The sequence below is a fragment of the Falco peregrinus genome, chromosome 5, assembly GCF_023634155.1.
Source record: "Falco peregrinus isolate bFalPer1 chromosome 5, bFalPer1.pri, whole genome shotgun sequence".
NCBI classification, from domain to species: Eukaryota; Metazoa; Chordata; class Aves; order Falconiformes; family Falconidae; genus Falco; species Falco peregrinus.
Window position 1 is genome coordinate 3,032,551 of NC_073725.1, and position 60,948 is coordinate 3,093,498.

General features: G+C 40.6%; 1 protein-coding gene and 1 long non-coding RNA gene across 3 annotated transcripts; both read left to right on the forward strand.

Annotated features, from left to right (window-relative positions):
- Positions 1 to 19,085: 19,085 nt before the first annotated feature.
- On the forward strand, positions 19,086 to 27,469 carry LOC129784536 (uncharacterized). Its single transcript, XR_008747385.1, has 3 exons — positions 19,086 to 19,498; positions 24,051 to 24,181; positions 25,988 to 27,469. It is a non-coding gene; the product is annotated as an uncharacterized LOC129784536 (long non-coding RNA).
- A 5,193-nt stretch (positions 27,470 to 32,662) lies between these two features.
- On the forward strand, positions 32,663 to 60,684 carry SP4 (Sp4 transcription factor). 2 transcript variants are annotated; one of them, XM_005237207.3, is made up of 6 exons: positions 32,663 to 33,269; positions 33,943 to 34,043; positions 34,538 to 36,095; positions 54,776 to 55,004; positions 55,225 to 55,424; positions 56,526 to 60,684. In XM_005237207.3, the coding sequence occupies exons 1-6, from the start codon at positions 33,263 to 33,265 to the stop codon at positions 56,771 to 56,773; spliced, it is 2,343 nt and encodes a 780-aa protein (XP_005237264.2). In that variant the 5' UTR covers positions 32,663 to 33,262; the 3' UTR covers positions 56,774 to 60,684. The 2 variants fall into 2 exon arrangements, with proteins under 2 accessions (XP_005237264.2, XP_027642219.1); XM_027786418.2 differs by lacking the exon at positions 32,663 to 33,269 and adding an exon at positions 33,715 to 33,840.
- The last annotated feature ends 264 nt before the right edge of the window (positions 60,685 to 60,948 follow it).

Consider the following 60,948-nt stretch of genomic DNA (forward strand, 5'->3'; position numbering starts at 1 on the left):
CAAAGGTCAGAGACACATCAACCACCATGCAAACAAAGGGTTAATTCGTGTTCTATTTTCTCAGCTTCCCTCTCTAAGACTCGAACAAATACTGAGGAGGAAATCTCAAAGAACTGCTGGTGGGAGAGGAGAGAGGACAATGTTTTTGGGAAAACTGGATCCCAGTTCCAAGTTCCTTGGAATATCATGGGTTTGTATATCCAGAGCTAGAAAGTGCTTTCAGGTATTTCATTTTGCCTTTCTACCATTGTCTCACAAACATTAGCTGGAAAGAAGCCGGAGAACTCACCTTGCATACTCAAAAAAGGTCATAAGATAATTTCAGAATTATATAAATAAAGATTATTCCCAAATCTCAGTCTCACCTTCTACCTTCTATCATGAACCTATAATATTCTTACTTCTTAAATTTTCCTTACCATGAGAACAAAGGTCATCTTAAGCAAAGTTGATGGCATGAGAACAAAGGTCATCTTAAGCAAAGTTGATGGCAGCAGAGATCAGCAAAAGAGGAGACTGGAGACAATATTCCGTACACAGAATTTATATCCAAAAAATGAAAAGAGACTACATTTGGAGAACTCACATGACACACCACCAAGTTGCCTAAGAAAGAGAGTATCTTGTCCACCGTCTTTCTTTCCAGGTATAATTTTGGTAGCTATTTTCCTAAATGGGTCCATCTTTTTTACATGTTTCAGCTCATTTTCAGCACACCAGCCAGCAATTTCTCCACAACTCAATTTTATATCTACAGCCACCAGTTATGTGAGAAAGAGCTCACCCACCTTGGGATATGCCAGGTATGGGTTCTTCTAAGTATCTGTTTTGGTTGGGTAAAGAAGAAATACAATTGCAACGTCCAGTATAAGGTGCAATGTAAGGGAGAAAATTAGTACATTACTGCCCAAATCTCTGCTCACTTCCTCAATCACAGCAAGAGGACGACCTTGCTTTCTCTGCTAGATTGCCCAACTGTAGTTTGAACTCTCATTTCACACACTTGCAGAGCAGATCAACTGCTTCATCTGTTCTTATTTGTTCCAGCCTCTTTGGTGAGTTTTCCTTACATGCTATTTGTATCTCCTAAAGTATTTTTTGCGGGGAGACAGCACGTTTACAGGACAGTCGATGTACAACTAATAAGAAATGAGCCATATGCTATCCTAAATTGCTAATTCTTCTTACTAATTGGAAAAGCAGAAACCGTGCTGGAGACCCTGCCTGGAAGCCCCCGACGCTCCGCTGTCGCTGTCCCGGCCGGAGCCGCGGCTCGCCCTGCAGGACCATGGAGAGCGCCCGGCCCCGCTCCCCGCGCTGCCCCGCTCCGCGCAGCCTGGGCCGGGAGCATCAGTGTTTTCCGAGGGGGAAAGGGCACGGGCACCCATGCCGTTAAACTGCAGACAAGCCAGATATATGCCCTGGTAATTTCTCGGTGAAACTGACTGCAGGGAATGTTTTCTGTTCCTCAGTTTGCTACACATGCTGCACTTCATCCTTGTTACTCTTTGCCTGCAATGGGAAAACACTTTTCTCGAGGAAGATTTTGACAGATGGTTTTTTTTTTTAATGTATTTTTGACGTGGTAACCTGAAATAAGACTTTTAAATCTTCTGGAAGCAGAGAAAGGTCTCTGAGTCCTCCTTTCCTCCCTCAGAGAACTGGATAGAGACACCTCACATGCCACTTACTCTTGCTTGTATTGTTTACATCCCTCAGTAATAGTCCCATAACTTTCTTGTGCCAACTGCACACATGGGCAGTTTTACAGAAAGTGTAATTGTTTTTTACCTGGCAGATACACTGGACAAGCCTCCTCTCTGAGGATTGTTAGCAACACTCTGCAGATACCAGCCTGAAAACTTTAGTTTTAAATATGAATGAGTATAATTGTCTCTGAAGACGGACTCTGGAATCTATTCCATTTTTTAGGATTCTTTCCCCAAACAATTTTCCTGATAGTAGTTTAACTAAAATCCTCAGTATTGGAATGACTTGATAGTCTTAAAAACAGGACATTGAGTGTGTGTTAGCATACGCTTGGCAATGTACAATCAATTTTAAATTGAAAAGTGTAATTCAGATCACTTTTCATCTCAGTTTCATTGTGACGATCAGTTGGAAGAGCTGAAGTGTCTCCTGCTTTTCCATGACTTACAAGAATAAACTATCCAGGGCCAAGAATGCAATTCCTTTCAATACTCAATCAGAAAACAAACACACACTATTCCTTATCGAGGTGTTACTCCTCACCAACACATAGCACTGAAATTGCTTTAGGCATTCTCATAAAAGTGACCGTATTTATAAAGAGAAACACAAGGTAAGGGGGAAATGTTCAAGAGCTTTCAAGAGCTGATGTTTTCTCTTCTTTAACTGACAGATTTCTTCAATACTTAGTTAGCTTTTTATCTCATATCTGCCAGACAAACTTATATTCCATCAGATAAGATTCCTGAAGAGAAAAAACTCTGAGCTGAATATAACCAGTTTATTAATTAGGTGTCAAAAGGCTATTTATATACAAGGAAAATACAAATTTTCCAAAAAGTCTGCTACCAAAAAGTGAGCAGAAAAATGGCAAATCTGAAAAAAATACATGTTCTTGCACATGGATAACATACACAAATATAGTGCACAGGAAAATGTACATATTATATCTATCAATCAGTATGTGGATGGAGGACAGACCAGGTAAGCACTTTACATCGGTCCCAACATTCCTCCTCTGTGATTCTCTATGCGTGAGAGTGCACACATCCACGCATAAAACATCCTTGTCAACTAAGGATAGGACATGACAGGCATTTAGTTACAGGTTATTAGTGATTTGAAAGAGAATGTGTAAAACCAGACTCTAAGTGCGGCTGCAGAAAAGATTTATTTTTGTAGAGAAAAAAAAGAGCACTTCATAGTATGAGAAAACAACAGATTTGAAAATGTTCCAAAAGAATACCTGAAATTCCAGATCCTTTTCTAAGGTCTTGAGCAAAAACCTCTTTGTAGTTTCTGGCATTAAAGAAATGCTATACAGCTTGAGCAAACCTAATGCTTCTATTCAAGGCTGTCTCAAAGGAATGAAACCAACTAAAAGATTAGATGGAATCTGAGTTTTAGACCAGAAATTCACTCGTAACAGGATTCCCTTTAATAGCAAATGCTATTTAATATTATTGATGTGGGCGTTACAGTACCCCAAAGCATGTCAACTCCTCAAAGACTTCTATAATTCCTTCAGTAAGATGACTGTAAGGAAGTCCCCTTCTTCTTTGATAACTGACCCAGGGGGCATTTACTAAGTTCAAAGAGAAGGCACAGATATATTTTTTTTCCATTGTAAAGAAAGTATACATGGAAGAGAGAGCACAAAGTCTCTCAGTTTATTCCCTCATATAGACATTTGATTTAATATGTATATTCATGAATAATGTTTCTTTTTCTAAGCTGTTGACTCATCTTAGGTGCATATTATCATACATAATTCTGGGCAAGTGATGGCATTACCTTGTATGTTGTATAGGGTTATCCCCCAAAACATTCTTTTTGAGTCAGTTGCCCCAGGAAACAAAAATATAAATGTAACTGTACAAGTCAATATGATGATGCATTGGACTCGGTATAGCCATTTAGCTCACAGAGAAACACAGGAGTAAGCCCTTCATAAATCAAAATGAATCGGTGAATTTTTTTTTTCCCCCTTTTCCTAATTCCTGAATATTGCTTAGGTCTGGGACATGTTCAGAGTCTCAGGAAAATACCTGTTCTGGGACCAGTGAAATATGACAGGAAAATATGCACCTAATTTTCTTGGTGGTATTGCAAAATTTTGTATCTGGCGAACAGGTGCACACTTCTATTTATCTTTGTAGTTACTCTGCTCTTGTTACACCTCCTCTGCTTCTGGAACCAGTGGCTTCCTAATAAGTAACGTACTTAACTCCTTTTTCTTTTTTTTTTTCTTCTTTTTTTTTTTTTCCCCCCAATACAAAATCTCTTGTTAATTCATTTTGGCTTTTACTCTGATATATCTTCAAAATGAGTCTGACTCTTCTTTGACATACTAAGACCTGTGTTTAGAATATAGCCATTCTTCTTCTTAGCAGTTAAGTTTTCTCTCTAGGCATTTCTTTGTACTTTCTTTCTGAGCAAACAGTGTTTGCAAGTCGTCAGTGCTGCCTACAGTACCTCCCACTTTTTTTTTTTTTTTTTTTTTTAATATTTTGGTATCATATATCTGAGAAAAACACCACCTGCTGCCAAAGTACAGTACAGGTCAGGTTTACAGCTTTCAGCATTCGCATGTACACACATAAAATTGGGCAGGCACAGTATCTATCTGTGTTTTGCAAACAAAGCCACAGGAAGAACTTCCCATTCTGAGCATCTGGTTATCCTCAAATACTGCCTCTCTAGCCTCTAAGACACAGACAGAGCAACAGACTTTGGAGAATCCTCTCAATTCCTTCAAAATGCCACTTTCTCCTGGGACTGTAAGAGGTGAGAAGTTTCACAGAAAAAAAAATATATCTATCTTTACATTTGAACTAGGTACAACGCAGGCATGAAGACTACATTTGCTAGAAAATTCCTAAAACTGTTCTGCTTTCCTTCTGCATTTTGGTGTCATTATTCTCCAGCACTCTCCCTGCAAATATCTGTTTACTCTGAAACCATGCAGTACAGTAATTTCTTCCTAGATATTCTCTTGCAGAAGGGTGCAATTAGTTAATCCTCTTGTCACTGATTAAAAAGTTCCTCAGTGGGGAACTTGGTGGGTACTAAGCCAGAAGACATTTTGTCAACAGCCCATTACATTTCCACAGAGCTACCAGCATGTTGACATAGCAACTTGAACTTCATCTTCCTTTACGTACAGTTATTATCTGCCATCTACTAGGCTGATGCAGAAGTTTCAACCTTTCATGGGAATAAGACATAGATCACAGCCTCCAGAGGAAATAGCTTTGTTTTACCAAATGTCACAACAAGAAGGAAAGCTTGTTCTGTACTGGTGCACTGTACTGGCTACCAAGGGCAATTAAAGCATTATTCCTGCACTTTCATTCTCTCCATATATACACAGCCCATTAGTCAGTTGCCTTACATGCTGACTTATAGTTGCCACCTGTTACTGTAGGGACTTTCATCCCGGATTTTTAATCCTATGGACTCCTGATGTAGATCAGAGGATAAGCACTACCTGTTTGTCATCAGCATTTCAACATTATTGACAACACCATCATTTGTGGGAATTAGATCATTCCTTCCCCTCTATGTTTAAAATACAACATTTAAATGAGTAGGTGGCATTATATTAGTCTCTAAAGTTCTAAATTTTTAAATTTCTAAACCCTTTCACCCTGAGTACTGTGGAGGTTATGTCAATTTGAAAATGTAGCCTGAAGAAAAGGGCCATGTTTAACTGTTTCTTCATTCCTGGTATGTGCTAATTCACCATTCTCATGCATTTCCATCCTTCTCACTCTACTGTTTTGATACTCTGCCACCACTCCTGTCTCATGATCCTGTTCCCAAGTGATAATCCCAGACTGACCGTAGTCTGCCAATGTCTTTGTCACCTTTTTATCTTCAGATCTACTTGCCCAATTTCCTTCCAGCCTATATATCCATTTACTTCCCAGCTGTTCTTTGAGAAGCTCCTCCTCCAGAAGCAGCAACAAGAAACACCCCTGGCATTTTTTAGGTAAAATCCTTTCTCTGGTCAACTGTCTTTGCCCAGGCAGTGGCCCTGAAACAGCTCGTACAAACAGCTGTGCAGTTACAGTTTGGCTCCTCAGGTGCTGAGACAGATAAGATTGCCCTGGAACTCTCTTCTAGCCCTATTTTATTGTGTTTCTATGTTGAATAATTACTATATTGATGAAAAATATTTATCAAGTAGCAATTCTTCACAATACCATATGCTAATAGTTGCACACATTCTTCTACATCACAGGACAATACTTGCCAGGAAAGAGCAGATACAAATCAGGAAAGTGAGATTACTGGTACCTCCCTCTAATTAACTGGAGAGCTTGTGGTTTTCATCTGTCAGCTTGCCAGGCATGAAGCTTGAATTATATGAAAAAACAATTAAAAATTACTCCTATATTAAAGTTTAGAAAACAAAACTTCAGCAGACTTTCTCAGTATGGACCTATCTATAACATGTAAAATAATGTTTTGTCTACAGAGAAAGACAAATAAAGCCAGCCAAGAACAAGTTTTCAGCCAGCCTGCAAGTTTCAAATGTAATAGTGTTAAAAATGGCAAGATACAAGCCAAATAGAAAAAAAAATTACAAAGTTTTATAAAAGCCTTTATAAAAGGCTTACAAAAATACATCCAGGGGAAATTCAAATTAAGTTGATATGACTTTTAGAGATAAAAGAGCGTTTATTTCCAATTCTGAGCCAATTTTTAAAGACAGCCATATCTGAAAAGTTTGATTAGGTTTTGGGAGTCAGTGAAAGCTGATTTAGGATTTTTAAGGTGGATTTATTTTCTAGTGTGACCAGCCCAAAAACTGCACACTGTGTACAGTCCAAATTCATCCTCTCTCTGGGACTTAATTCATGAGGCTGTAAATTAGCAAAGATGCAGAGGCCACTCTTTCCCCATGTATGTTTTTTTCCTAAAAATACTTTCTCAGGCCTCTTCTACCTACCATTTCATTCTCATTTCACTCTTTGATCCTTCCATTTGAATGAGGTTATGGGCAACTTGCCAAAAAAAGTCTGAAGGCTTCACTTAACTCTTCCTAAGCAGTATCAGTACCTGCCAAGAAAATAAGTTTCAGAGAAATATTGAGTCTAAGGGAGCCATCTGAGGAAATCTGAGGACTGTTATTTAGGGTCATCACAGTGATCACTTCCACGCTTTCATTATTCAGAAAGTGAATAAAAAAAGATAGATAAAAAAAGGACGGAAATTAATTAGATATGCTTTAAAGTAGAGATTTTATTTTTTGCAAGTATTTTTTAAAAAAGTAAAAGATGACAGTGTGATGACTTCTTTTTAAAGGGAAATCCAAACTTTATCCCTTAGCTAGAATCGCCCTGTATCTAAGGTTGTTGCAGAAAAACTAACATTGTATGCTAAGATCTGCAGTATGTGTTAATCCATCTTTTCTTAATACTGTCCTGCAGCACATTCATCATTTATGTATGCAGAATTTGAATGAAATTAATTACATTTAAAGATACAATATTTCTATCTACAACTCAATAGCAGTACACGATTTCAGGTTAGTACTCATATTTCAGGTTTTCGTGTTGAAATTTCTATGTATCTCATTCCAGATTTATGCCAGAGATTAATTGCAAAAAGACAGGAGAAGTAATTTTCATTTACGTGTTAATGTATCTTAGTTCTTAACCTCATCGTAAATACTATACTCAACATATGTGACTCATGAAGGTACACAGCTAGTAAATTCTCTTATAGTAAAGTGCACTAAACCTCTTTCTGTACACCTTTCTTTCACAGGCATATGAATAAGACTTCTTGCTACTAGACCGTCAAATAGTGCCTCTAGGACTACAGCTATGTCAGGAAAGAAGACATCAGTTCAAAAGGCCATATTTGAGTTTGTCATGGTTCAACCCCAGCCGGCAACCCAGCCCCACATAGCTGCTCACTCACTCCCCCTCACCCAGAGGGACAGGGAGGGCAATCGGAAAGGAATGTAAAACTCGAGGGTTGAGATAAGAACAGTTTAATAGGTAAAGCAAAACAAGGAATTCATTCCCCACTTCCCATGGGCAGGCAGGTGTTCGGCCATCCCCAGGAAAGCCGGGCTCCATCACACATAATGGTTACTTGGGAAGACAAACGCCATAATGTTGGATGTCCCACCTTACATCGTATGGTATGGAATATCCCTTAGTTTGGGCCAACTGTCTTGGCTGTGCCCCCTCCCAGTTTCCCATGCCCCTCCAGCCCTCTTGCTGGCCGGGCCCAAGGAACTGAAAAGTCCTTGACTTTGTATAAACACCACCCAGCAACAACCAAAACCATCAGTGTGTTATCAGTATTATTTTCATACTAAATCCAAAACACAGCACTGCACCAGCTACTAAGAAGAAAATAAACCCTGCCCCAGCTGAAACCAGGACACAGTTTTACTAAAGGCCTAAAGGCTACATGAACATTATGTTACAACTTACCATTTCTTTAAGAGGGACAATTCTCAACTGAGTGGTCTCAACTGCCATTGTGGTTGTATTGGGTTTAATGGGAACTGGTGGCACTCATCACCATGCTGGGATGAGACTGAAGGGAACAGACCACTGCATTCCACTTACAAACTCTGTAACCTGGCTGTGGGTTTGGATCAGATCCCGTGTACTTTAAGGTAGAAAATCTGACAATTACCTTTAGAAAAGTAGTTTCTAAACAAACAGGCAAGCAAAAAGCCCTGTTTCACAGTGGTCTTGGTTGCTAAACGGAGTCTGGTGCCCTGTTCCTCCTGATCTGTGCTTAAGCACCTCCTGAAATGGATCAGGATGCTCCTAGTTGTGTAGAATTTCCTGGGATACAATAACCACCCTCTAGAGCTGTCAGATTAGTCTGTGCAAGTCTATAGCTGTGTTTTCTCTAGTGCATACAGAGAAACCCAATAAAAGTGTTGAAGACCAGACAGCTATATAGTTGCTTAAGTACTTATCACCCGTCTATCCACAGGTGGAGATGTAGATCTTTCAGGGACCTGTATGACTTCTGTGCTGCAACTTGGTTTTCAAAAAGCAGTGGTAACATACACTTTCAGTAAACCTCATCTTCTCCCCTGCTGCTCCTTGCCCTGTAGCAATGACAGATCAGGTAAAATGGTAGCATTGACCAGCTCCCTGTTTCTTCACAGAATTTACCCCACAGACAGCTAAGTGTCAGTGCTCAGACATGTCTACCCCTGTCCTGGTCCAAGGCCATCCACCTTGTGAATTTTCTGGAAACAATAATATGACAGATTTTTGTCATATCCATTCCATCATATCCATTTCATTTCTTCTTCTTCTTCTTCTTCATCATTGTAAGGCCTTTCTATGGTTTTCCCAGCCTTAATTAATTCTCCTACCCCTTTTCTGCTGCCCTGCACAGTCGGGGGTTCACAGGTCACCTTGACATCAAGCTGACTATTTTTCAGCAAGTTGATGATATTTACATTGATATTGGAGGCACATGTTTACTAACATTAAAATAGGCAATTACAGTAAAATTAAAGTGTAAGATGCAAGCTAAAGACCCAGAATAATTCAGATGATTAAACTGAAGCTAATAGTTATGGACTGTTAATCAGTAACATGAGCTATAAGACTATGAGGGATGGTTGTTAGAAAGAGCTGTCATTCTCTCCTGCTACAGCCTGAAGGAAGCTGGCTTGTTCATTTGTCTTCAGTTTGATAATGACTGGTAGGTTGCAGAAAAAGGAAGGAGTATGAGATTCAGTGAAGGAACCGACAGCCTTTATTTGCTTCTTATAACCCAGAGCGCTGAATTCAGTATCTGTGTACTAACATCCCAGTATTATCAGTCCTTCTGCATGTGCAGTTGAACTGCTTCATGATCTCACTACGCTAGTTCTGATCCAGAACTGGCTAATTTGCTTAACGCAGTTTCTGAAAAGACCAATCACCAAAATTTGAGAAAATAAATGGTTAAAAAATATTCAGCTCCTCACCACAGATACAGTAATAACTGTACATGTAGCTCCCTCACTAGAATAGTAATTCAAATGTGGAGAACCACGGAGTGAATGAATATACAAGCTTTTAATAGACAATTGAGGGATTTTACCCAAGATGGGTATGACATATCCTTCTTGGTATTTCTGCTGAAATGATGATCTGCTGTGCTTGTCTTCAGTAGGCGGGATAGCTGCTGATGGGGTCCATGTTAGAGCAAGTACAATCTATTTCTAGAGCCAAAGTTAGGAGGAAAGTCCAGAAGCCATAAGTGATGGTTACTACTCATTCTCTTCTACTGAGTCACTGCCACAGGTGTTCTAGAAAATTATTTCTAGAGAATACAATATCATCTTTTTACAGAACTGCCTTCCTTTCTCCCTAAATTTCCCTCTCCAGACTGAGTCACTCTCCACATTTAGTGTCAATACACAGAAGATGTTTTTACCCTAGCTTTAGGGTGGTCTCCGTTTTTGTGATTTTTTTGCCAGGAACTATTTTTTGTCAGGAGTCACGTGTATGTGGGATTCTGCCACAAAACCAACCTATTTAAAACCACTAGTACCAATAATAAACTCTAAAATTAAAATGGAGAGGAGGAATGAATCTAAAAATGTGGTCTATTTTAGGTAATGGATCGATGTTTCTATTTTGAAGTAAATTATCTTCCAAATGTGATTCTGTTTGTCAGCAAAAGAGCATAATAGCAAATTGAGATTATTTTTCAGCAAGGGAAAGGATATGCACACAAATTTTGGTGACTGCCTTTTCCAACTTTACAGTCAAATGCAGAATCTTTGATCCATGCTACTAGAAGATAGTAACTCTTAAGTATCTCACAGATTTGATGTCAAACAACAGATAACACTTACGTAGGAACTTTAAGACAAAAGATCTATCACACCTTTACAAACTTTCTATGGAAATTAATCCCATTGCTACTAAATCTTTTTAAGGTATGTTTGAATACCTATTGTAAGTTCAATCCACCAATCACACCTATACAGTCAACCTTTTTGTGTATTTATCTTTTCACATGCTGGTCAGATTCTTATCCCAAATATTTGTCACATAGTGAATACTAGCAATTAAAGGCCCAAGTATCTAAACCTACCGGCTTTATATACAGTTGTTCTGTGTAAAGATAGGTGCAGACCTGAGGATGATGGAAAACATCATCTTTGTATTTTTTATTAGCCAAGTTTTCTCTACTTGAATGAAAACACTGATGGTAACTGTTCCACCCTTTAAAAGGAAAAAACCCAATCTTTCTCTTAACTGAATAAATGGAAAACTTATTTTGCATAGAGGGCTAAAAATACCAAAGATTGAGATAAAACCTAATGAAGTTTATGCAGAGGTGCCTGTCAAGGACTATCATAAGACAGCATACAAATTGAGATGCTTAATAACAGTAATTCCTCTTGCAATGTTTATGCTTCTGACACACATGAAAAATATAGAAAATGACAAGATGGCTTCTGCCGAGGCAACAAATGCTTGCAGTACTGTTATCTGTCGTCATTCATATATACATCATCTGTTTGTGGCATATAGTTTTCCAGGATGCACCCATGCTAAAATGATATATTTATGTAGACCAAGTGATCCCTTTTTAGCCATCAGCTTACTAGTTCCTTTTTCAGCTGAGACAACATTGCAAAATTTGGTTGGAAAGGAGTTATTTTCATCTGTGGCCACATGGTGCCTGTGACCATGGAAATTCCAATTAGTTTCTGATATTTCTACGCTACCACACAGTTAAGGGAGAATAATATATTGTTTGCCTGTCTTCTATGTCTTTTCCTCATCTGCCTGGAAGTTCCTGCAGAAGATACCTGCTTTCGCTCTGAAACAGATGGAAATGTTAGGGCATACCATCCCAAGGGGCTGTCCATCCTGGTTCTGGGTACTTAAATCAGTATGTTTTGGTTTCGTTCCCTTACAGTGGTAACAAATACAGAGCTGTGGCTAAGGAAAGGCTGGATAGACCACCTTGCTGAGAGAAAGCTGGGGAGTTTAGGGGGGAGTTTAGGGGCAGAATATGGTTACCGAGAGTCCTCTGGTGAGTTTGCATTAATGGTAGTGTTGCAAGGCCATGTCACCACAGTCCTTCTGTGCCTCATTCTCTCCTGATCACCTCCTCATCCTTCAGCTTCTGCCACCTCCATCTCCCCACTCAAGCCTACCATTACTCCAAATGACTTTGACTTCTGTTGCTGTCTTACATTTGTCCTGACCATATAGACAGGTTACAAAAGGAAGCTACAAGAAAGCTGTACACTCCTACCGACTGAACAGATTTTTACTCATGCAGCAAACCAGAGCTTATCCCAATACATGGACTGTGACCAGAACTTGGGACTAGTCTAAGATAGGCTATTTTGGAGAGTATGTCCTAGCTTGAGTAAAGCAGAAAAGCACTAACAAAATTATAACATTAAGAATTACTTTAAATTAAGTCAAAATCTTCATATTTGCATTATGCAAGTAGTGCGATCTGAAACTGAATACAGCTCAAGGAACTGAGGCTTGTGTTTTTTTAATGCGATTAGGTCAATCTGTCTATGATAAGATGTTGGTTTTATAGCCACCGAAGAAATAACCAAAAGTGTTTACAATATTCTCTGGAAGCATCTGCCTCATAAAATGAAAACATAATATTTCCAGAAAACATTGGTAAGTTGGCTTTGCTATCTGTCATTAGAAAATCATCTTTCGTGTTGTTTGCAATCTGATATACTTGTAACTTACCTCTTCTTCTTCATAACCGTTCTATTTTTTTCCACCTCAGTAAGCTAACAGAAGGATCTGTGTTCTGAGCTTGTCATTCTCTCTTCATTCACTCTTCTTTTCAATCAGGCACACAGAAAGATGACTTATTAAATGCCAAAGTACTGGATCCTATCTTTTCAGTGCTGAAAAGAAAAGCCATTGGCTCTTTTAATTTAAACAGCCACACTTGTTATTCTTCCCCTTCAAGCCTAATCACACATACTTAAGGTGTCTGACAGCCACAAGTGACATTGCTTACAGCCTCTTGAAACTTGCACTTCCTGATAGATTTAATATCCTTTTAAATAACTGCTACATGTTACTTTCTTTTAAAAGAGAAAACTGCTCATTTTTTAACAGTACTTCATTAGTGCAAAATTGATCTTTTTGGCTCTGGAAGAGCTGTCTGTTTGTAAACCTAGCCCCTTCTTGTACCTTCCCCGAAGCCGAGGGGGAGCCGGCTGGGCAGGGCCGGGGCTGGCCTGGGCTGCTGCCCCTCACACCGTGCAAGGGCCCCGCCAGCCCCATGAGTCTCAGATGATCAGCCGCCCTGAACTCATGCTTTGTTTTAGTTTTTTTCTGGTTATTTGTTCAGTTGGAAGGGACCTACAACAATCACCTAGCCCAACTGCCTGACCTCTTCAGGGCTGACCAGAAGTTAAAGCCTGTTATTAAGGGCGTTGTCCAAATGCCTCTTAAACACCGACAGGCTTGGGGCATCAGCCCAACTCTAGCAAACCTTTGGCTCTGCTTTAGCTTGTTTTCATGCCTTCGCTAACATATGCCTGACCTTTACCACTGTCTGCAGTTACGCAGGCCTTCACCCTGAGCGGTGATGAGGGGCTAGCTCAGGAGGAGATGGAGCAGCTGCAGTTCCTATCACACCTGGTGGAAGCAACAAACCATGTCAGTCTATGTGGAACAGAAGCTACAGAAACTGAAATACAGCTCTGCTTTCTTGCAATTTCTGTTCCCCAGTCATTCTGAACACCAGCTACATAATTACCTCAGTAATATCCAGAGACTAGAGAGACAGCCCGGTAGGTGCTCACTGTGCTTTGAACCCTACCCTCAGTAGGTAGTGAGGCTGCTGGGAGAAGACTTGCTTAATTCTCAAAACTTTGCTAGGCTGCTGTGAAAAGCTGATGCTGTTACTGTGTACACTGACAGAATCTCAGAGAACTAAATACCACCTGTGTTAGGAAATGTGCAAGAACCTCATTAAAAATAAAATACTAAAAAATTAATAAAAAGGACATTCTTGTTGTTAAAAGGTCTTCATTACAGTATCTCCAGCAAAATAATTTCTGAAATGTCTTACTAGTTAATTCAGTACAATAATAAATGTCATATCAACACAATACATTCATGATTGTCTAATCATGGTCAGCATTCTGCTGGGAGTCACCCAGGCTACAGTCCCACCAGCAGCTCCCCTACCTCTCTGTCTTCACTCCAATTGACCTCAGAAAAATAAAGCCCTTTATTTTCTTTTGTCACTAAACCTACTTGGAGGGTGAAGTTACATTGAAGAGGGTGAGCTGGTGAAACCACTCTTCACCACTGAAAATGGAAACCACTCCTCGTCTTTCCTTTCCTCTGTGCTCTCTAGCACCTGCTCCCACAATGTATGTAGCACCGGGGACCTCTTTGTGACCTGTTCAGCTCAGTCACCCAGCACAAAAGCCCAGAAAAAAAGAAAAAAAGAGTATATTCTGCTCAAATAGCGAGTTCAGTTGGCTCAAGGAAGGGACTGACAAGCATTAGAGCAAGAAGAGAAGGAGAAAGGACTTTGTGGTGGCCAGCAGTGCTTGTAGAAGACAGACTTGCAAGGAGACCCTCCAAACACAGAAGGAGCAAGACCTCCCCTTCTCAGGGGAGATGTTAGAAAAGCCCAGAGGCTTATAGAAACACACCCTCCAAAAAATCCTCTGTGTTTTTTTCAAATGTGTCAGTGTTTACTTGTGTGACTACTGCCAGGAATAATGCTAAGAGAAAGGAAGAAAAGATGAAATACAGTGAAAACAGAATTTTATTTGTAAAATCACTGGAACAGTATTAACCTGCACAAGTATAAGAACAAAATAATGACTGCATGTGTTCAGCACATATTTTTCTTTTAATATATTCCTGCTTTCTGACAAGTTTCATGTATTTAATATTTTTTGTTGTTTCAAGATTACCTAACAGTATCTGTCTCCAATTCTGGATTTAAACCTGGTTATCACTTATTAAATCAAGTATACTCTGAATGTTCTGAAAAGAATAATTTATTATTACAGCACCAAATAAAACCAAACCTATTACCCATAGGACTGGTAAAATAACAACACCTAAATACTGATTTTCTATACACTAAGCATTTCAGAAAACCAGTTTTATTAATAAAATTTTATAATAAAATTAAAACAAAATAAAACCCCAATTATTACATTACGAAAATATGAACAATTTATTGAGCTTAAACTTATTCTGTAAAGTAAGACTAGTGTATGTTGTCTATTTTGTTCAGCTTTAATAATCTTAATGCTTAGATAAAAATAGTAACAAATAATTACATGATTTTGAGATCCGCAGGGCAACCACCTAAACACCAGACTGAAAGTGGCTTCCAACAAGCCATAAGTATGGCGTTCTTCCCCTCCTTCTACCTTGCTGGGCATGAAGCTGGTTCATGCAAAGCCTGAGGACTTCTGTGGGCTACCAATGGACAGCATTTCTGAGCATCGAGAGTGAACCCTGAGGTCAACCTTGGCACCGTTCTCAAGGGGCAATATCAACATATCCATGCGTGTATCTGCAGACCACATTAGAGGCCTGGGGAAGATCATGCACATCTCCAAATTTCTATTCTGTTACTAGTGATACCTAAAACTCCCAGAACAAGGCATGCCAGGATAAAGCATATTCTGTCTACTACATTTTCTTTATGTCACCTGTTAGGAATTCAACTTTTTTGTTCCTTTAGGTTGGTCTCCTACAGCAAGCATAGGAAATCAGAAGTCCCATCAAGAATTCCTTTCATGACAGGGAAAATTCCTTTGGAAAATATTTATTCCATGCTTTATGCACTTCCTTTTTAAATTTCCTTTCACAGCCATAAAAAACGTATGCAAGCCACCTCCAAATATCTCCACCACATTGACTTCATATAAAATAAAGCCACAAAATCTAGAGCCATGATAATATTCATAAATGACCTGAAACACTGACAAGAATTTTATCATGGTGACTCTACCACCTCCCTGGGCAGCCTATTCCAATGCTTGACCACCCTTTTGGTGAGGAAATTTTTCCTAATATCCAATCTAAACCTCCCCTGGTGCAACTGGAGGCCATTTCCTCTTTCCCTATCGCTTGTTGTCTGGGAAAAGAGATCTACCCCCAGCTGCCTACAGCGTCCTCTCAGGCAGTTGTAGAGAGCAGCAAGGTCCCCCCTGAGCCTCCTTTTCTCCAGGCTAAACACCCCCAGTTCCCTCAGCTGCTCCTCAGAAGACTTGTGCTCCAGACCCTTCCCCAGCTTCATTGCTCTTCTCTGGACACACTCCAGCACCTCAACGTCCCTCTTGCAGTGAGGGGCCCAAATTGAATCCAGTATTCAAGGTGTGGCCTCAGATGCGGTGCTTAGGGACATGGTTTAGTGATGGACTTGGCAGTCCTGAGGTAATGGTTGTATTTGGGGATCTTAAAGGTCTTTTCCAATCAAAATGATTCTATGATTAATATAGCAAAGCCAGCCCATAACACATAGATATAAAGATAACAGCATCCTATTTTTTCAGTTTAGACTTAACCTTAAAACGGATTCTTCGTTTGTTTGGTTGGTTTTTTTAATCCATGTTTTAAATCCCAAATAGGTGCACAGGCTGTCACCACATTGGCTTTCTGAGTAACAACAACTTGTTCTAAAGCAGTGCTAATAAATCAATCTATGGAGTACCTCCTCCTTTTTTTTTCCAGAGGAATGCCTCTGCCTCCCTGACTTCAATCCCTCAGGGCTTCAGCATAACCCAGAATTCCTTAATTTAAGCTTGTTTTTGATGTCACAGATATTATATTGTTCAAAACTTTAAAACTTTCATTCTCCTTAATCATAAAAGGCATCATGGACACCAGCAGCTATTTTACAGCCTTTCTGCCCTCCTGTGACAGACACCCAAAACTCCCATTACATGAAAATCTTTCTACACACTCAATGAAGTAGTCTCTAAACCCAGCCTCAAATGAACTCTTTGTTGCAATCTTAATGAGACAATGAAGTCCAGCAGTAAGGAAGATCATCTTGGAGTTGGCAGGTTTCAGTTCAGTGTCTGTTCCACAGAGGCTTTTCTTAGCGCCTTAGGCAAGTCAGCTAGCAGGATCCGTGCACTTTAACATCTTTTTGGAATACAGGCTTTAACATCTCCGTGCTTTGATATCCCATCTGTACTAGGGGGTAATAAAACTCTGGTTTTACTAGAGTGTTGTGAACGTAAGAATGTAAAAAATTAGAGGTCTCTCACACATCCTAGAACAAAGATTTAGAGATAAGATCACCTTTACAAATCTCACAGAGCTCTCATAGGTTACAATGTCTAGAGTCTCAAGCAGTTGTTCAGAATGTATGTATGTAGGTATACATTTTTTATGAACAGCAGAAAAATCTTGCTTAAATTCTGATACAAAATGGGAATTATGCAAAAAAGGTGTTATACAAAAATAAGCTATTGCATTATTAATTAAGAAATAGAAGTAATAATTAAATTAAATAGGAAAATGAATACTACAATCAGTGCACTTTATCCTATTAAATTACTAAATACTATAAATAGCTCAAGCTTTCCTCAGTGTTCCAATTACGTTTCAGCTGCATATTACTCTATTATCAGTGGTACACCTGCAGTGAAGGAAGACCTGAATAACATTACCTTCCAGTTTTTGCCTACATCAGTAACTGCAACAACACTGTTAACCACAGTTTATAGAACCTTACTCATAGGTATCATACTCTTGCCTTTGATTGCAAGACAGGCCTCAGCTTCAAGGGATGGTTTCACAGCTCTAGAAAGCTGAATTAACACGCCACCATGGCTGATGCACACACTGCTTTGTGCCCTTCCCACTGCTCCTTTCTGCCCCAGTGCTAGCCACTCACTCCTGCTGCTTACAGCATGCCAGCTCCGAAGCTAACGTGTTTTTTCCTGGGAGCCAGTATTAATCAGCAGGCAGTCAGATCAACAAGTCCTGCTGGAACAAGGAAGGATGGGTACTTGAGGGGACAGAAACATGTGGATGAGGAAAACTTGGATCAAGGGGCTGGGGAGTAAGGCTTTCTGGGCCACTGAGATCACTTTCACTCACTACTGACTCATCTTAGTGTGTTCTTTCACTAATAGCAAATATAAGCTAAAAAGATCAGAAGGCAGGGCAGGCTTGTTCATGCTGAAGTGGTACTCTCAGTGATTATTTTCTGGAGTGTCTGATATCTGCTTCTGAGTCACATCCCAGGCACATTCTTCAGATTTTGGGTCTTCTTCTGGTGAACTAGAATATCAGACACTTGGGCTAACAGCAACCCTGACAGGTTCTCCCCAAACTGCAGGCACAGCTAATGGCACAAGCACCTTCTCCCCAGAAGCCATATAGTAGGATGTGGCAATGATGGTCCTTAACTTGTGTGTGTGGCTGGGAGGTACTGGGATGATCAAGAACTGTTGGTTTGGGGTTTTTTTCTTGAAAACAAATAATAAGAGGTCTGCAATGATAATTAAAAAAAAACCAAACCCACAAACAAACCACAAACCAAACCCCAAAAACAGCTAACAGACTTTAGGCCTGAAATTCTTAAACAACATGAAACTTTCAGGCAAGGAGCTTCTCCAAATTACAGAATACTTTGAGACTTCTAAAACCAGTGGAATAGCAGTGCTTGATCACTCAGCTCAGCTTATGGCATAAGAGAAATGGCTGGGAGCAAGGCCAGAGCGTGCTGGAGCAGCTATTCTCACGTGCCATAGTAGCTTTCCGGGGAGTGTTACTGTGCTGTACCAGTTAAAGCAGCATTATCCTCTCCCTGTAAACATCTGTATCAGCAACATGGTAGACAGAGGATCAACTTTCAAACATGTTTTGAGAAGTAATGGTATTTGTTTCATCCTTATTGCTTATTTGTAGGCTCATCCACATACTCTATGAAATTCAAATTATATGCTTTAAAATCCCTGTGAGGCCACCACATATCCTGAAGCTGCTGGTACACCATGTCTCATGCAGAGCCCTTGTGAGATACACATTCCTCATTCTGGGCTTGATTCTTTGTTATGTATGACTTAAGTTAACCCTGCCCCATGCAGCATATGAAGGTCAGACCAATTTCTCCTGTCCACACTTCCTAGTCGAGTTTCCCCTCCTAGCACATCAATTAAGTTGTTCTTATACGAAAGCTGAAGCAAAAACCAGTGTGCATAAATATGGAGTCTGGGCTTGAAACCTGATGCTGAAGTAACAGCCATGAGGTTCTCACGTGGGTCACGCTGCCAGCAAAGGGCCCAAACATAGAATGCCTCTGTTCTCAGCTCTGCTACAAGTACAGTCTCACTGCATGGCTAAGCCTATTATAAAGGAGGAAGAGGAGAAAAGGCCTCATGATAGTAAGGAAAATGGGTGCAGAGGTATGCTGCTAACCCCATGGTGAAGGAGGGGTTTCACACCTCTTGTAGCTGATCTCCACTGCTGCCGAAATGTGCGATTCCAGTCTCTGCCTGGCCACATCTCACCTTCCCTCTGTGTTGGGGCTGTGCTGCTTCATCAGCACAGGCAGTTGAAACAGCTTGCTGACCTAGCTGAGAAAATGCCTTTTTTTATGATTGTTTTTTCCAGCTGGGTTAAATGAGCTTTCTCTGAGTCACTGCACAGCCGCAGAAGTGCCGGTACTACCACAAGGGAGTCAATGGTGATGTACAGCAGGGCAAGAAGGAGAATCATTCTTTTTGGAAGACCACCTTCTCAAGGTGGCTAAAGATAGTTGGGAAACTACACAGCTGGATATGAGCCCAGCACAGGTAAGTATGTGGCTGTGAATCAGCACATAGAAATAAATGCCGAACCCAGAAGACTTTAACTAGGCTATTGTTAATGTCGCACTGCGGTTACTAATGACTAGTGCTGCAACGACCATGGGGATTGGTATAGATCACTGTGATTTGCATGAAGATCATGGCTTTTTTGATTGTGAGAGGAGTATTGTCAAGAACAAGCCAGCTGAGAGAAGGCATATATGTTAAATGTTTCTGAAGTCTTTCTGTTTCTAACAATGGGAGATTATAAACTCTGGCAAAAATTTTTAAGAGTTGTAACTGAGGAATCCCAAATATGTCCTCTAATACAGGATAGCAGAAGGGATCAAACTCACATAAGCTACAGTGTGCCAGTTTTCTGCTTCTAGAGATGCCTCCTGCTTTGTTGTGTTTGTCAGTGGCCATCTCAGCTTTACAAAGATACTCTGCAAGAACTTTGCACAAAGTGTATGCTGGTCACATGAAACAGAAGGTGTCAGGTTTGACTTTGGTTATCCCTGTCATTCACTTTCTCACACTTTGTTCAAAACAGGAAAAATAAGTAATGTCAGCATAGGGCTGGGGACCAGGGAATTCTACCTACAATGTAATTTCTTGTAAACCTGACAAAATAGTTTAGCTGCTGGGAGCTGAATCTTTCACCTGCACCACTGTGATTACAGCAGCCACTGCCCAGCTGTTTTCTGCCCTTAACCTCTCCCTAGTGATTGAATGCTGCATTCCCCCAGAGGGAGACTTAATGGCACCCAAAGAGTTTGGCTGTTCATGCATGCTTTTTAGTCATCTCAGCCAGGCAGCACAGCCTTATATATCTTTCTCTTAATTATCTTTTAATTATTATTTTTCAAGCAGGTAAAGAGAGAAACAATTTCTATTGTTACGTTTTATGTTGAGTTTAGTCACTTGTTTGGCAAGTTTATGTTTCACTGTAGGAAAACAAAACAAAACAAACCAAGCCAAAATATGAAAGATATCTTTCACTATCCAGTAACTGAATTTTGCAGTGCTCATACATTTGTCATTGCAAATATGTGTTTCAGCAGGAAACCGCACAGATGAATTAGATTTCCTGTTCAGTTTAGAGAGTAGCAGAAGGCTATTGATGCATCTAGCTAGTTCAGAGTTGTTATCTGCCATTGCAGGAGATACAACTCTGACATTACAACTCCTTGGTTCTTCCTCATCTGAAGACTAACGTGAATGGGTTACATGGTGTCAAATTGGTTCTGTCCACTTCTGTGAGCTGCTTGTTGCAACGTGCAGCTACCAAGACAGCAAAGTACAATAAATTTGCAGCCTAGGAAAGCTGCCTTTGATGCCAGGCAACCGTGCCTGTGCTCTAAAATAAAAATTTATAAACATGCAGCTATAAATTAAGGTGCTCTTCTAAGTCAGATGGAGAGCTGTTCATGGCCACATTCTTTTGCCAAGCAGAAAAGCTTGAACTCTCCTATTTCTTAGCAACAGCTTCTTCTTATAGCATCACATAATTCCAAGGAGTATCCAAAAGCAATTTCCTTTTTTCTCTCACATAATAACTAAAACTTGATGAAAAGAGAAGACTTTTGTAATGATTTAGAATGTGACTTTTAACACTTTGGAGGTGAATCTTGGCAATCTGCATGAGGCTTTTTATAAAACAGAAAGCACTTTTTACATTCCCATCATAATTCAATGCAAAACCAAGGTGAAAAAATACCAAAATGAAATATGACCAATGTAAAATGGCACATTTTCTTCACTGGTTTGTTGACATTTTTTCCCCATAAAACAGAAGAAGGAACAGATTCAAGTAATCATTGGACCTTCCACAACCCATAACATCAAACGGAGATAGCTTTGCTTACAAGGCCAACAGCAAATGGGTGCTTTCCAGAGAGGTTTAAATTGCACTAACAAAAATCAGTTACATTTGAAAGGTTCCAACTGGGGGTTTTATTTTTTTTTTAATCTGGAGTCCCATCTGCGGCAGAAGAGCTATTCTGTGCATGTTTCTGTGACAAAGCTCACCTGCACACCCACCAAGATGCTCAGTGAGACAGCAGCAGGAGGGGGGGAACCCAACTAATACCCTGCCAGGCTACCCTCAGGCCCATCACAGGGGCCACCAGCCCACTGAAGACCCACCTCCACAAGCCCCGAGGAGCAGAGTGGCAGGAAGGAACCTGAACCAAGGAATGAACACCTTGCCCAGGCCCCTCCGTGGGCCATCCCAACAGAGCATTAGCTCCAGTGTCCAGGTGAAAAACCCATCACAATGAGGTGCTGCAAGTGAGCAGCACTGTGGAGGGTTGCTGCCCAGGGGTGGGGTACATCATAGGTGCAGGAGAAAAGCAGTATGGAATTGTAAAGGACTAAGTATGGGATGTTTAGTGGAGGAACAAAATGCAGGAAAAGGGAGAGGTTCAGCTGGGGAGGAACAAGAGTGGGAAAATTGAGGGATAAGGGGATAACAAGAGCCGGTTGCATGTAAATAATGTATATTTCAGTATTTCTACCTCTCACTATCTGTATCCCAACATTTTGTTCAACTTTTTCACTCCTTTTGCCCATTGACTTATTTCAAGTAAGCAATTTGGCAACCAGCACTATATGATAGCATAGTTTTGGTAAAGAAAATTAATAACTGTTTAAATAGCTTCTTTAAACAACCTTTGGCAATATTTAGAAGGAAAAATCTGTTACAGCTACAAAGAATACTAATACACTGGTCATGCAATTTTTCTTCTGATAAGTTACTTTGCTTTATTCTTTTCTGTCTTGTAGATTTTTGTCTTTAACAATGCTTACCTAATTTATCTCTTCTTAAACCAAGAGTAAAATACTCATTTTAAGCACAGATATGTCATTTCTACATTCACTCATTATCTAAGCATTTACCTTAGTATTTTTCTGTGGAGTGGTTCTAGAATTAAAACATTCATAACACCTCATTGCCATCACTATCTTCAAGAATTCATGAAAGATGGGTGAGTCTGAATAGAGGAGAATACAATATTATTTTCATAAAGAAAGGAGGAAACAGCAGTCAACATAATTTCAACATCAAGAACAATACTCTAATAAATTAGTAAACAGCCACATTAAAAGCACTTGAAGGGTCAGTGAAAAAGAAACAGCAAGCAAAGATTTATTGCAAACAAACGTTTGTTAAACTGCTGTATTTTCCTTCTTTAACAGAGTATCTGGCCTGCACTGAAAGAGGCAGTAGAAGTGATGTGTATCGATCGACTTTAGGGAATCTCTGGGCACTATCTCACGTGACATTCTCATAGACAGTGTACAGAAATATTTTCTTCTGGGCTAAATTGCTACACAGTAGGTGCACAATTGCTTGCATAAAATACTTCAAGTCTTATTTATATTGTCTTTTCAAAGAAAAGGGATATGTATATGATACAGAATTCTGCTGGGGTCTAGCCAAGATACGATACAATGTAATATTTTCATTCATGACTTGGTTGATGGTACAGAGAGCACTTACACGATGCCAAAGCAGAACGGCCTGGAAGGGAGCTGAAGGATTAGAATTCAAAATTACTTTGATAAATGGGAGAAGGGTCTGTAATCAATAAGATGAAACTCAATAAACACAAGTACCAAGCACTGTATTGCGGCAAGAAAAAAAATGAAATGCATAAATACAAAATGGAGAATAGTAACAGCACTACAGAAAGAGACCTGGGTGTTACAGTAAACCACATATTGATAATGAGTCAACAATATGATGCTCATGCAAAACCAGAAAAACTCATCCTGGGAAATTTTAATAGATGTGTCATATGCAAGACAGGGTTAGTAATTGAGTTTTTTAGCTCACCTCTCGGAAGTCTTCATTTGGTATAGTTTAATAGGATAGTACAAAATAAAGTTTAAACAAAAGGAGGTTTAAAAGATGGAGAGTGATTGAATAGGGGAAAGTATCTCTTTTAAAAATAAAGGTTGATAGCGGGTGTGGAGGTGATTTCATAACAACCTTTCAATATGTAGAAGGTTCTTATAAGCAGGGATACTATTGACTGTTCTTCATGACACTGAGGGCAGGACAAAACCTAACTGGCTTCAATTGCAACAGGAAGGGTTTAGGCTAAACCAAAAAACTTCTAAGTCTAAGGGTAGCTATGGACAGAAATAGGTCACCTAAAGATGTATAATCTTCATCATTCAGCTTTTTAAGTAGAGATTAGAAAAATATTCATCAGAGATTCTCCGTTCCTTGGAGCACGAGGCAAACAGTATGAGCTCCTGCAGTTTTTTTCATGCTAGCTACTGTTGTTACAGTATCAAAGAAACAGGAACTTGTAACTCAAATTAGCTCTTTTGTTTTAAAACTAAATATTTTCATGCTGGTTTCTGACAGTGACTTGCCTTTCTTATCTGCAAAAAGAAATTCATGCCCTGGTGGTCTTCTCCTTAAAAGTAGCAACATCTGCAGAGAGGTTGGATAGCTACTGACTTTGATCCGTTCTCTCAAGACAGCTTAATGCACCTCTTGGTGCCTGCAGGTCTTTGATTCCAAATATTTATCTTCTTTCAGATTTGTTTCTGGCCACTTGAATTTTACATTTCCCCACAGAGCCCCTCTGATACACACATCAGCTACAGAATTCATCTGCCATTGTTCGTGTTGCTTCCTCCTGGCATCACTGGGGCTGCTGTTGATTCCTGGTAGGCTTATTTTTATCCATTATCCAATGCAATACGTTTCTTGTTTTACCATTTCACTGTGGTGTGCTTAAATATTTACCAATTAATTTTAAGGATTTTATTTTCTTAAATATTTTGCCTTTGGTTTCATGGTTTTATGCCTTTGGACACCCTTTCTGCAGTTAAGATCACTAATCTTCACTATCTTGCAGCTACTGTGACAGAGGGAGTCAGCTGTAATTACTTCTTAAATCAGATCTCATTTGTTACTTAGGACTAAACCTCTTGTGCACCAGCAAAGCTATCTACTGCTTAAAGCACTCATTTGTGGTAACAAGAATTTGCTACTCTTAGCTATATCCTTCAGTGGCATTTGAGCCACTAATCCTGGGTGGAAATTATCTACTAGTAGTAGTTTACTTCGACTTGTACCCTTCTTTGTGCACTTCTCTTACAAGGGTCATTCTTCTACCACAAAATGCACTGAGACTTGGATCTAGACGAAACCAGCATCTGTGGCTCATGTTCTCAGTTCTCTCACCTCAGAAACTTCATTAAAGCAAAACTGTATCATATTGCATAGTCAAGATTAGAAAATACATTTGAGACTATGGAATGTGCTTGTTTTGTCAGGGTTTTTTTCTATTAGAGTTCACAGTTAAAAAATCTACCTCACATACCTCATATACCTGCTGTACTTGTAGATTTGAATTTCCAGGTATATTCATAGATTTTCTCAAACAAGAACCAGCATTGTTATCGACACTTCTCTCATGCAGCATTTTTACATTTATTAATACAAGATTTGTGCAGAACTGGGTCACTGGTAGCATGTACAAAATCTAGATCACAAACTGCAAATTACGCAGAGCGCAGTATATCCTGTTTATGCTTATGTGTCTAACAGGCACGTTAACTAGTATCCTAGCTTGAACTGCGTCTCACTTTCCTATCCTCTGTTACTTCATAAGCTGCCAGCCTGGTTTCACTGCAGGGAATAGGGAACAGGGATCATGCTTTTGTCTTTGAAGTGCTTAACAATTTTAAAAACCTCATATAAAATGCCATGGACCTGTCACCACAGCCACCGTCAGGGCCTCTCCATTTTTGCAAGATGATCTGAGCAAGCAGCACTATCTGGGCACGGCAGCAGTGCTGTCAGTGGCAGCACAGATGCATGCAGACTTCCTGAGCCAGAAGCGCCGTTTCCTGCACACAATGGGCCACATAAAAAGAAACTGCAAAGCTGGTGTTACATCAGGCACGACTTTCTGTGTAATCAGATCCTGTCACTGATGACAAAGGCAGGATCCCTTTGAGCATCATGTGTGGCTCTATGAGAAGAGTTCTGCAAATGCAGGTGCAGCAGCTTAGCAGTGAAAAGAGATTTGTAGAATGGGAATTACAATATTAACAGTACATTTATGTAAGTTCAGTCCTTGTTTGGTGAGATAATGACTAGTATAAACATGCTGTTGAAAAAGTAGAGGAGGATAACTAGCCATGCAGAGACCCAAAGAATAAGTCCACTATATCAGTGCTCTGGCAGCATGTTAGGACTGGAAAATCAACAGCAAGCAAGGTTAATTTAGGAAATGAAAATCATTTTGATAAGAAGTGGTAGTAGATTTTTCTTGGATACTTTCTCAGCTGCATCAGGGTCACTGAAGGACAAAAAATACTTTCCACGTACTCAGGTCTCCATGCTCTAGATCAAAAGAAAGGAGTAGTTGTGTTGCAAGCTGTTGTAGATAACCATGGAAGACAAAGCCAGTGTGGGTGATTTAGCAAGGTGCTAAATCTTTATCATTATCGGGTGTCCCACAGCTCTCTCCTGACCATGCTGACAGAAGCAGGCTATGATCCCCCAAGTTCCCAGCACGCTGCGATCAACAGACTCACCCATCAAAAGCCACTAGTGGCTGTGCCTGCACCCCGATATCCAAGCTTCTGATCTCATCCATTGAAATCTCCACTGAGACCTTTTCAATTACTGCTTAAGTTGCTGTCAAATGGTAGCTGGATGTGTGTGCTTGTCCAGCTCAAAGAAAAATCATTGATCTTCTGTCAAACTTCATTCTACCCACAGGCTTCCTACATTTTTCAAACATATTTAACAGTATCTAATCTCCCGGTTGTGAGGATGTGCATCCCAAGATTTTTCCTTCCCTACTTGATTTATCACTGATGGTGGTGGGTTATGCCCCATATTTGGCAATGGGGGCTCTCTGGTTTGGGAGAAAGGAGAAGGCAAGATGTCTGCAGAAACTTAGATCTGCCAAAAGTGAGGGACAAAAGAAGAGAAGCCAAAACCACTTCATAACAATGACAGAGTCAAGTAGCTTCTTGAGTTCAAACGGACTTTGGGCAAGACTTCACTGCAGGAGCAAAATCACGGACTCAATGACATATCAATATGATCCTAGTTGAAGCCACTTTACTTAAGTTTCTGCAAACTTATATACAATTTTAATATTCATACACACGTCACATCTTAATTCTATTGGTTACATACACTGTTCACATGCTGCTGTATCTGTATCTGTATAGATACTAATTGATTAAAAGCATACAAGCAGTTAGTGTCATCACTAAAATTGTTGACGTTCTTGCGGTAATCAGTTCCCAGATCAGCTCCTGTTTTTCTGCCTGCTTAACTGCCAAAGATTGTGTTTTCCTCTTCCAGGTGTCTTTCTCACACAACCATGTGGCCTTGCTGAGCAGATAAAACTTTTAATCACATCAAGCTGCTAAAGCAAGAGCGACTTTTGATAAGGCCAGGTGTCCCTTTTCTTCCAAATACATTCCCACACTTCATTTTAGTTTTCAAATTTGTGATAGATCAGGTATATAAAAGTATACAGAAGAGAATGATCACCTCCTTAAGGTATGCATGTCACCCTTACGTTGGCTGACATGATTCTGAGAAGTGAAAGAGCATACGTTTGACTAAGCCAGGGGAAGCTCATTAATTAATGGCCTGAAGTTGACGTCCATGCTGTGTTCTTGGAAGTGCCGAAGTCATGGATAACAGCTGTAACCTGTTACTTGACAAGGAATAAAGTCTGATGTCTTGAGTAATGTCAGGTGAACTCCAGTTTTCTATCATAAGCCAAAAGCTCAGTTTTACAATGTCTGATGTGCTGTCATCCAATGGTCAGAGTTGATATGGTAGCAGGGTGGGGAGAGCATGGGCCCTGTCTAGACTCATATTATTGCATGCATTCTGTTCAGAATAAATAAATGTTTGATTCAGTGTCTAAGACATTCCTGGTTTCTCATAGTTACTACCACATAGTTATGACCTGATATCCTAGGAGAATATCAGGTAAGTATGAAGCAGGTGCAATGCGTATAGATGTGGTAGAAGGGAAGGGGAGCTTTGTGTTTCAGGCCTGGACAAGTTAGGGCCATGGCAGGCAAATCTGGAATGTTCATTTTTACCATGGGTTTTCCTGGAGGCAGGATTCCTAACCCAGTCCTGCACTGTTTGAGGTCCCCCAGGTTGATGTATTTGCAAAGAAAGGATGCTACAGAAGAATTAATGCCTTGAGTTCCCATGGTATTGTCAATAGACGCTTTCCACAGAATCCAAGCAGGTCAAATATCTCTGACTTCGTCCACCTGGGATCATGTGGAACAATGCCTAAGGAGTGTGCTTGCCAAGTACGTGATTTCCACTGTGGCTTTGGTCCAGGCTCTGTCTGATCAGTAACACTATGCCATCATGAAATTCTTCAAAGCTGCTGTTGTTGGAGCCAAGACAGTTTACCACAAAACACCAGACTCCAGCAAGGGCCCAAATAAAAGAGGAAAAATAGGCACTAAAACTGCATATATACAGGAAAAGAGATTTCTTGGAAACATGGGTTTCATGACAAAGCAGCATCAAGAGCAGAAAGGGGGCATGAAAGAATTGACAAAAGAGCCTGTGGGCTGGCAAATAAGGTTCATTCAGAAATGCGGTTATCTGATACCTGATCTTGCATACTCCTGCCAGATAAAAATTATTCCCTCATTTGTTTATTTAAATATTCTCACTACCATCCCTACCTTCAGTCAGAGTGGTCTCATACTAGTTCAGCATCTTATATCTAAAGGCTGCAGCGTTTTTAATCTAACACTAGCTACCTTACAACTGGATTTACAGTTTTGTGAAGCCACTGCCTCATTACTGTCTCTGCTGTTTACAGCTGCTGGCCTCTTGCCTCTCTCTGTCCAAATGCAACCTATGTAAGTGCTGGCAGACAGTACAGAGGGTAACCAATGAAACTGGAGCATGCAGCCAGCTGTCTCTCCCTCCCCCTTCACGCCCCCCTCTTTTTTATTTTTTTTTTCTTTGTAAAGATATTAAGGTGTTGCTCTGTTCAGCATTATGAGCCCCACTGTGCCCTGTAGAATAATGCCCAAATAGGTTCAAAAATATCAGTCAGAGTGTTAGGTGAAAAATTAATGAGTGCTAAGGACAGCTTAGAAAGCAAGCCACAAGTGACATAAAAGAAGATACAAGATAGTTTAGAAGCTTAAAAAAAAGAAAAAAAAGGCAAAACACAGGTGGAGAATTTGGACGAAAGAATATTTCTGAGGTGGAGATAAGAATGGGTGTTAGAACCAGGAAAGAATGTAGCAAAAAATAATGGGAAAAGCAAATCCAGGGATATGGATATAACTTCACAAGAAGCAAAAGTTGGAGAAAATAAAGAAAATGAATGAAATCAAGGTACTAAGGAATGTCGTCAAAGGATTAGAAAAACAGAAACAAAATGTAAAAGCTGATAAACAAGAGAGAGAAAAAGCTACATATATAGATACAGAGAAAAGATAATTCAAATATTAAAATGGAGCTAAACTCTTTGTAATTAAATAAAATATAAATACACTGTGAGAGAGGCCGTGCCTGAGTAGAGACTCAGCACTACGTGGATTTTCTTAGTTTGGGCTACTGTGCAAACCAGCCGCCCTCAAATGATACTACACCTGAGCTACATCTTGCCAGGAACCTCACATTTCAGTGGGTCTTTGCTCACCCACACATTTTCATGTTGTGCTCTCTTTCTGAGTGTCAACACACTTTTGAAGTTCTCAGCCTGAAAGGAAGTGGTGATCAAAACTTTTTATTTTTTCCTGATTTCTGATATTTTTCTTTCATCTGATATTCCAATAGCATTGGGGACTCCTGTGTCAACACATATACATCCTCAGACATAATCCTGCTTCCATGTAACTCAACAGGTAACTTCTGCTGACTTCTATGACAGCCCACAGAGAACCAGTATCAGGGTGCAGAGGGTAGGTACTGGATCATGTGGGAACAATGCTGAAAAAGGCAGACTCCAAAAGCCTAAGTCGGCAGAAAGAATTTGAGTGAGAGTGACATTTGGAATTTGGGAAGGAGTAGGTGGTATAGGAGTAACTGTGGATAGTAAAAATACATAAAAATCATGATGCCCCTACTAAAACCACCTACACCACCACCATCTTTTATCTGTTGCTTTAATCACTCACCGAGTTGAGACAGAGCTTTTGCTCTTTGCACCCTAGAGCCAGATTTTCCAAGAGAATCCAGTGAAAGTTTAAAAGCTTCCATAGGACTTGAAACTCACTGTCTCTCACTAAAAACAACCCAGTGGCCTTGCTAATACATTTGTCCATGCTTCATGCAACGCTTCATTCAGAAGACGCTCTGTACTCTGCTTCTCAAGAGCCCTGAGCGCACGGGCAGGCTGCGGTGCTCAGACCACCCTCTCCCAGGACCCCCACCCACTGCCCATGGGGCTGGAGCTCCACCAGAGCTCAGCCCCGGCCCCAGACCCTGCCCTGTGGTGGAGGTGGCCCCATCTTCTGGTCATCTGATGACCACCATCAGCAGGTCTGGTCACCACCGGGGCCCTGCTCAGACATGGGGAATGGTGGCCTGGCCACACGGGCGCTGCCCTGCTGGGCCAGCTCCCTCCCAGGGCAGCTGTGTTTCTGTGCCCCGGCACTGCCTAGAAGGCGGCACCGAGATCCGGCTGAGCTGTAAACTGGGAGCTTTTACCACTTGCTTATCTGAACGCAATTTATTCGGCATTTGTAAGGTCATTTACTACTCAGGACCTGTGCGTTTTGCCTCATACAACACATAGTAACAGCCTGTGCCATGTTTATTTCTGATCATTTTCTTACTCTGCTGATGTGTAGAATTAAACTCTATAACTCAGGGTAAGTTATAAAGCAGGTATGTTTATTGCGGTGCCAGGTGTAAGGGGGATCGATCCTTCTAACTTGTATACCTAGTTGTACTCACAATACATATTTATACAGTGAAGCTGGTTAGGTCTGCTGAAAGTCTACATCTACTAATTACCAGTTAGTTGCTTTCTCGCTTCAGTTTAAAGGTACATTAATTTTAAATTTACTGGGCATGCTCCCGAGCAGGGGATTCACTCTCTTGGGGGGGGGCATTTGAGTAGGAGGTCGTGATCTCCCACTACCACAATTTTTTTATCCTAGTGTCGTTGAGTCTTATCACTTCAGTAGTTTTTCTTTTAGCAATTAGCACATCCTTGTCAGAAGGCTACTGATTGACATTCTTGTGGAGCTCATCTGCATCTGTACTGACTGTCCCTTCTGAAGTGCTCAGCGGCCGAGCTCCAGACCTTCTCTTGAAGACAGTGAGGCTCCTGCCTGCCTGTTGATGGTTCCTGTTATCTATGCAACTCCTGTCTGTAGTTTTAGGTTTTTCACTGTATTTTCTTGCATCACCCACCTCCTCTGCCCCCTCTGGGTGGGGATGGGGGCTCTGCTCAGCTCTTGGCTGCTCCTCTCTGCCACTCCTTCCCGCCTGCGCTTCTCCTCTGCCCCAGCGTGAGTACCCCCCGTGGGCTGCAGTCCCTCAGGATGAACAGGCCTCCTCTCCGGGGGCTGCAGGGCAATCCCCCGCCTGCAGCTCCCTCCTTCCCTGCCCTCCATGCTCACAGGGCCCTTCCTCACATTCCTTTCCCTCACACATCGTTGCTGCGGCTGAGGGACTGGGCCAGGCCCTGCTGCAGGTGGCTGCTGGGTGGGCCTTGCTCACAGGATCTCCTCACAGGGACCCTTGGCAGGATCCCCTCACAGGGACACCTCACAGGGACTCCTCGCAGAATCCCCTCATGGGAAGCAATCACAGGGGCCTCCGATCACTGCGATGGACAAGGTTGACATTCCTACATTTCCCATCTTCCAGAAGGTGTGCTGGTGGCCTGGGACAGAGATTAGGAGCATCTTCATTCCTCTGAAGGATAAAACTGTTTTACAGCTGGTAAAAGAAACTCTTTGGCACTTTCATCACTGATTTGTGGTTAGCGAGTGCTCTGTATTACTTAACAAACAATTTGGGCATGTAGTACAGAAAATTTAAACTCGCAGAGCTGCGTATGTACACCACTACAGTCAAATTTCTTCCAAGTTTGAATGGGGTTAGCAGGCTTTGCCATGCTGCCTTTTTTTACAGATCCACTGCTTCTTGCACCACAGCACAGCCACCACCGGTTGTGGCATAGCTAGCTGTCCTTCCAAACCAGCCAGGTTCGGGAGGCAACCCCGCTGGCCCACTTGCACGCACACCGGGGCCTGCTCCGCGGGGAGCCAGTACAGGCACTGGAGGAAGCCAACAGCACCACCCATAATTTATCTGGTTCTAATGCAAGGACGACCTGCCTGACCCACCACAGGCCGCGGGCGGGCAGGCTGGCTCCCACTCTGTAAATCTGCCGCGAGGCTACGCACAGCGCCGAGCCAGCCCGGGCCGAGCCGAGCCGAGCCGAGCCAAGCCCCCCCGCCCGGCCTACAGGCCCACGCCGGCAGCAGACTGCGCCGAACGGCACCTGCCGGGGAGGGCGCCCCCCCGACCGCCCCCTCCTCTTTGCGCATGCGCCGCCACCGCCGCGGCTCCAGCCCTGAACTACATATCCCGGCGTGCCCCGCGCGCCCGGCACCGCGGCCGAGCCAATGGGGAGGGAGGAGGCCGGTTCCCGCCCCCTCGCCCCCGGCTGCGGGCAATATCCCCGGCAGGTGTGGAAGGGGCTCCAGGGCCGCCCTCCCCCCGCCGAGCCGGGTGCGCAGGCGGAGGGCGGGCTCGGGAGGCTGTTAGGAAGGAGCAAGCAGGCGAGGGGCTCTGGCGTCGATACACACACCACGGCGGATCCCGCGTCCCCCTTCCCGGGCGGGGGGCCGCCGGCGCGGCAGCGCGCGGAGCGGGGGGGGCCGCGCCCCAGGGGAAGCTGCGGCGCGGCTTCCCGCGCGCTGTCAGTTACGAGCGCGCGAGGCCGGCAGGTGCCACCGGGTTGGCCAGCGCCGCGCACGGCCCCGCCCGCCCCTCGCCGGGTTTGCTGGCGGGCGGCGCGCGCGCTGTCAATCAGCGCTCGAGCCGCGGCGGCCCTCGGGCGTCCCCGAGGCTACGGCTCGGTCGGGCCCCGCCCCGCGGCTGCCGAGCCCCGCCCTCCGCCCGCCCGCCCCTCGCGCTGTCAAGAGCGGCACGAGCGCGGGAGCCGGGGCCGCCCGCCCGCACCGAGGGCAACGGCCGCCCCCGCCCCCACCCCGAAGCGCGCGCGCCCCGGCGGCCACGCCCCCTCGCGCCCGGCGCGGGCGACCAGAAGACGAGGAGGAGGAGGAAGACGAGGGCGCTCGGCCTGCCCCGCTGCCTGTCGGGGCCGGGCTCCCGGGGAGCCGCGTCCCGCCTCCGCCCCGCCTCCTCTGCCTCCGGCGTGGGGAGCCGGGCTGAGGCGGAGAGGGGCGGCCGAGGGGCTGGCGGCGGGGCTCGGTTTCCTGCTCAGTGGGCGTCAGCCGGGCCCCGACGGGCCCCGCCCCCGCCGCCGCTCGCCCGCCCTCCCCCGCGCCGCCCGCCCGGCCCGCAGCTGTCACTCAAGGCGGCGGGCTGAGGCCGGCGGCGGCGGCGGGCGGAGAGAGAGGCAGCTACGCCACAACCCAGCGGCGGCCATTCGTGGAAAAATAGGCCGTCCCGCTCCTCCCAGCTCCGGCTGCGACCGGCCTTCTCCCCGCTACCCCCCACCCCACCCTCCGCCTCCTCCTCCTCCTTCTCCTCCCCCCTAGAGCGGCGCCTCAGCGGGGCATTAATGCGGGATGAGCGGTATGTAACCCCCTCCCTCTCTCCCTCCTGTGCACACCCCTCCCTCCCTCCGCTCCTCCCTCCACCCTTCATCCCCCCTCTATCCCGCCCTCCCGGGTTCCCCCTTTTCATCCCCGCTTCTCCCCCTTCTTACCCCGCTCTTCGCTTGCTGCCCCTCCGCCCATCCGTGCTGCTTCCTCTCATGCCCCCTTTCTTCTCTGCCTCCCCTGCCTGCCCCTCCGACTTGCCTCCTCCGTACCTCCCTCCTCCATTCCCCCTTTCTTCGCTAACCCTCCCTCCTGTGCACATCCCTCCCTCCTTCATTCCTCTTTTCCTCCCTCTTTCCCTCCCATGCACAACCCTCCTCCTGCCCCCTAAAGCATCGACGGCCACTCAGTGGCCGTCGATGCTTTAGGGGGCAGGAGGAGGAGGAGGGTTGTGGGTGGTTTTTTCCTGCTGTCTCTGGGAGAGGAAACCAAACCTCCCCTTTCTGGGTGTTAACTCTCCAGCCCCCATGGGTTGGGTTTCAAACCACGTTTCTTAGGACTCGTTCTTTTGTAATAGCGATTTGCCCTGTTGTTTTTATGGAGAGGTAAAGGCGACAAGCTGGGAACCAAAAAGGATATGCTCGGAGGTTTTGTTACTGTATAAATGAAGGTGAATAATTAACCTGTTACACTTGATATTTTTGCAGATCAAAAGAAGGAGGAAACTATGCCCACAGAGGGAGAGAAATCTCCTGAGGCAGAGAATAACAACAATAATAATAAAAAAGGGAAAACTGGAGGCTCACAGGTAAAGCACACACACCCGAATAGGGAAGTGCCCAAACTATTAGCATTTAAAATGAAATGTTCAGCTAACAGCATTTCCTGCTCAGGGCATCTTTCTTTGAGTTGGATGAAACATGGTTTAGTGCAATAATTTTACTGCCTGGACACGTTTGGTTTTTCGTTTGTTTTTTAATTTTTTTATTGTGTTTTTTAGTGATCAGCTGCTTCTTCTGTAATAGAAAGATTTTTAGTATTTTTCTTTATTTTAGGGGGTGGGGAAGACTAGATTGAGGATGCAGTTGAGGTCATGGCTGTCACATACTCGTTGATGATTGAGGGCTTTACGTTTAAAAATTATTTACAGAAATACACACTTCCTTAATCAGAGCTGTCTTATTGGTCTCTGTGCAGAAGCACTTTTTTTTTTCTGCTTCCTGTGTAAACCTTAATGCTTACTTCTGATGGTTCGTACTCATGCTCTTCTGAATCTGTTCTGTTTTCTCTCTTTACGGATAGGATTCTCAGCCTTCACCTCTCGCTTTGTTAGCAGCCACTTGCAGCAAAATAGGAACTCCTGGCGAGAATCAAGGAACTGGACAGCAGCAGATTATTATAGATCCAAATCAAGGTTTGGTGCAGCTTCAGAATCAGCCACAGCAGTTAGAATTGGTAACAACTCAGCTTGCTGGAAATGCTTGGCAGCTTGTTGCTGCTGCTCCTTCTGCTTCAAAAGAAAATAATGTTGCTCAACAAGGATCTTCTGTTGCCTCAAGTGCAGCAAGTCCCTCCAGCAGTAACAATGGAAGTGCATCTCCTTCAAAAACCAAATCGGGCAATTCTTCTGCAACAACCCCTGGACAATTCCAGGTCATTCAAGTACAAAATCCAAGCGGTAGTGTCCAATACCAAGTGATTCCACAGATTCAGACAACAGAAGGTCAACAACTTCAAATCAATCCATCTAATGCTACTGGTCTGCAAGACATACAGGGTCAAATTCAGCTTATTCCTGCAGGGAATAATCAAGCTATCCTCACAACTGCAAACAGGACAGCTTCGGGGAACGTTATTGCTCAAAACCTAGCAAATCAGACAGTTCCAGTCCAAATTAGGCCTGGTGTTTCCATACCACTACAACTGCAAACTATTCCTGGTACTCAGGCGCAAGTTGTAACGACGTTACCTATAAACATTGGTGGGGTAACGCTAGCATTGCCTGTGATAAATAATGTGGCAGCTGGAGGAGGCTCAGGTCAAGTTGGCCAGTCTACAGAGAGCGGAGTTTCCAACGGAAATCAGCTGGCTTCTACACCCGTCACTTCTGCCTCTGTCAGTACAATGCCAGAGTCTCCCTCCTCATCTTCCACCTCTACAACAACTGCCTCGACATCTCTAACTAGCAGTGACACGCTAGTAAGCTCTGCAGAAACAGGCCAATACACAAGCACGGCAGGCAGCAGTTCAGAGCAGACCACTGAAGAATCTCAGACACCTGCTACAGAATCTGAAGCCCAGAGCTCCAGTCAGCTGCAATCCAATGGACTACAGAACGTCCAGGATCAGTCAGGTTCGCTTCAGCAGGTCCAAATCGTAGGTCAGCCTATTCTGCAGCAGATCCAGATCCAGCAGCCTCAACAGCAGATTATTCAGGCCATTCCTCCACAGTCATTTCAGCTCCAGTCAGGGCAGACTATACAGACCATCCAGCAGCAGCCTTTGCAGAACGTTCAGCTGCAGGCAGTAAGTCCAACTCAGGTGCTCATCAGGGCTCCAACTTTAACACCATCAGGGCAAATCAGCTGGCAAACTGTACAGGTTCAGAATCTGCAAAGCCTTTCAAATCTTCAAGTTCAAAATGCTGGGTTACCCCAACAGCTAACCATTACCCCTGTGTCTTCAAGTGGTGGCACAACCATTGCCCAGATTGCACCAGTGGCTGTTGCTGGTACCCCCATCACTCTGAACGCTGCCCAGCTTGCTTCAGTACCTAATCTTCAAACAGTAAGTGTTGCCAACCTGGGTGCTGCGGGTGTGCAAGTTCAAGGAGTTCCTGTTACCATTACCAGTGTTGCGGGTGAGTGGTCTGACAAAGTTTCAGATTCGTTTTGTTTTGTTGGGTGTTTTTACTATTGCAAGAATACTGGACAGTTTGAAATTAATACTATGTTCAGGATTTTCCGTAACGAACATCAAACCCTTAACTGTGAGGAAATACCTTATACTTATCTCTAAAATTCAGGTTTTAAAATAGCTGACGCTTCTCCTAAACATTGAGTTGGGACAATTGAAATGGAACTTTGTATTGGATAACTATCCTTAAACGATCCTGTTCTCCATCTTAGTAAAGATTTGTAAGCTGTGGGAGTGAACATGAAACTTTACTGTTAGAGCTTTGATAGGTTTAAAAAAATAACAAAAAGCATTTTCCAACCAAGCCGTAATCCCATTCTTTGCTTGGGGGATATAGGGTGAGAAGAGTGACAGTATGTGAACTGGGATATCTTGGCATGGCATGTGTTTGTGTGGAACTATTTGTTGCATTCTGGACTAGCTTCTAAAGTTGTTTCCTTAAAAGTTTGAGCTCTGCAAAGAGATGGAGTGGAATAAGGTATGCTTATGCACAGCATAGCTTCTGTGACTTTTTTTTTTTAAAAAAATACAATACTGGTAACTGTACCCCAGTACTTGTTGATGAACTTTTGATATGTATTATGAAATGCCTGTTTGGTTATGCTGGTCTAATAGTTGGGAAAGGAGCTATTAAAAGGTCTAGGACAGATAACAGAGCTTAGTTCTAAAGCAAATTCTGAGCAAGATCTCTGCAACGACCTGCAAGGGCAACTATATGTAAAATTTGCAGACTTTTAACCTTTCAGGTTAAACTTGATTTAGGGGTTCTCTCTGTCAGTCTGATAACTGCTTACATGAGCTTGGTTTTATTTCATACAAGTAAAAGTCTTCTCTTGTAGTAGTTACAATAGACTCTTGTCTTAACAGCAACCTGACTATAGACACAGTGTTTTAGGATAAAACTGTAAGAAAAAACCCTTGTGTTTACCTATGTGTTACCATAAACAAGTGTTAGTATCATATTGACTCTTAATTGGTTGTGGGTTTTTTGATAATCCTGTGCTAAATGAAAAATGTTTAACTGGGCAAAGGATTGTTCCCTTTAATTGAAACATTACTGAGGATGCTAAGCATAGTTTGGTAATAAGAAATATGCCATTAGGAGAATTCCCTCTGCTGTGGTACGCTTTGGCACTTGATGGCAGGTTGAAATACTAAGAGCTGGGTTGCACTAAACCTGGCGTACTTAAGGAGCGTTACAGAAATCTTAATCTGGGTAATAAGAATTAAAATCTTGACCTTGTGTTTAGCTGTAATGGTTCAAAAGTTTCTGTTAGCCGGAGCTGACCAGCTGCTACATCTTGCAGTCCAATTTGCCTTGGGCAAATTTTTTTCTTTATGAGAAGGTGGTGGTTGACTATTGTAGACAGAAGTCCCTACTTCAATAAGGGACTTCATAGGAAGCATGCTTTGAGAACAGCCTGGATTTGTGGGTGCAGGAAGAAACTTTTCTGCATGCAGTTCTATTGGTTTTTTTCCTGCTTACTAATGGTGTACAACTCTTCAGTACGCGCTAGTAGATATTAGAACAAGAGATTCTGAATATAATTTTGCTCAGGTATCTTGACTGCACCTCTGCTTGCAGGTGATGTCTTTTGGAAAATGAAGGGATTGATATTTGTAACTGAGGATGAAAGAAGGGGAATGAGTCACAAGTATGGTCCTAGTGAAGCCAAGCCTTAGTCATACAGGATTCGTATGTTAACTAATAAGTTTTGTGACCATTGAATTCCCCTCCACCTTTTGCCCCCTCCCATGGCTGTTTCCATAGCACTTTTAATTTGATGCTAGCAGCAGTTAATCCTCATATAAAGTGACCATTTCTTCATATAAAAGGTACTATTTCTGTTCCCCAAGGCTTGAGGTTATGGAGAAAGAACAATCTTTCAGAACGTGAGAGATTAGTTGTTATTTCCTTCTCTTGTTTATCTCTACTTCTTTCCTATGAAACTTCCTGATGCTACACTCTGGGAATGGGAGAGATGGTAGCATGGAAAGGAGAACGAGGAGCTTGATGTGCAGTTCTTCATGCTATATTAAGTATTCAAGGAAAGAATGGTTATTAAATAGAAGATTACAAACATGGCAAAATCTAAAGTTTGCTTGCCACTTATAAGAAATAAGCTGTCTTGATCAGGGCTACTAACTTCCTCAGATTTGCTGTTTTTTATTTGAAATGTTTTTTGCTATTATTGTTACAGGAAACCTTTTGAAAAAATAAACCACTTGATTACCTCAACGTCTGCAGACTGGTATTTCCATTCTTTTTCTGCAGTACCTGAGCTTGTCAGTGTGAACTCTTTTGTACATTAATTGAATTATCCAGAAGTGGATCATTAGCTAGAAATGAGGAGTGGAAGTAGCTGTTAGAAATGAGCCATATGGAGGATGTGCAGAAAGTGTCAGGGAAGAGACTGAGGGAAGGACTCATCCCCTTGCATTGATTCAGGTGCTCTGACTTTGTTAGGGGAAAAAAACCCCTGAAGTTCCTTTGTCTTTAAAGCAAACCCAGATGATCGAGGCAGCTGAGTTTCAGGGAGGGGAACCCCACAGAAATCACAGTAAGTAGTTGTCTGAAATAACTGTTCTTTTATTTGTGTTGTAGTTCTGTTCCATGAACATTGGTTTTCCTAGTTACTTCTACAATGGGGTAATTTCAGGTACCTTTTTCTTAGCTTTTCATATTACTAAATTAGTAAAGCAATAAAATTTGAAATAACTGCAAATAACAAAAATTCTTAGCTTAAAATTGTTCTGGAAATAAGCTATAGAACTAGTTTGAGAGGTTTTTTTGGTTTTTTTTTTGAATGAATTACAAATTTCAAAAGAGACAGTTTTCACATTGGGAAGAAAAAAATATTAAAATCTGCAAGTAAATACTATATTTTGGTCTGCTTTTTGTAAATGTTGTTACTCAAAGTCTCTGGTCCCAAGGTGTGTAGGCTCTACTGTAAACCAAGCAAGATGAGTAAGTGCGTTTAGATTTTGTTGTTCTTGTCTTTTTCAGTAAAAATTCAACCGTTGTTCTTGTAAGTGTGGTAGTTTGGGTTGTATGTTGTGTGTGGGCAAAAAGCAGGGCAAACCAAGAGAAGTTCTCCCGTCCTTTCACTTTCTGGCTTGAGGGAGAACTCTTATTTATGATGTAGAGGAAAATAATTTTTTTCCTGGTAGAGTGACTAAGCACTGACAGATTGCTCGGAGAGGTTGTGGACTGTCCATCTTTGGAGATATTCAAAAGCTGTCTGGACATGGTTCTGGACAACTTGCTGTAGGTAGGCCTGCTTGAGCAGGGTGGCTGGACCAGATGACCTCCAGAGAACCCTTCCAGTCTACGTTATTCTGTGAAGTTTTGTTGAGATGTGCAGAGTGTTAGTCAAAGGAGTAATTAGATGTATAGAAGAAAGCTGGATGAGAAATAGAACCTAAGTATCTGAGCCTTAAAAACAGATTCTTTAAACAATTATTTAATTAAGTACTAATCAAACAATCAATGGACTTCATAAAAGCAACTGTGTTTATTTCAGCATGCAGGGATCTACAAATACCTGCCTTGCTATGAGATCAGTACCTGTCACGGCCTTTAAGCAGCCTAGTTCTGTACAAAGGAAACTGCCTTTCTTCAGTGCTGTGTGAATTGTTGTTGGTTTATACACGATTCTGGGTGGAATGACATGGCCTTTAATGTTGATAGGTGGTGACTTCTTGAATTTAGCCCCTGTGAGCTTCGGGACAAGCAGGTACTAGTTCCTTTGCCTTTTTTTGAGGCTTCTGCTGTGATAGCTGTAGATGCGAGTTCAAAGGATTCCTGTCCCGCATCCCCTTCTTAAAAGAACATATCCTTTGCCGCCTTGAAGCTTATTTTCAGGCACTATTTATCTGGATGTGTTAATTGACAATGTAAGTGACTATGTGGGAGGAACTTATTTTAGTACTAGATGCTTCTAAGAAAAATATGTACTTCATAAAACCATTTCCTTTTGGTGGGCTAAGTTGTTTTTTGTAACTCGGCACACTGGAGTTTGTTTTAGGAATAGCACAAAATGTGGACATTTGTGGATGCTGAAGAATATGGGGTGAGATAAAACAGACCAGTTAAACTGTAAGAAAATGCTGAGTATTAATGGCTTCTCTGTAGAATTTTGCATTCTGCATGTAGGATTTCTTTCACTGGAGCCTTCAGAAGAGGTCACAAGCTTTTTCTGAACTTGTTAATTGTTTTTGCTGACAGTGGGAATCTAATGGTAGTTGTGGAGATGATGTCTTTTCAGAATAACTTCCTGTTTCTTGGGGGGGGGGGGAAAGTAATAGATCAGACTTGTGTCTAGCTTAATTATTTATCTTGAAGAGATTTTGATACATGATGATGAAGGTGCTTGTTCCATACCAAAGTGTATGAGACACTTTTGTTTTAAAAATAGTGGAAAATATTACTTGTATTTTATGTGTGGTTAGTCCAAGCTTTGTTAGTTGCTTTAGCCAAAAGTCACCAGATTCCATCATTTTGCAACTCAACTTCAAGCCATTTTGTTTAAGATGAGGAGTGGCATGGTCTGAATTATGGGGCATTTGGGGTTCATCCACCAAAATAACCAGGGTGTGCTGTGTACTCTAAACCAGTTACTAATGACAATTAAGTTCAATATCAAGTGTTTCTATTGGGGCACTTTAAAAACATCATGAACCTTACCCTTCTGTTTCATATGCTGTAGTAATGTGAGTCACTAAGGCACTTTTCTCTTTGAGTAGCTACTTTCCTTGCACTGTTCTTTGTAGTTATGCACTTTGAGGTAGTTGTACCTCGGGCCTCCCATTTTCTTGTGCCTTTTCTTATTTGTCTCCATCCAGCTTCAGCCATTCTTCAAGGCTTTCTCTTCCCTTTCTTTCTTTCGTAACTCTTCTTGTGTGACAGTCGCTAGTTTTATGACTTACTGTTCAAAGGCTGAGGACGTTGTTTAGATATTACTGTCATTCTGGTTCAAACTTTGCAGAGGAGTTTGAAACATTCTACCAAATTCTTCAAACAGAAATAAAATTATACATAAGATTTGATGCATGTAACTCAGGAATAGGAAAAGAGGAAATATTACACCCCTTTTTAGAAAGAGTAAAAAGGAGGAGCCTGGGAGCTACCAACCAGGCAGCCTCACCTCTCTGCCTGGTAAGATCATGAAACAGATCCTCCTGGAAGCTATGTTTGAGGCATGTGGGTGACAAAGATGTTTAGAGACAGCGAGCATGGCTTTACAAAAGGCAAATTGTGCTGACCAATCTGGCTGCCTTCTGTGATGGTGTTGGTAGGTAAGGGAAGAGCCGCTGATTATCATCTAGCATGACTTACACAAGGCCTTTGACACGGCCCCACAAGATAGCCTTTGAGAGATACGGGTTGTATGGATTAACTGCTTGATGGGTAAGGAATTGGCTGGATTGGCCACAAAGAGTTGCCATCAATGGCTCAGTTTCCAAATGGAGAATCGGTGATGTTCCTCAGGGACCATTGTTCAGTGTTTTTATTAATGACATAGTGGGACTGAGTGCACCTTCAGCAAGTCTGTGGATGACACCAAGGTGAGTGGTGCAATGTATGTGCTTAAGGGAAGGGATGCCATATGGAGTGACCTTGACAAGCTTGAGAAGTGGGCCAATGTGAACTTCATGCAGTTCAGCAAAGCCAAGTACAAGGCCCTGCACCTCAGCTGGGCCAATCCCCAATATCAGTACAGGCTGGGTGATAGATGGATTGAGAGCAGCCCTGTAGAGAAAGACTTGGGGATATTGGTACATGAAGACCTGGATGTAAGCCAGCAATGTCTGCTTGCAGCCCAGAAAGCCGATTCTATCCTGGTCCACATAAAAAGAAGCAAGGCTAGCAGGTCAAGGGATGTGATTCTCTCCTCTTCCACTCTTGTGAGACCTCATCTGTGGTACTGTGTCCAGTTCTTGGGTCTTCAGTAGAAGACAGACATGGACCTGTTTGAGCGGGTCCAGAGGAAGGCCATGAAAATGATCAGAGGATCTGGAACACATCTTCTATGAAGAAAGGCTGAGGGAATTTGGTTTGTTCAGACTGGTGAAGAGAAGGCTCTGGGGAGACCCATTGCAGCCCTTTGATATACAAAGGGAGCTGATAAGGCAGACGCAGACTTTTTACCAAGGCTTGCCTGTTGTCATAGGACAAAGGGCAGTGGTTTTAAACTGAAAAGGGTAGGTGTAGATTGGACATAAGGAAGACATACTTTATTGTGAGGGTAGTGAGATGCTGGAACAGGTTGTTGAGAGAAGTTGTGAATGCTCCATCCCTGGAAGTGTTCAAGGCCAGGTGAGGTAGGGCTTTGAGCAACCTGGTCTAGTGGAAGATGGCCCTGCCTGTGGCAGAGGAGTTGGAACGACATGATATTTAAAGGTCCTGTCTGACCCAAACCATTCTGTGCTTCTATGAATGTAAGAATCAAAGGTGTTTCTGACCCTGTCTGATGCTGACTGCAGGTGATGCATGCAAGAATAATCTGCTCAGATACTCTCCCACTATTCAGTGATCTGCACCTCAGATCTTCCTGAGCCAGAAGTGGGATTTTTTTAAAAAAATATATTTAATGATCCTCGATTAATTTATCTTCTGTGAATTTGTCTTTTTTGAGTCTGAGTAATTTTTTTACATGTTCAATACAAGTCTGCAATAAATAGTCTTAATTGTTATGTAAGATACGTTTTTATTTAATGTTCTCAAACTCCTGTATTGTGAAAAATTAAAAGTTTGATTCACCTTTATACCACTCAGTCTTCTATTATCTCTATCACATATGCTTGTTATCAAGGGAGGGGAAAGTGTTTAGTCTGAAGTCCTAGAATATTACACTTTACGTTGTTGAACTGTAGAAAATGCATTTTCATGACATGTAACCTGTGGGTCTCACTGCTTGCGTTAATGTGCTTTATGTATGAGCAGAACTCGGTAAGTTGTGTAGCAAAGTAAGGAGGGATGTCTGTAAGTGGTAACAAGCTGAAAAGGGTTTAAAATAGCCATGGTATATGCAAGCAAACTGGCAAATATAAATACCAAGGGTGGAAGTCAAAGGAGCTGAAGAGTGGTGGTTGCATGATCTTTCTTTTTTGAATAACATCCAGTGTTTCCCTGGATGTTCATTGGCAAGCAAGCTGCAGCAAACATCTTGAAAGAAGGAAGCTGCAAGCTATGGAATCTGCAGTAAAAAGATAAGTACAAAGAAATGAGCTATTTTCCACAAAAAAACCCCCAAACAAACAAAAAAAACCAACCAAAAAACCAACCAGAAAAAAAAAATGCAGAGTCTGTCTTAGTTTTTCACTTCATAGTGTGTTGCTTGGCATTCTGATGGTGTAGTTGGGAGGAGTATAGAAATTGAGCATGCTTTTTCCAAAGTCATGAAAGGTCACTTACAACTGTTCTCAGGTTGCCTTGAGCTGAGAATTGTTGTAGAACCACAGTGTTCTAAATACTGTAACATTGGCATCCTTCTCAAATGCTTCAGAGTAATTATGGGAGAAGCATTTAGTCTTCTAATGACAAAATTGCTTTGGTTGTGGGATTTTCTTAAACTGAAATGCCAAAATAGTGGCAGAAACAGTTCAACAACAAACTATGCTGGTAAAAACAAACGTTGGCCTTTGTGATGGTAGCTTAACAATAAAATATCAATATACTATTCCTGAAATTGGTGCATAAGGCATGTGCAATCTACCTGTTCAGCTAATTTGCCTATGGAGAACAACCTGGTAACAATGACTCGCTAGCAAGGCATGACTTCATCATTGCCTGTAGATAAAGTAGGAAGGGGGAAACATTTTGAGTACCAACTTTGCTCGTGATTGCCAGGTGAAATAGGTTTCTAATGAGCTGTTTCTATGCTATTAACTTCAAGAATTAAATGCAATTTCTTTAGTCTTCAAAGAGTGTTAATAAAACTATTTCCCTATTAGAGTATGTGGTCTTATAAAAATGTTTCATCGATACAGGTGCACTCTCAGAGAATATCTGGTTTTGCTCTCCCCTCTCTGGTTGCCTATTATCAGAAATCAGACATATAGAGCAGGAAATGAATTGGCTGAATTTTCTTGTTCAGAATGTGTCAAGGAAACTAACCAAGTGATACTAACAGGCTGATGAAGATGTGAAATATTTTTATTTTAAGGGTGGTTAGATCCACACTAAGCCAACCTTTTTGTTCTTCCATTACCACCCAGAGTGAGGACTTTGCAAGAACCATAATCTAAATCTGATTTCAATAGCTTCCTCAGTGTACCTTAAATTATGGAGTACTAAGCTTCATATGATTTTGGTACCGGTAGGTAAGATGGATCAATTATTACTGTGTTAGTATATTAAAAATGTTTAATGGCAATTATGATTTTTGAAAAATATAACTATATATGGAATGGAATGTCATGTTCTAAGGGGAATGTTAATTTAAAGTATCAACTGTTGTTACTGAAAAATAACTACGCTTTTCAATGGTCTGTGATTTTAATGGATAATTTAGTTAATAAGAGTTGTTTTATTTATATGCTGTAGCATAGTGGCTTTGGAAGTAGTAAGGACTGAGTAATGAAATGTAATTTTTATAATTAGTATTTTGCTCTTGTCATAACACTTTCACCAAAACAATAGCTCTGGATATCTGTAGTCTCTTGAGAATTGTAGTGTCTCAGCACATCCTAGGTTAATTTGGGGTATAGTTGTATGGTTACATGGATTTCTGTATGCATCCATTCTTAAGAATGGAGTTTCCAGTGATGTTTAATACTACTGATAGTGGATACCAGTCATGCACCTTGATTGGCTGGTCATTGGTAAACCATGTTATCCCAGCGTGCATACTTAGTATCATTGTGTTTTGAAGAGAAAATGATCAGTTAATATCCTTCTGCCAAAAAACCTGCCTTGTTTTAACCTACATGTTAGGTGCAAGTCTTGACTTTCCTTAAATATGGAGTAGTTTCAAGTGATGATGTGACTGCTTTTCCCTTAAGCAAGATGCTGCAGTTTAAGAAAACGCGGGTATTTATTGTCTTTTTTTCGTTGGTCAGCAGGAGGTAACTGATGAAAACCTTGAGCTCTTCCGTTCATTCTGAATCAACAAGATTGATTAAGCTTATGTTTTTATAGGGATAACAATGTTACGGAAGAAGATGGCAAACTTCGAAGGGATCCTGGAGATCTTTGCATCTTAGATCTTTGCATCACCCTTCTTTTGTGTTTCTGTAATATGTAGCTGCTTTGGTCCTTGCACAGCGAAGGCTGTAACAAAGTTACAGTTTTTGCATCTTTAATAGACAAATTAATCTTTTGTTGGTTAGCCTATTTGCCCATAGTTGGCTATAAAACCAAGGTTTGTGTCTCATGTTTACTCTTATTGTAAAAGGTCTTTAAGGATGCTTTACGAATCTTGTTTTTCTGATAATTTTTAATAATGTTGCCAGTGTTTGGTGTTTTTTTTTTTATTCTGAGTAGATTTTCAACTGGTGTACAACTTTACCTGGTTTTAAAGTTGGCTATCTTTCTGTTGAAAGGATTTTCCATGTATGTACCTGTTAACTAATCCCTCCTGTGCAGAGGTGTATTTACTGTTATCTTGATCAATATGAAGATAGTTTCATATAGCCAAAATGTTTACTTCAAGAGCATTCGTAAACCTTCTGCTCAAGTGTCAAATACGTAAGCTAGCTGAACTTACGTAGTAAAAAACAAACAAACAAAAAAACAAAAACCAACAAAACACAAAACCCCACCCCTACTGCCAAAAAACCAAATAAAGGATTGGAAACTTAGCTTGCATTTTTTCATGTCAGCCTCCTTCTGTCCTTTCAACGTTAGGCTATTACTATTTCCATGTTAATATACAGAAAATGAAGTAAGATGCTAAAAAAACCCAATTCCTGAGACCAGTGGGTTTGTCTCCATATGGCAGAAGTGTGTAACACAGGCATTTCTTTGGGACTGTGGTTTTTTTTCCTTTGTTTTTAATTTTGTTACAGTTAGTCAGGTATTGAGCTCCTGTAGTCAGACTGTGGAGACTAATAGTCAACAAGTTTCTTTCTAGCCCTATCTCTCTCAGAGTTAAGGGGAAGAGTTGGAAAAAGAACTGGGCCATGTCCTGTTGTGCCTGTAAGCTGTAGGGTAACCTGAGAGTTGGGGTGAGGCGATGGGGTAGTAGGAGATGTTCCATGAAAGTAACTTTGAAAACCTCAATTTCTTAGATCCACTACTAGTGTACGTCTAGTGCATCTGACATTCTACAGCACAGCTGGTACTTGGGTTTTCAGTCATTTGCTTGCTCTAAGGTTCAGTATTAGGGAACTACTTGTGTTCATCTGCAGAGAAGTATTCTTGAACACTCATCCTAAATAGACTTTTCTTTTTGACTGTTTTCTTTTGGGTTTTTTTTTTTTTCAATGGTGATGAAAATCAGGGGGTTTTGGAAGGATCTTTTGCCTTAGCAGCAGTATAACAAGTCACTTTTCTGATTCCATCTCCTTCTTTAGTATACCTAATAAATTGACCATATTTTCTTTCCATCTGAAGTCACAGCATCCAGATCGATCAGAGGTATTGCCTTGCTTTGACTGAAACCTCTATTTTGTTGTGCAAGACTACATTGTTGTTTCTGTGTAGGTCTTTGTATTGTATTTGTGGTAGCTCTTTTCTGTGTTTAATAGAGTAATAAAAAGAAAACTAGCTTTCAGTTTAATGGAAGATACCAACAGCTGGGAAAAGCCCTTTTCTGTCTCAACCTGAAGTTATTTCAACACTTTATCCTAAAGCACTTGGGTAAAACTTTACAGTCATGAAGCTTTGGGCATTGTGTTTTGTCTTTGCATTGCCAGTAAGATTCTTCCACAAAAGGAGATAATTTCAGGGTTTTTAAGGTGTTTAAAACCCTTAAACTTGCTTTTTAGTTTCCTTAAATCTCCTGCTTTTAAGTCGTATTTTGCACAGAAGGTAAGCTTAATTATGATGCTGTTCACTGATTCTTGAACACACTAAGATATTTGATATAGGAAAATTTTGGAGGAGAGGATAAGTACTCACAAATCTTGTACAAGTCAGCAACAGACAAAAGATAGAAACTTGCTGCCAAGCCCCTGTACAAGGTAGAAAAGACAGATATCTAGTTGATGCTGCAGTTCGCACTGGAAGCTTTCTGCTTGTAGTAGCATCTGGACGCAGTGATGTGCTGTGATGACCCAAATTTCTTGTAGTAGTTGGGTGAATCCAAGTTCCTCACTCTACTCCAAACTGCTCTGTACAGACTGTGTGGGTCCCTTTCATCAGTCCTTCTACAGTTTCAGTTCTGGGAATTTTTTCCTCTGCACATAGTGTTTCTTCCTAAGTCTTTATAAACCACTGCTTCAGGGTAGAAGAGAGGGCAGAATTGTCTGCGTGCCATATATGTAGCACTGAATTGCATAGTCTTCATAATATACTTATCTATATATATACAAACATATATAAATTAGAAACCTCTTTTCCCCCATTGCCTTGCATTAGTAAGTTGTTGAATGGGGGAGTTGCTGCATCAGCTCTGGTGTTTGTAGAGCTCTGGGACTCTGCGGACTGTCATTAACTTTACTTAGTTGTTCTGTAGTAATATACATGGAATTATGAATGTCAGTTGCAACCTTGTGTTTCACTTTTAGAGTTTGCAGTTGAACAATTTTATTTTTTTTTTCCTCTCAACGTTAGCTGCTCTGGCTTTAGGTACAAGTGCAATTTGCACTTGCGTTTCTCAGATTTTTCAGTAAGGTGCACACAACTGAGAGAACTTCTGTCATTACTGCTGTCATCTTTTTGGCTGCTGAACGCCGGTTACACAACAGCAACAGGAAATCTAAACAAATTATTCTGGGGAACTAAGTACCAGAAAGTTAGTGTCCTTTTCTTAGTCTTAAATTTCTCATCCTTCAAAGATCCACGTTTATAACCATGATTTCTGTGGATCATTACAGTTAAATCTTTTTCTTCCCTTTCTGCCCTGTTTGCCTCAGAGTAGTTTTTCATGCTTGCTACTTCAGGTGAATGAGAATAGGGATGCAGGTGCAATAAGTACTGAAAGGAAACTTGTTTTGGCTTATGATGGGTGGCCAAGCCTAATAACCTAAATGTTTGCCCTACTTTCTATAGGAAAGTAGCTTTCTTTAATAATTCAGTGGTGTTATAGGAGTTATTGTTTTGCAAATTAGCTTTGAAGCCTGTCATAGTTTAACCCTAGCTAGTAATTAAGTACCATGAAGCCATTTGCTCACTCCCCCCTCACCGAGAGGGATGGGGAGGAGAGCTGGAAAGGAATGTAAAACTCAAGGGTTGAGATAAGAACAACTTAATAATTGAAATAGAATAACAATGAAAGAACAATAATAACGATGATAATAACAGTTACAATGAAAAGGGCAAGGAAAAGAATAAATTCCAGAGGGAAAGGAAGAAAGGAACACAGGGCACACAATGCAACTGCTCACCGCCTGCCAGCAGATGCCCAGCCCCTCCCTGAGCAACAATCTGCCCACCCTGGCCATCCCTCCAGGTATATACACCTGGGCATGACATCCCATGGTATGGAATACCTCTTTGGCTAGTTCGGGTCAACTGCCTTGGCTGTGTCCCCTCCCAGTTCCTTGCGCCCCTCCAGCCTTTTTGCTAACAAGGCGTGAGGAACTGAAAAGTCTCACATCAAAGCCAAAACAGAGCACCGCACTAGCTCCTTCAGAAGATAATTAAGTCCATCCCCGCTGAAACCAGGACAAAGCCTAAAACTGATTGAAATACATATGTGTGTAGTTATTTGGCTTCATAGTAATTACTTAAAATTGTCGTGTTTTCTTGCATGAATGTGCTAATAGACTCATGTGTATACAAGTTGTAACTGCTAAGATGCAGTTTTACTGCAAAATTGCAAAGCTGAGTAAGTGATGCTGAAAAAGAAAGGATGTGCAATCCCTTAGCTTGATAATCCTGTATCTTGTGGTAATAAGTAATGCATTTACTTAACTGCTTAAATGGAAAAAAATAGTGACTGAAATGATGCAGGTTCTTCTGTTTGAAAAGCTTTGGAAGTTTCTGTGATGTTAGTCTCAGTTACGTTCAGTCATAGTCATATATGCAATATTGCAATGAGTGAGAGTCTTATTACACATGATTTGCAAAATAAGTACCAGGTTGCCTTGTTCTTTGCATGTTGTCCTGTGGTCAGATAAATGGGTACTATGCAAAAGAAGGACAGAACTTGGACCTGAGAGAAAATGAAATTAAATGGAGTAGTTGGGTATCAGTGTTGCTCTGTGCACCTAAATTTTGCTGTAACTTAACATTATGACCCAACAGCATGCACAATGAAGTTCGGTCATACACAAGTTCAGTGATGATTTTGTTAATCAAGAATGTTTCCCAGTTTCAGGAAATTACTATTAAAGAAATAATGGAAACTAGAGAAAAACTTTGTATCTTCTAAAAGCAAGTGTAAATGTGCCGTGACTGCTTTGACAACTCATACAGAATAGCATAAATGAACTGAAGTGTGACTGCGCCCTCCTGAAATGATTTGTTTAGAACGCTTTCTGAAATGTGTGTTGAAACATGAGAGCTCTTGTTACTGAAAGGTTTGAATGGTGAAGTGTAGTGATATCAGGTCTTGTGGTTTGGAGGCGATGTCAAGTGATCTCATGATTGTAGCAGAATTTCTGGAAGTCTTTAAATGGTGTTTTAATGCCCCTAGTAAGAAGTCCTGTGGATTATTTTTAATAGGTCTTTTTTCTCCATCTAGAAAGTGTCGGGTCATTCTTTTCCTGTATGGATAACCTCTCAGTCACCTGTTTTTAGAATAAGCAGGGTTTGTTTCAAATAAAAAGCTGATTTATATCTAGAACATCCCTATTGAAAAACTGTCATTTTTATAAACTTTTTTTAAGCTGCCCTGATTTAATTTTGTAGGCTGCTGACAAACTCATATCAACAGTTATTTGTTCTCGTATCTTTTCTTCAGTAAACTTGATTTAAGAAAATATGAAATTCCTTTATCTTCCCTTAATATGTATAAATGATGTAAAAGTTAAAACCCTTAGTGATCCGTAATGGATTCTACTACATAATTTAAAAAAAATTAAAATCCCATACAAGTCAAGACCATAGAAGGCTCACTTTAAGTTTTAGACTAGGGCATGTTCTGTCAGGTTTTTTTGTGAAAAATTTCTTATTTTTCTTCAAGAGAAATTATTTTCTTAACTAGTCTAAAATGCATTCATGATACTCTCAAAGGACAAGAGTAAAGAATTTTATGTTTAACAACTTTAAAATGAGAATAGATGCATTTCTTGTTGTCCTGGATGCTACTAGTGTGCTAGCTTGCTGGGATGCTCTTCCAGGAGTTCCAAACAAAAACTAAGTCCAGAAATTACATTACTGAACTTGCCAGTGTTTTCTGATAACTATGTAAATCTCTGGCAGAGAGTATTTATCAGATATGTGTGCTTCTTTCAGTTACTCTTTCCTCAAAAAGTAGAGATTTGCTTATTTAATATTGTGGCCTAGGTCTTTAAATAAGGGTATTTTGTGGTATTTTGAGAGTTTCGGAACCTTCATTTCTGAATTTAGGAAGTGGAATCCAAGGGAAGGGAGTTTAAAATAGCAACTCTGTGAGGTTAAAGACATCAAAATTCACATTAGAAAATGTAATAACTTTGTTAACGCTATCTAAAGAGCAGTCATTTAATTACTGTTTACTGAAACCATATCGATAATGCAATTAAATGCATTTGTTTTATGCAATTAAAGTTGCCCAAGCAACTTTACTATTGGCATTTTCTCTTTTGTGTGTTTATTGTCACCTTTAAAGTTATTGTGAAGAATTTCTACTCAGATGTATCATACTGTATTGTGTTTAATGAATAGATTAAGGTGGTAGCTCACTGGTGTGTGCCCTATATCCTATACTGAGAGGTATGCATGGCCCTCGTGGGGGGGAGGGAGAGTTTGGAGCAGATAAAGTATGTGTCAACAGTGGTACTTGATATTCTGAAGAAGTGTCAGAAGACCCTTGAGTGGTTGGTTATCTCATGACTTAGAGGCTGCAAGTTTGTTTCTATTGCATCAGCACAATGTATCAGATTCTCAGAAATGCTGAAAAGGTTTCCCCATAAATGTGGAATAGTCAGGTCCAGCAAGATTTGTGTGCTGGACGTTCATCACTGTGGTGCTAGTCAGAGTGAAAACAAGGAGTCATCCACCTCAGGGTTCGAGTTCCTCAATTCACATCTTCCTTGGTCTGGCATCCTGGGGGGAAGTTGCATTGAAACTTTAATATCAATTCAAGAAACTCGGAGAGAAAGGGAAAACTGAGAGGAAATTATGCTCTTCAGGTGTGTTCTCTGCAGTAGGTGTGGCTGTAATATCTGTTACATCTTTAATTTTTGCAGTGACCACTTGTAGACTCGTCATTTATAGTGCTGCTCTGTGAATTCAGAGTTACATCTTGGGTATGTTTAATGAACAGATTTTGTGCTCTGCAAAAGACTACGAGCTGACCAAGTTCTTCCTGTTAATTTATTTACCTTTGGCTAACCAAAACCTGCAGCTGGTTCTCAACACAAGTGCTCACATTATCATGTTATGATGAGCATTAGATATAACAAAAATGATCAGTCTTTTTGACTGCAACTATTCATAGCACTTGGCCAGCACTTCAGCAGCTTAACTGCCTCACAAGGAATTGCCCCTGGACTGACAATTTCTTTGGAAGTTTGTGTCCTCTTCTGCCACTGTTAGACCCAAGTACTAAATGTTACTATTTGTGTTTATACCACAATGCTCTCCTTACCCTATCATATTCTCCATCAAGGATTCTCATAAGCACTTTTCTTTCCCATAAGTATATAGGAAATAAATTTATTTCCAGTACGTTGCTATTGCAAAAAGAAAGACTTTGTTCTGTCCTAGACATACTGACACTTCGCACTCATGATTAAGCCTGTCATTCTTTTTCTATGGTTCCTCTGCTGCGAATACCAAACTTTTTTGTTTTCTTTTATTTTATTATCTATCTGCCCACAGCAAGTGGGATTCAAACATTGTCTCTTCTGGGTTTGTCCTTGCTCTTTTCAGTGAACCGAAAGTACTCAGCATCTGTCAATATTTGTGGCCTGCCTAAGAAAACAAGGAATTCATGTTTATTCATATCTAGGCAGATCAGGTGCAAGTTCCAGATGGAAGCCAAGAGAGATAACTGAGAAAATTTGGTTAGCGCTTCTGGTGAAAATAGCCTGATACTGACCCTAAGCACAAGAGAGACTTATTCTGTTTCCCGTAGCCAACAGTGGCCTGTTAGATGACAGTCAGGTCACTTTGGGAGATTCTCAGTATGTCATGTTCTTTAGTCCTAACCTATCTGCATGTACATGGTGGTGTTAAGTGGTGTGTGTTAGGTTTCATCTATGGCTGTTATCATGATGTTACACAAGATAGCCTGTCCAAGCATATATATCTCTTCAGCTATTGTGAATGAAGTAGCCATGGTCCTGTGCTGTGTTGTATATGAACTCACTTGGTGTCTAGGCAGTTTAGACTTCAGAGAGAGTGTTCTCAATCTTATCCCCATTGATGATGTCTGTTACAGATGCCCGAGAAGTAAGTTAGAGTATCAATTAGAATCTCTCTGAATCGTGTTACCTCCAAAGGATTTCTAAGTTTTAAATTAATACTTCAATACTGAGGACTTACAAATCTTAAAATATTATAGTTTATTCTAAGGAATTTTGGTCAGTCACTACGCTCTCTCAATAAGTAGGTAATATTTCCTCTTATTTCCCATTTGTATGAAGGCACTGAATTTTTGAAAATGGCAGCATCTAATGATGTTTTGTCCCATTCTTGTTACTGCGGAACTGGCCTTCAGTGTTGTCAGAGCATGGCTGGAAGTCAGATCTCTGTGTCAGATTTCATTTGTCACGTTATTTTCTTAGACCATATAGTACTACATTTTAAACCAAATATAATATGACCCTACTGCTTAAGAAACTACACTTCTTACCTATAATAGCATAGTCTTTATTTTGCTTTAATATTAAGACAGTAATCCTGATTTCCTTTGATCAAGAAAGCCAATGAGATCAATGTACTTATGTAGTGAAACTGAATTCTTAATTTATCAAGTCAATCTTAGAATTCTATTTGATTCAGTCAAGCTGCTTTTCCAGTATTCTTGAAAACATACTCCCTTCTGCAAAACAAAATGATTGAATATCTCAAGTTGGAAGGCACCCATAAGGATCACGGCATCCAGCTCCCTGCTCCTCACAGAACAACCTAAAACTAAATCAGATGACTAAGCGTGTTGTACCAGATACTTCTTGAGATCTTGACAGGCTTGGTGTCATGACCGCTTCTCTGGGGAGCCTGTTCCAGTGACTGACCCCCCTGTCAGTGAAAAATCTTTTCTTAATATCCAACCTGAACTTCCCCTGATGCAGCTTCATTCCATTTCCTTGTGTCCTTTCACTGGTCACCAGAGAGAGAACATCAGCACCTCCCCCTCCACTGCCCACCTTGAGGAAGTTGTAGACTGTGATGAGGTCACTCCTCAGCCTTGTCTTCTCCAAGAAGAACAAACCAAGTGACCTCAGCTGCTCCTCGTAAGTCTTGCCCTCGGGGCCTTTCACAATCTTGGTTGCCTTCCTCTGGACACACTCTAATCATTTGATGTCCGTCTTCTGTTGAGGCGACCAGAACTGCACACAGTGTTTGAGGTGGGGCTGCACCAGTGCAGTGTAGAGTAGGACAGTCACCTCCCTCGACCACCTGGCTATGCCGTGCTGGATGCACCCCAGGACGTGGTTGGCCTTTTGGCTGCCAGGGCACACTGTTGGCTCATACTGAACTTGCCATCAACCCAGGCCCCAGACCTCTTTGCACAGAGCTGCTCTCCAGCCTCTTATCCCCTCCCCCACCTCCTCCCCCCCCCCCCCCCCCCCCCAGTTTGTGTGTATAACCATGATTGCCCATCCCAGGTAGAGAATCCTGCAAAACAACAACAACAACAAAGCCCTGGTATGCTAGCTTGGTCAAGTTTAATCCTACAACATTCCTTTTCCTTTGTGGCTCAATGTTGATTCAGGACAGATTGTAGGAGAAGAGGCAATTCTGTATGTGCCATAAAGCAACTTCTAAAATTAGGTAATTTTTATTTTCTGAATGTAGATATGTTTTCAAAGGTTATTAGAGGGACATTAATTGGCAATAGATTTAACAATATTTCTGTCTTAAGATTTTCGTTTAATGGTTTCTCATTTATTTCGTGTTTAATGGTTTATTTATTTCAGCTTTTGAGAAAAATAAAACACTCGTTAAACTAGTTCACATTTCTTAGTATCAGTAATTTGCAGTCTTGTACTGTTCTAATAACAAATGACATTAAACAGCACTATCTTAAGCTAGCAGGTAAGTACTCTGTTAGTGCTTCAGGAAAAAGGCCGGATTTATAACTTGTTTTGTGGCTTTTCCTAACTTTAGATGGATTTTTCTTCTATAAAACATGTCAAGTTTATTTCTGCATTCCACTTGTTGAAATGACAAATGAAAGGTACAAACACTTTCTTATTTTACAGGTCAGCAGCAAGGACAGGATGGAATGAAAGTACAACAAGCCACAATAGCTCCTGTTACTGTAGCAGTAGGTGGCATTGCTAATGCAGCAATTGGTGCTGTTAGTCCTGATCAGATCACACAAGTGCAGCTGCAGCAAGCTCAGCAGGCTTCTGACCAGGAAGTGCAGCCTGGCAAGAGACTGAGAAGAGTTGCCTGCTCGTGTCCTAATTGCAGAGAGGGAGAAGGAAGGTAAATGTAAATTTTACCAGTATGTATTTGGGCACCTTATCGCCACTTGCCTCATTTGGGCATGAGATTTTCTTATATTGCCTACATTTTTAATGATTCTATTAAAAAGTATGTTTGTGTATTTCTTTTTAGACAGAGGATTATAATTGCCTCTGTTAGCATGAAATATATTTTCTAATACCTAGCAATATAATTACCTGTTTAAATTTGATCTTTTTAGAGGCAGCAATGAGCCAGGAAAAAAGAAGCAACATATCTGCCATATTGAAGGATGTGGAAAAGTTTATGGCAAGACATCTCATCTTCGAGCACACCTGCGCTGGCATACTGGTGAAAGACCATTTGTATGCAACTGGATTTTTTGTGGCAAGCGATTTACAAGGAGTGATGAGTTACAAAGACATCGAAGAACCCACACAGGTTGGTCAGCCCTCTCTGTATGCATAGTACAGCAAGTCTGAATCATAGTGGCCATGGTTACACACTGATGTCAAAGTTCTCACTTATTAGGATCTCTGAAAACTACTTTTAAACCTAAATAAATTAATTTTGAGAGAGAGGAAGTGGCAGATGTCAGTTTTGATCAATTCAAACTGTGAAATCAAATAAATCAGATCTGTTCAAACTGTTCTTCTGTACCTATGCTAGAAAAAGATGACTTTCTTCACAGATAGGTGATGTGCAGTAGCTAGTGTCTGATCAAAATTTGACAAATTTAGATCAGGCATGCAGAATTGGCCGTGGACCAGGGTCATCATTTCCTCACTTGGACTAGCTCAATCCTTAAGAAACTTACTGACCTCATCCATACATCTGAGTTTGTGTTCTCATGAAGTTTCATAAAGTTTCAAGTGAGAACTGATAAAGCAAGTTCTCTTAACTGTTCATATTGGAAAGATGGACCTCTTAGAAACCAAGAATTTTATCAGCCTTCGTATTTTTAGCCCCCAGAAGGTGTCTACCTGTCATTCCTCCCCTCCCAACTTTACAGCATCAGCAGAGAGCACTTGAAGCATAAGTGCTAATTACATTTGTATGTAATGTATGCATGTAATGTAATGTATACATTAGTAGGCTGAATTTCTATTTTGACATAGATTTCATGCATCCTCATGGAACTTTGGGATTCATGTTTCCAAATTCCCTTCTCATCACTGTAATCTAAATAGCAGTTTTGCTATACTTTTGTTATCAAGTCGTTCTTTCAGGGCTTTTACCTCTCCTTCTCTGCCAGGTTTTTGGAAGTCTATGAAAATTCTCTGGTGACCTGAAATTCAAACATCTCGCCAGATAATCATAGCATAGCAAATATTTGTTGCAAACATTTCAGTAGTGAAGCGTAGATTGCAAAAAGCCTATGACTAAACTGATCACACCTGGAGATTAGACAGGTAGAGAAGAAAATATATTATTTTAACGAGACTTCATATGTTGAATAGAAAAGGGTCAGATTCAAATGATTAAGCAGTGTTCAGTGCTCTCCTTCAGTAACATTTTGGTTTTGTTCTTCTTTTAAAAAAGGTGAAAAGAGATTTGAATGCCCAGAATGTTCTAAAAGGTTTATGCGAAGTGACCATCTCTCAAAACACGTCAAGACTCATCAGAACAAGAAGGGTGGTGGAACAGCCCTAGCTATTGTTACCTCAGGAGAACTGGACTCTTCAGTTACTGAGGTTCTTGGTTCTCCAAGAATTGTCACTGTTGCTGCCATTTCTCAAGATTCAAACCCAGCAACCCCTAATGTTTCAACAAACATGGAAGAATTCTGAAAGGATCATTTCTATGGACGCCTAGTGCTGCACTTAAGTTTACATACCTTTCAGGATATGGGAGTGGGCTGGTAAAGTGGATTACAGAGCAGGAAATCATGTTTTCAGTCATGACTTCTGTAAGTGTTCCAGGTTGGAGGGTCAGCATGGGAAGTGTACACCGGTGCAACAAGACAAAAATTTCAAAAATACAAACAGCGCAAATTGATGTACTAGATAAACAGATGGGGGAATATTATTTCCATACTGTACTTTTTTAGTTATATGTCTGTATATCATGTAATGATTTTAAATGAACTTTCCCCTGCTATTTTAGCATTGTATGTTAACGTGTTTATAAAATCAAGATAATATCAATGTAAAACAGGGTGGACCTTGACTAGGATTAATATCATTTGATGAAGGTACTTTGTTTTTAAAATAAATTTGTTATATTTTCATGAGAGCATCCTTTTCCCATAAGGCATAGCAAAACTAATACAGATTGAACAATAGTGGAAATATTTTAGGTTTTTGCTCAGTCCGTAGAACACATCAGTTGATTTTGGCCGTCTTTTCTCAAGTTTTGGAATTACTCAAATAGCAGCTGGATGATGCATGCTGCAAAGTGGTTCTGAGGTGGACCTCAGATTAATTTTGACCACTACATTATAGTAGTGTGTATAAATGACAATCAGTGAGTTCTAATTCCTCTCTTTGTTTGGAGAGCTAAGGTTATGTAGAATAGTGTATACAGTAGGAAAGACAAAGCATAGAAAGATATTAATGTAAGATTTTACAAAAGTAATGGTATCTTTATGTAGGATGAAAAATTAATATGGCAATTTTTGTGTCAATTTTTGGAATTTCATTTCATTATATTTTAAAACATCTGTGGTCCATTTCTAACTCATAGGTAACATGAATGATAAAACCTCGATTTTAAATATTTAAATGTTTTTTTTAATTTAAATGTTTTTAAATTTTGCTAGAATTCATGGAAATTAATCAGACAATTGAGTGTTGTAGCTCATTCTCCAGTATCTTCTCTCTGTAAATACTAGTTTATTATATTGTGGTTGATGTGCTGGGTTCTTTATGCTTTGACTTAATAGCCAAAGAAAAGAATTAATTATCACATTTTAACCAAAAAAAAATACTTAAAGTAAATGTTTTCTCTCTTTTCCCCTAAATATTACTGTCTTTATTTTCTCTTCAAAGTTAATATGTGGGCTGGTAATAAATATCTGTTACCTATCAAATTGTACATTGAGCCTCCAACCACAAAGCAGACTGGGGAAAGAGGAATTTAGTTATCTTTTTACCACACAATTTTTGACTTCAAAGCTTGATTACATTCTCAGATGTGCCAGTTTGATAGGAATATAGAGGAAATGAAAAACAACAAAAACAAACTGCATTTTCTATGTGACAACTCCAGTATGTACAAGGAGGAAAGATGGCCAAATATTTCATACTCAGGATTTTTAATTACTTCCCATAGACATAAATGTAACCTTTTACACATGCAGTCATTTGGTAATAATTCTCATGACCAGTTTTTTAAAAGATTTATATACCAAAATATTTTTGATGTAACTAAAGGAAGTACAGTGCAAAAAGGATAAGTTGTTTTTTTTTTCCCTGCAAATCACAAAAGGAAGAATGTGTTTGGTAGCTGTTGGTTTGAGAGACAGCTACCTTGTGCATTCCCTCACAAAACATATACTTCTCATCTGAATACTTTATCAATCTTGTGGTGTTTTCTGTATTTTTGAAGCAAGAGAAATACCAATCATTGTTTACACTGTGTACACTTTAGGCCAGCCCTTTGTAGCAAAATACTAAGCTGAAGGTATTTTATACTTTCAGTTTACATAAAAAGCTTTGAGATTAAAGAAAAACAATTTTACACTGTGGTTAAAAATTTCAAGTTTCTTAAAGCTTTTGTAGACTTGTAACAGAGTCTTTAAATTTTAGTTGGGTTTTGTACATTATTTTGTATATTTTATTTAAAGTACTCTTAACTGATGTATCTGGATTTAAAACATCAGAATCAATTAGATGTTACATTTAATACAGATGAACATTAGGTAGTATTAACTGTTAATTTTATTATATAGGAAATGAAACGTCAAATATATATTTTATCATTATGCTTCACAATCAGTGCTATAAATTCTTCTAAAGAAGAAGTTTCCTAATATTAATATCATGTTTCCTAGAAGTTAACAATTTTTGTAAACTGAAGTTACGAGCATTCTGCACAGCCATTTCATATATAATTTTTTCATGCATACTTATGTATGCAGATAGGAAACAAGTCATTTTTAATCTGCAATGAATCCCTATTATAGATGTATCAAAATCTAAATCTGGTTGGCTTCATAGCATCTCAAGTACATTAACTTGTGTTAGCAGGTGCACATTTTACCGCTGGAATTAGAAACATTTTGACAGTCTGTTCTGCATACCATTCTGAATCCACTTTTCTGTCTTAAAAGGATCGTAAATTTCAATGTCCTTTATTTGACTCAGTGGGATATAGCTGTTGTAAGTAATAGGGCACAGATGTGCAGTAGTATCTTGTTTAATGGCATTTCACTGTTCATTCCCTTTGCCACCATTAAAATTTTTGCTTTATTGTAATTATCAGTGCAAAGTGTATTTACCATGGTAGAACTCCAGTGTTAGAATAGTTTTTTTCTTACAATATACTTTCTTTGGTTAGGTTTGTGTATGTGTTGCCGATTACATTAGAAATTGGTGTTAAGTCATTATTTATCACATTCTTTCACGAGAGCAGTAATAAAAGTGTGTAATCTAGGAGAAAAAGTTAATTTGTCAAAGTTAAGTAAGCATGATGTTTAGGTCCTATTTTTCAATTTTATAACTGTTTTATTGCAACAATATTTGTATTTAAGTCTTCATTTTAATGCCTTGTGGTGTTTTTTTATGCATGTCACTGAATTGTCATCCTGCAAGAATTGATGTGCAGCATAGGGTATTAAATCTACATAATGATTTTGAAACAGAAAAATAGTTGATGGTAAAAATGTAAATGTTTTGCAAAAATTCCTTATAAAAAAAGTTTTGTAGTAATATTTCACTTGTAAATTTTTCTAAAAAAAAAAAAAAAAAAGAAAAGGAAAAAAATGAGAGTAACATTTCCCCACATCTAGAATTTAGAAATTAATTCTGCCAGCAAAGCCTGTAAGGCATTAATTTGACACTTTTACAATGCTGATTTGTATAATTTTTTGGTGGGTTTGGAACTAAAATCATGTACAAGTTGTTGCCTGCAATAACATTTTGCAAGTAACCTATTAAAATTCCCTTGAGTTTAAAAGGTTTCTTCATTTAATTACTTACAATATAAAGCAGCAATAAATTATGTTTGGGTGATAATCTGTTTATCAAGAAGAACACTAGAAAGCAAATGCTTCTCAATGGGGAAAGGTTGGCAGCAGCTTCTGGATTTGTGTAATTAAGACCTGTACTTGCTGGTCAGCGTTTCCCAACTGGCAGACTCCCAGCAGGGAATTAAACCAGCAGATTCTAGCTCAGCATGAATTCTGTGGGGTTTGTTCAGCTCTTGCAAATGGAAGTTAATGGTTATTCCTGAACGTACCAAAGGAAGAACTTTTCTAAGGTAAGGAGTATGTACACACACACGTGCGCACACAGAAAAATAATTATAATAAAAGAAAGATAATTCCGTTTGAGAGTGAGAGAAATGAAGTGGCACGATTGTGTTGCAGACAGGGAATGAATAAAACAAACGGAAATTTGAAAGTACTGACTTCAACTCGTAGAAAATACATTGAGCTTTTCTTAGTGAAATGTTAACAGGTTCCTGCGTTGTGTTATATTAAAATAACTGATGGTATATTACATTGCTAATTATAATGCTATACTACTTTTTTTCTTAATAATTTCTATGGTAAGCCTTGCCATACTTTTGCAGTGAACAAGCAGTAGTATTTCACAAACGAAGAAATAAATGTAGAATCACGTATCATTTAGGTTGGGAAGACCCTTAAGATCCTTGAGTCCAGCTGTTCACCTAGCACTGCCAGGTCCACCATTAAACCATGTCCTCAAGTGCCACATCTACACTGAAGAAGACCACTTGCTTGTTCCATCTTCCAAAAGAAGATTGAATTTTAAAAGTTGGCTTCTAGCCTTGTACTGCA

Coding starts and splice junctions, on each gene's coding strand:
- SP4 (XM_005237207.3), top strand. Junction 34,044..34,537: donor GGAAAACTGGAGGCTCACAG/GTAAAGCACACA, acceptor CTTTACGGATAG/GATTCTCAGCCTTCACCTCT. Junction 55,005..55,224: donor TGCAGAGAGGGAGAAGGAAG/GTAAATGTAAAT, acceptor TGATCTTTTTAG/AGGCAGCAATGAGCCAGGAA.